Source organism: Notolepis coatsorum (genome assembly GCF_963971535.1).
Source record: "Notolepis coatsorum genome assembly, chromosome: 3".
NCBI classification, from domain to species: domain Eukaryota; kingdom Metazoa; phylum Chordata; class Actinopteri; order Aulopiformes; family Paralepididae; genus Notolepis; species Notolepis coatsorum.
The window spans coordinates 39188911-39260999 of record NC_140167.1 but is presented as its reverse complement, the minus strand read 5'-3'; the positions used below and the strand labels follow the sequence as shown (position 1 = coordinate 39260999).

Sequence of the window (72089 nt, the reverse complement as noted above, 5' to 3'; positions counted from 1 at the left end):
TGAGTTCCAATGGTAACACCGTGGTCCGTGAGACTGTATAGCAGGGGTAGGCAACCCTAGGCACGCGTGCCTATGCAGGGGGCATTTTCATGGGCACAGGGGCCAGCATAAAAAAAATATATATATATATATTATAATATTATATTTTTTTTTTGCTTTGAAATATTATAGTGAAATATTTTGCACTGTTGTAGCATTTATCTTTTTGAAATCCTCCCACAGATTATTTTTACTACCACATTTAATTGAGACCCTTTATTTGTTTATTTCAATTTAGCTGGAAATACATTGCTACATCATTCAGTAACATTTGCAGAGCCTTATAACAAAAACATTATTACGGTCACCAGTGGGATTAATCAACAAATTTTATTATTTATTTTTCTATTTCATTGAACATTTACTCAAAATGTGAGTATTACCAAGTCAACTTGGTTGAAATAATGTGGTTGTGTACTTCTTTTTCTGTTAACTTATTATGGATTGAAAACGGAAAACCTTAATGCACAGTAACTGAACTCAATATTTTTAAGTTCTGGTAACTTATTAATATTATTTTTTTTACAGTGTAGTCTTGCGATCAATCAAAACGTATTTACACGATATACCTCACATTCACCCTCCATTCACATCCTGGTGTTCTCCATTAGGCCTGTAGGTGGAGCTATGAGAGCACACGTACAGTACACACACCGATGGTGTGTGATGTGTCCAAAAATGAATGGGCAAATGTGAGTGAAATGGTTGTATGCAGCTGTTTGTCTGCATTGCACCCCCCCCCCCCCCCCCCCAACTCAGATTTAGGGTTGATACAACCATCATAATAATATTGTTAATAATAACAATAACAATAATGATGTAATAATGTAAAAATGTTAATTAAAAAGACCTGATTATGAGAAGAAGAAAATTACGATGCATGGAATATTGTTGAAATCGAAAAAGCAACACTCCCAGACATACCCCGGGTCAAAAAGAAAAAATCAAACTCTTACTTCATTCATCTTAAACATTCTTGATTTGGGGGATTGGTAGTTCCCATGAAATCTGAAGTTGTTCAAACAACAACAGCGATCCACCTTGAATTAAATCACACAGCCGTGTTGGCTGCGTCACAGTCACGAAAGGGGCTACTTAATTCATTAATCCAATCCACTTTATTTATAGAGCACATTTAAAAACAACAAAGTTTACCAAAGTGCTGTACAAGTCCCACAACATAATATTAAAAAAAATAAAAAAATATAAAAATATAAATTATAAAAAAAAAAATTAAAATCGAAGCTCGGCCCCGAAGCTTCGATTGCCAAAAGAAAATTCGAAGGTCAGCCCTAATAGATTCCTTACCCGAGGTCAGATGGTATCCAAATGGTTTATTCCAATTTCCGATCGCCATTCGAAGAAATCGATAAATGTATTGATCCATCGTGTGTAACTGTGTACAGTATAACCCATATTCGCCGTGGCTCAGAGGCTCCAGAATGAACTCTGGTAGACCCCGGCTGCATCAGTGAGAAGTAAAATGTGGAGTCGGAAATCCGTTCTCCCATTCACTTTCATTGAGTCCATTCCAAAAGGGTGATTTACCATCTGGGAGATGATAGTAGGCGCTTTTTTCACATCTGAGCGCCGGCGGTCCCTGGATCTCCAACGGTAGGCTTGCGTGATGCAATATGGAATATATATTTACAGCAGCCAATAATCAATCAATAAAGGCGATCAATATTTGGAATGGCAATCAGGAATTGGAATAATCTTTTTGGAGAACATCTGATCTAAGGTAAGGAGTTTATGTTACCAGTTTTAGGATAATCAGAGCCGTTTTCACTGAGATAACAGCGTGCCCCGTATGTGTATATGTGTGTGCTGTTGAGGAAATAAGAGAATCGATTTATCAGCTCGCTTCTATAGCGTGCATAAGTACACATATACTATCGATAATCTAGCGTTTATTTTTTCATAAATAGACCGACAAATGACAATGTGTCTAGTGTATTCGAGAATATTCCAGTAAATGCTGTTTATGACGGAATCTTTCTATTTTCCTGAAATTTTCGAGAAAACAATAGCTTTTCGAAATGCTATAAAACGAAAATGAACAGATTATAAAACATTTTAAATAAATCCGTTTCGACAATGTTGACTGCAAACAAGTCATTGATAAGCGACGGGCAGATTAGCCATAATTTAAAACATAGATTATGCGTTTTTAACGCTATCATTGAAGTGGATGCTGGCATCCAAGGACATTACTCAAAGGCACTGAAAGTGTTAACAGATTGCAGAATGGGTACAATACAGTACGGCTCAATATTAAGGGGATGCAGACCAGAGAAAGACTTTCGTCTAGTTTACATCAGGGTCCCCCATTTTCAATTTATAATTAAAAAATGTATATATATATATATATATATCATTTCATTTGGGCTGTGTAAAAGACTGACCTGAGGAAAAGGCTGCAGGGAGACCATCTGGCCGCTTGTATGAGTCTCAGCATCAATGGGCCCCCTGCCAGTGAATTCCCCTACCAAAGAGCCCTGAGCTTTTCTTTCAAAAGCCCAGGAAAATTAAATTATCTAACAAAGCAGAATGTAGCCTATGCCAGAGACTTCTTAGGTGTAAAGTGCTGTTGTAGTGTTATGATTTGTGTATGTTAGACAGTTAGTATGTTAGTTATATGATCTATTAAATCATCTATATCTATGTTCAATACAAATAGTGTACAAGTGTTGAGGCATGATGTCATTAATCTTGACATTACTTTGATTACAACTACACTGCAAAAAAATATTCTCTTATCAAGTGAACATATCTTGTATTTGGTACAATAATTCTATATTGAGTAGAATTATCTTGAAGTATCTTATCCCACTGGCAGATAATATTTAGCTTTTTTCTGATTTGTCAATTTAATATTGTTTTAAGAATAACAAGATTAACATTTTCTTAAAACAAGATTAAATTTACCAAAATCAAGAAAAAAAATAAGCAAAATGATCTGTGGAATGAGATAATTCAAGATAATTCTACTCAATATTGGACTTATTGTACCAAATACAAGATATTTTCACCTAATAAGATATCTTTTTTTGCAGTGTACAAATATGCAGCTACCTGGGCCTCCAGAGCCCTTCTAGTGTCAGCGGACACACCAAAAACATCCTAGCAAATTCAGACGCACATGACTCCATGAACATGAATAGTTTAAAGTTATTTCTCCGACAGCGTGCACCAATATGGATTCCGGCGGCACGTGCGCACGCACAAAATGGATTCCGGCAGAGTGCGCGCAGCACAGCACCGCAGTTGGAATTATTTTCCAGGTGAAAACACTGATAGTAGTCATTCCCCTTGTATCCACTTTAGCTCTGTATTGGAGTTTTGGCAATGGGCACGCACATTTAATCCCACTACACAACTAGGTTTCTTCAATCTGACTTCGACATACATTCGACGACCAAACCAGGTCATTTGATGTCAACCTTAATCCATGTTCCACTTCCCACATTGTGCTTTCCTGACAAAGCTCCACATCCAGCACCTTATTTCAACCCCCTAATCTTCATTCCAACCATGTAGATTTATTTTCCATATTCGCTCACTAATGACTCGATTAATCTACCTTTTCTCTCATCCTCCTTTCAAATTTCTCAACATTCCATTTCCCTCTTTCCCCGCCATCTTGCTTGTTCAGAAACAGGCGGCTAGCGTAATTTACCTGGGCAGGTTTGATGAGGGTTCATCCGCCTTTTCTTTAGTAGCTTCATCTGTGATTCTAATGTTGGCAAAATGTGTACCCAACGTGAACCACTCTGTTATTTGCTCGGCAGTGATGGGTTTTTTCAACATCATTTCCGAAGTCATTCTAATCAAAATATGTACCACTAGTATCACCGAGGCCTGACGGAGCTACTGCTGCTTATTGAGTGCTACTGGTCACACGTGCTCACGAGGGGAAACGTTTTCATGACGCCACCTGGAGGTTGCTACGCACAGCTGCCGCTACGCCCGTACGTCATACGTCACAGCTTGGAAAATGTAGTTCAACCTTGTTTTGTCGGTTGCAATTATTTTTTGGCTGTTTCTTGGAGCTTGGGGGTACCTCTTCAAAATACAAATATGTGCTCGGTGATATCCCTTGGGCATTTCCAGATATTAACCCCTTGATTGATTGATTGATTGATTGATTGATTGATTGAACATTTTATTAACAGATTGCAGAATGGGTACAATACAGTACAGCTCAATACACACAATAGTTAAGGCGATGCAGACCAGATAAATACTTTCGTCTTGTTTACATCAGTAATCATAACATGACATACATGACATACAGATGGTCAGTACTGTTACATCTAGACATTTATGACATACCAGATCTACAAATATACAGTACTGTTTATGAGTATAAAAATTGTCTAAAAAGAGAGTATATACATTTGAGGGGGAAGAAACTGTACATTGGAGGAGGTTGGGTAGGTGGGGTGGGGGGGGAAACTACATTGTAGGTGGTTGGGGGGGGGGGGCTGTACATTGGAGGGGGTTGGGTTTGGACATTTACAGGGGCCAGTTTATAATTGCAGTCTCCCGTAAGTGCTCTTTGAGAGTGGTTTTGAAGGTGGGTAGTGATTCACATTCCTTTACAGCTGTGGGCACTGGGTAGGGCGTTCCACATTGATGTGGCATAATTGCTAAACCTGTTTAGTCCCTTGTTTGAGCCGAATCTGGGTTTAACATTCAAGCCAACATTCATAAAACTCCTGAACTCCCCTCTCGGATTTAAATCCGCCCTAAAAACATGGCTCAGCAGCAACTCAAATTGGTCTTAAAATGTTTTTTTATCTCTTTTATCATAACTTGGCTTTTATTTCTTTTATCATGAGTTGCTTTTAAGGGTTTGCGGATTTTCTTTTAACATTAGTTAACTGTATGAGTTGTCAGGTTAGGTGTTTTTATACACATTTTTAGGATGTGTCCTGTCTAGTGTACATGTCCATTTGTGTTTCTGTGCCTTTTTATGTTCCATGTATGGACCACAATGGAAACAAGCCTTGGCTTTATTGTGTTTTATCCATTTTTGACCAGCGTTGTTGACACTGTTATTGTCTTGTCTTTTAAAATGTTTTTGTCCTACGATTTGTGTCAAAATAAAGTATTCAATTCAATTAAAAAAAACATGATTTGTGGAGCTCCCTCTGGTGTTGTTGTTGTCGTATTCACTGACCTTTGGGAAGTATTTTGACATGTACCATGCCCGAAAATGACAAAATAACACAAAAATAAAGATGTATGATATTGCATGCTGCTGAATATAAATTAAATGCGTCAAATTACATTCTCTAATGTTTTTTCATACAATGGGTGATGTGAAATTTATATTAACATTAATATTAACATGTAACATTTTCATATATTAACCCCTGCATGGCTGAAAATGCCAAAATCACAAAAGAAATAAGAGATTTATCATATTGCATGCTGATTATAAATTAAATGCATCAAATTACATTCTCTAATGTTTTTACATACAAGGGATGATGTGAAATTAATATGTAAAATGTTCAAATACGGTATTAACCCCATTCATGCCTGAAAGCCAAAATCACACAAAAATAGAGATGTGATATTGCATGCTGAATATAAATGAAATGCATCAAATTACATTCTCTAATGTCTTTTCAGAGTAGATGTTAATCTACTCAAGGGTCAGCGCACTGTTCTCTAGTGACCAGTGTTGACATGAAGGATGTTCTCTCCCACGAGCTGGCACCAGTCCCAACTGCCATGTTCACTGAGGAAGGAATGCGACTGTATAAAGCCAAGTCCACATTGAAGAAGTCACTTCAGGTGGAAGTCTCGAAGAGGAAAGCCGGTGACACAGACATCATTGTGACGCACGATAATTATCGGGCCGTTATCAGCAATTATGACGTCATCCCGATAAACCAGATACAAGTTTTGATAGCTCCGATAATAATAAAAAAAAAAAAAAAAAATCTTTTTTTGTATTTTATTTTTTTATAATTTTTTAAACAAACACATAAACAAACATGACAACAACACACGATAAGATACACAAGCATTAGTTGACAGTGCACATCCAATGAAATCACATTTTAGTTAATTGTCATATATAGGATATACCCTTAATACCTGTTATCTAAAAACCTACACACATATGCTCCAGCTCGTACCCCCCCCTCCCGGACCCCCCATTGGATAATCCATCCATTTTCCCTCGCTCCTAACCAGACATTACCATTATATGCTAGCTTTTATTTTCTCCACCACTTCTAACCACAACCAAACGTATTCTGTGGTTATTTGAAGTTTGGATTTTTTTTCACAACTAAGGTAGGTAGATTAAATTTTTAGAGACTAAAGTACAGAAAAAAGGTACCGTTGGGTACCGGTATCGATTCACAGGTACCGGTACCGTATCGGTTCAAATGTGAACGGTACCCATCCCTATACTGACAAAGCACAATACCTGTTGGTTTTTAGTTCACTCATTGTTCAGGGAAACACATTGTTAATGACATCGAGGGGTTGAATTTTGTGATTGACTCAAATTATATTTATTTGGAAAAATAAATATAGTCACTTTATTTGAAGAGTCAAAACTGTTCTCTTGGCTTTGTTTTGTTCATAGTAGCTCATGTCATGATAAATCTGGTTAGGTCAAAACTACAGGAATATACATTAAAAAAAAAGAATTATAATACAATAAATATATATATATATCGGTTATCGGTATCGACCTTGAGGAGCAGAAAGTTATCGGTATCGATATCGGGGTCAAAAAATCTATATCGTGCACCCCTTGTCATTGATGGATCTGGACTTCTTTGGACAATCCACTGGCACTGATTGCACTGTCACTGATTTAATTGAAAATGTTAAGGCACGGCTAACTTCATACCTCTTGGGTGACGTCTATCTTATCTTTGACAGATACTATGACTACAGTATCAAGTCCGTCACCAAAGATGTCAGGGAGACAATGATCAACAAAAAGCATCATCTCCTCCCATCAACCAAGCTATCAGCCCAGACAGTTGTCCTGTGATCCATCAAAAACAAGAAACAGCTAAACAAATTACTGTGTGAAGAACTGAGCAAAGACAGGCTATTCCATCTACAGAGCACAAACACACACAAGTTGGTGTTGACAGGTCAGGAGTCATGTCCCATCGAGATCGAGCTGGAAGAGAGACGGACGAGATATGATCTAGAAAATCAGCAGGAAGAAGCTGACACGATCATAGTCCAACAAGTCCTGAGGTGTTCTGGAGAAGCCCATCAAATCACAGTGGTTTCTGATGATACAGATGTTTTTGTCCTACTTCACCATTACCATCAGGCAGGACTGGATGTACCACTCATCATGGAATCCCCCGCAAGGAGAGAGTAATAGTGGACATGAAGTCAACACTGGCCAAGCAGAAACAAATTGTCGAACACCTTTTACCAGCCCATGTCATATCAGGATGTGACACTGTAGCGTCGTTCTATGGGTTGGAAAAAGGCTCTGTCATCAATGCCCTGAAAGCTGGTTATGACCCATCAGCCATTGGCAATGTGGATGCACCGTTTCAGCAAGTCCTTGACCAAGCCATGGCCAGTACAGAGAGACTCAGAAGGAGCTTCTATCCCCAGGGACCAGGAGTTCAAAACTTTTAATCCCTGATCCGATCAGATTTTTAAATCCCATTTTTTGTGATCCAGGATCAGACAACTCAGCCAGATTCTGTCCCGGTATTTCAAAGCAATCCAGGATAGGATCACCCTGATCCAGATTCAGACTTTTAAAGATTACTAGATCCTGAATATCAGCGCTTTAATCCTACCGATCTCCATCTAGTGGATATGAAAAATAATACAAGGAAGACAAGACACCACATTGCAGAGACATCTATAATGTCTAATTGTATTGATAAATACATAAAGAACATAAAATCATAATGGAATTGTAATTAAAAAGAATACTCCCACTAAGGTAACAACATAAAACATTCATTCAAAGCCATGGTTTTCAACTACCAAAATCCAAATCTGATCCGATAGGGATTAAAAGTTTTGAACTCCTGGGCCCAGTCCATCAGGATGCTCAATGACAATAACACTATATGTAACAAACCATCAAATACACTCACAGCACACATCCACACTCACTTTAAATAAACAACTCACTAGCACCCACTTTATATTTATTGGTAAAGAGATTTGCACTACAACTCATACCTCATTGCACCTTACCCTAAATTGTACCTCATCGCATTTCTGCATTGTACTGTATATTGTATTGTAACTCAGTTACACATTTTTTCTACTCTATTGTATATAATGTATATTGAACACTTGTTTACATACTTTTGACTTTCTATTTTATACTTAATTTTTTTTTATCTAGCACACTCTCAGGAGCAAAACAGAAAAAAAGCATTTCATATAAAAGTATTCTGTATTTTTGTATGACAACTAATAAAGAAACTTGAAGCCGCTGTCTTCATCTCAGCCTGTTATGGCATAACAGAGAGCACAGCCATGACACACACAACACAAGGCTACCGGGAAAAATGGGAAAGGACATATGTCTTCACCAAATCTAGCTGCTCTACCTGCAACAAAGGAAGTGTTCATTGAAAATGTGAAGATGGCCCACTTCCAAGCGTACCTCTGGCAAAATCTCATTACGAATCTGCCACCTGCAATGAACCCAGAGGAATTTGGATGGAAAAAGGACACGGCACTGATCCCAATCCACCTACCAGAAGATCAAACTTGTCCCAGACTACATCCTGAAGATGATCCGGTGTGGCTGCAAGAGTGAGGCCCCGTTTAAAGTGCAGCTGTAAAGTGCATGGTTTCCCCTTAACAAGATTCAGCTCAAACAAGAGACTAAACACAATTATGCCACAACAATGTGGAACGCCCTACCCACAGCCGTAAAATAATGTGAATCCCTACCCACCTTCAAAACTGCTCTAAAAAAGCACATACGGGAGGGCGCAATTTGAAACTGGCCCCGGTAAATGCCCCCCCCCCCCCCCCCCCCCAATGTACAGTTTCCTCCCCCTCAAATATATATATTCTCTTTTAGAAACTCTGTAAATAAACAGTACTGTATGTCATAAATGTCTGGATGTAACAGTACTGTATGTCATGTATGTTATGAATTGAAAATGGGGGACCCTGATGTAAACAAGACGAACGTCTCTCTGGTCTGCATCCCCTTAACAAGTGTGTATTGAGCCGTACTGTATTGTACCCATTCTGCAATCTGTTAAAGTTCTGTTAATGTTTCAAGGTAGGATGCTCAAGACCCTAATATGTAACAGATCTACAAGATTTGTCCTTCACACCAGTGAGTGTGCACTCGTTTGATTTAGTTGGATACATTTTGTGTGGGGGGGGGGGGGGGAGATGCACCCCTTTTCCTGTTGCAAATTGTTTTGGTCCCCATATGAATAAATGGACCAACACAATGCAAACTTAAGTGTGTGTCGCTGCTAATAACTGCTACAAAAGTAGTTTTACAGGCCTGTCTTGAAAGGGTTCATACTAATCACCCATTGTAAAACATGAGAATGTAATTTGATGCATTTAATTTATATTCAGCAGGCAATATCATACATCTCTATTTGTGTGATTTTGACATTTTCAGCCATGAAGGGGTTAATATCTGCAAATGTTACATGTTAATATACATTTCACATCCCCTTGTATGAAAAAAAACATGAAAATGTAATTTGATGCATTTCATTTATATTCAGCAGCATGCAATATCATAAATTATATTGGCATTTTCAGACATGAAGGGGTTAATATCTGAAAATGCCCAAGGGATATCACAGAGCACCCTCTTGTATTTTGAAGAGGTACCCCCAAGCTCCAAGAAAACAGCACAAAAAAAAATGCAACCGCCAAAATAAGGTTCAACCCCATCGCTCCCGGACGCGTCAACATTTTAGGCAACCAACTTGCGTTCAGCGTTTCTCCGATTGGCCACGACGCCCATGTGACCGCGGCAGCGCGAGAGAGCGGCAGTGCGGAAATAGGCTGCATTCTATTGCCATGCTCTGCAACATAACCAACTCCGAAAGAATGCCTAAACTTAACCCTAACCTTAACCAACTCCGAAAGAATGCCTAAACTTAACCGGCGAAAGAAATATTGCCATGCTCTAAGACAAACTCTAACCTTAACCAACTCCGAAAGAATGCCTAAACTTAACCCTAACCAACTCCGAAAGAATGCCTAAACTTAACCGGCGAAAGAATGCGTCGCCGCGGGGGCGTTGCTAGGCGCAAGTTGGTTGCCTAAAGTAATGAAGCCTCCTGCACTAGTAGGGGTGTGCTTCAAAATGCAGAGAAAGGTATATCCTCCTGAGACCCAGGGGGAAAAGTGTTGTCACTATGTTTGTGATAATTTTAAGTGTTTGGGTGATAAAGAACAATTTCAAAGATTTTTGCTCTATTAATATCTTACAAAATGTGCACTGTAGTGCACAACCTGACTTCATTGATCATAAAACAATAAGAATCTTAAATAGGAATTATGAAAATTGCATCCACATTCAGTCTTTTCACTGGTGTGACAAAGATGAAAAGAAAACATCAAATTAGATTCTTCTGAATTGTCCCAGTAGCAGGGAGGCCCATTTTCTGAAGAGCATCCAGAAGACTGGTGGTCTTTATCAACTTCATCTGGCTCTTCATCTTTAGTTTCTCACACTCTGACATAGAGCCATCTACTAAATAAATATAAAACAAACATACAGTAAGTCCTGATGTGCACTAGTGTACATTAATCAATTAATGTTTTTCCTCTGAAAATAAATGTTTAACTCTGACAACTCTCTCAAAATGCTCCTTATACAATGGCATGCAAATATATTGATTCTGTTTTGTATAACACTCCACGTGACCCAGCCCAGATCCCTCCCACAACCGAATTACTTTTTTTTAATGAGTCTGAATGAGTCCGCCATAGATGGACAAATGGAAGTATGAATATCTTTTGAACAAATCCTCCAAAAAAGATAGTCAACTGGAATATGTTAGTTCGTTACACACATGTTGGATTATGTAATTGGTTTGTCATGACCCATTGTGAAACAAAAGAAAAATCGCAAACATATATATATATTTTTTTTAAATGGCAGTCGATTTTTTATTTTTGTCAGACCTTGGATCTACTTTCTCTGTGGATGGTTGTGAATAATTCTCCATTATGCTTCAATTACTGTATGTTTATTGTATAGCAATAAGGTGACACAGACATCATTGTGACGCACGATAATTATCGGGCCGTTATCAGCAATTATGACGTCATCCCGATTTTTTTTCACAACTGAGGTAGGTAGATAACATTTTTAGAGACTAAAGTACAGAAAAAAGGTACCGTTGGGTACCGGTATCGATTCACAGGTACCGGTACCGTATCGGTTCAAATGTGAACGGTACCCATCCCTATACTGACAAAGCACAATACCTGTTGGTTTTTAGTTCACTCATTGTTCAGGGAAACACATTGTTAATGACATCGAGGGGTTGAATTTTGTGATTGACTCAAATTATATTTATTTGGAAAAATAAATATAGTCACTTTATTTGAAGAGTCAAAACTGTTCTCTTGGCTTTGTTTTGTTCATAGTAGCTCATGTCATGATAAATCTGGTTAGGTCAAAACTACAGGAATATACATTAAAAAAAAAGAATTATAATACAATAAATATATATATCGGTTATCGGTATCGACCTTGAGGAGCAGAAAGTTATCGGTATCGATATCGGGGTCAAAAAATCAATATCGTGCACCCCTTGTCATTGATGGATCTGGACTTCTTTGGACAATCCACTGATTGCACTGATTGCACTGTCACTGATTTAATTGAAAATGTTAAGGCACGGCTAACTTCATACCTCTTGGGTGACGTCTATCTTATCTTTGACAGATACTATGACTACAGTATCAAGTCCGTCACCAAAGATGTCAGGGAGACAATGATCAACAAAAAGCATCATCTCCTCCCATCAACCAAGCTATCAGCCCAGACAGTTGTCCTGTGATCCATCAAAAACAAGAAACAGCTAAACAAATTACTGTGTGAAGAACTGAGCAAAGACCGTGAAACAAACATACAGTAAGTCCTGATGTGCACTAGTGTACATTAATCAATTAATGTTTTTCCTCTGAAAATAAATGTTTAACTCTGACAACTCTCTCAAAATGCTCCTTATACAATGGCATGCAAATATATTGATTCTGTTTTGTATAACACTCCACGTGACCCAGCCCAGATCCCTCCCACAACCGAATTACTTTTTTTTAATGAGTCTGAATGAGTCCGCCATAGATGGACAAATGGAAGTATGAATATCTTTTGAACAAATCCTCCAAAAAAGATAGTCAACTGGAATATGTTAGTTCGTTACACACATGTTGGATTATGTAATTGGTTTGTCATGACCCATTGTGAAACAAAAGAAAAATCGCAAACATATATATATATATATTTTTTTTAAATGGCAGTCGATTTTTTATTTTTGTCAGACCTTGGATCTACTTTCTCTGTGGATGGTTGTGAATAATTCTCCATTATGCTTCAATTACTGTATGTTTATTGTATAGCAATAAGGTTGGGTGAATTCAGCCATTGTATAAAAGCATTACATCACTTGAAGTCATGCGTTATACTCATTAGAGACCCTCCGCTGCGCGTCGGGCCGAACAACCACCCCTAGGCGTGATCTAATGAGTATAACACACTCCTGCACGTGATGTAATGCTTAATTAGATGTTTACTTACTAAAAATATATAAATTTATTTTTTATAAATATGAATATCATGCTTATCTTTATTTTTTTCCGTGCAATGTGCCTTTTGTGTTGGCAGCCATTTTCAAAAGACAAAAAAGGCAAGTTTGCATGGTCACACCCAAACACATGATTTATCATTGGAAAGCTACGGTTGTCCTCTGTAAGGAACATCGGACTCAATAGTGTGACATGTATAGTATTAGAGGAATCAAGCTAAACCTAATGTGCACTACAGTGTACAAAAATTAATTGCTGGGTCTCAGGAGGATAAAACAGGATCCATTGTATAAAACAAGTATCTTAGATTTCATGAGACAAAATTTTATTCTTCAAACGTTATTTAACAAATAACTTTAATAGATTATAGTTTATGGAATGATAATAGTTCCAGGAACAGTAGTAAAACAAAAGTTAAAATGTATATATATATACCTTGCCTGGAGTGGGAAGGGGCTAGCTTCCATTAAGGACTTATACATAGACGGTCACTTTGCATCCTTCGATCTACTAAAGAGGAAGTTTGAGTTGCCCGGCACCAACTGGCTCAGATTTTTACAAGTCAGAAATTATGTTAGATCCAAAGTTCAGGCTTTCGAAGAGCTCCCAATTGAACATTCTTTTTGATATATTGCTGAGCCCTCCCCACTCCAAGCACCTCATCTCTAGGTTTGTGTGTCTGTTTGACAACTGTAATATGGCCCCTACTGAGAAGATTAAAGAACAATGGCAGGAGGAACTCGGTATTGATCTATCGGATATTGTATGGGATAGGAGTCTGTCTATAGTACAACTTGGCTCAGTCAATAGTAGACACCAGCTGATCCAATTTAAAGTTGTGCATCGTCTCCACTACTCCAAGCATAGATTGCACAAGATCTACCCCTCTGTTTCACCTATGTGCGACAGGTGCCAGGTATCAGAGGGTACACTTTCTCATGCCTTCTGGTTTTGCCCTTCACTAACAGGATTCTGGGCCAAAATATTTGACTGGTACTCTAAGGCCTACAAGATAACTCTACAGCCGGGGGCAGAGCTCGCCATCTTCGGCTGCTCTGAGTCCTCTCTGAGCTTTCCTACAGCTGTACAACAATCTTTGACACTGGGGACAACAATTGCTAAAAAACAAATACTGATGGAAAGAAGGTGCTGAGGAGGACTTCTTTCCAACTGTGGATGGCGGACATGACCTCGGTCATACGGATGGAGAGACTAAGGTTCCTGAGAACCGATTCACTTAAAAGGTTTTCAAAAATCTGGGAGCCGTTCTTAGCCTATCTCGATGAGGCTAGAGGCGGCAGCTGATTCGCCTGTCTGATCTCGCAGTCCCCCTAGGGACCCCAAACACAATATTTCGCAGTCATGTATGGCTGGTAACCGTGTTGTAATAGCAAATGTAAAAAATGTATTATTATAATTTTTTCTTTAATGCATTTTTTTTTTACTTTCACTGTCTGAGTGTGTTTGTATATCATGTTGGTATACTGTGTCATGTTTGTACAATGTTCTGAAAAATGTAAAATAATATATAAAATATTTTTTATATATATATATATATATATATATAAATGTATTTATTTATTTACATTAATAAAAAAAAAAAAAAAAAAAAAAAAAAAAAAAAATGTAAGGTGTGTCCCCTGTCATTACACTCATGTCAGCCTGGCAACGACAAGTATCAAGAAGCCACTAAATATGCAAAAATGCCCAAACTCACAAGGGGTAAAGAAAAAATAAGTGCTTTATTAATTAAAAAGACAATTTATTAGTCACATTTACCCATTCACACGCAGATGGCAGTGGCGACCATGCAAGGTGCCAACCTGGTCATCGGGAGCAGTTAGGGGTTAAGTGTCTCGCAATATGTTCGCCATATCGGTCTTCAGTTTTTGATTTTCCTTTAAAAGAAACAGAAATACAAGTGGGTTTCTCATACAGGCTTATCAAAGATATTTACAGAGAAAATTCCACTGATAATAGTAAAACTTTATTTGTATAGCACCTGTCATACAAAAACTGAAGCTCAAAGTGCTTCACAACAGAAAAAAGACATAAAATGAGCACATAAAGTGCAGACATCCCAACAGGCCACCTTGTTTATAGTTTGATTCAGTTTTAAAAATAGACAATAAAAAGAGTAAGATAGAATAGACAGTAAAATAGTGCAGTGCAATAAAGTAGAATAGAATATACATGAAATATATAAAATATGTGCAATAAAATAGTTCACTGATGACGTATAAAGAAGTTAGTTACCTCTGTAAGTTTAGTGTTCTCCTTTTTGAGGTTCACAAGATACTCTATCTTCTGCTTGTGGTTCTTGTGGCCCACAAGCTTGCCATTCTCCTCTGACAGATGGTCCACCTGCTTGCGAAGAACCTCAACCTCCTGTAGGACACAGCAAACATCAGAGGTGCCAGGTCAGCCACCACATGATACAGCTAAGGCTGTATGGTGTTTGTAACAGTAGCTAGCATTAGATGCAACATTTCATAGCCGACATTTTGGTAGCTAATGTTAGTACTGTAATGCTAGTTTACAGCAAACATGGATGTGTTAAATACTCTTACTGGTGTCAGTAAGAGGCCAGCTAGACATAACTTACTGTTGAGATTATGTCAGAAACCATCCTATTCCATGTGATGTCTGGAAAATGTTTTATACAATTGACCTAAGAACACACACACTTGTTTACCTTTTTGGGAAACAATGGCCAATTCAACTGTGTGGAAGAGTCATTCAGTTCCTGAACTATGCCCAATTTGCCAGCGATTGAACAAACTTGTGACTGCAACACATCTTTTAGATAATTTTCGAATGACGCTAAATACATTGGCACACAAGGGTACTTGGTTTGCTTTTCCACTGGCATGAATTAAAGGCAAATAAATTGTGATCGGGCTATAAGGGAATAACAAGCACAAAAAACTAGCAGAACCACAGCGCTACCTGCGCATGCATCAGACAAAACACAACGCTATCCGCGCATGCATCTGACAAAACAGTGCTACCTGCGCATGCATCCGACAGCGCTACCTGCGGATGCATCCGACAAAACACAGCGATATCTGCGCATGCATTCGACAAAACATCCCTGCCAGATCGCCCGTGAGTAAGTGATTCTAATTTGCCACACATAGCACCGGTGGCAGAGTCCTGTGCACTATGAGTAAGAGAGATGAAGTGAAGCGAGCGCAATATTTTCCTTCAAACCAACAAATTCTTCATGTATAAATTCCCCTTAAGCAGAAGCCATGGCCAGATGAGGTCATCACCTGTAGGACTTTCTCGTCATCGCGCTCCTTCAGGTAGAACTCCCTCAGCTGAGAGGTCAGCTCCTGGACACTGGTCTGGGACTGGGAGAGCTGAGAGGTCAGCTCCTGGACACTGGTCTGGGACTGGGACAGGATCGCCTCCTTGGCCTGCAGTCTAATTCACAGCAACAATTGTGCTTTTAACATCACACTGCATGGAATGATCAATACAATATTCCAGTAGGAAATACAAATTCACTTGTCATCCACATACAGGTGGAAAGAGGCGTCACAATACTTGAATTTCTAACTTTGATACAATGCCATAAAAATATTGATATTCAATACCAGTTTCGATACCACAGGCCCTGTTCAGTTTCTTAGCCATCATCTTACTTTGTTGTTCAAATGCAGCTGGTAGGATTAGGGTAGGTTGTGAGTGTTTTCATTGTGGGCTGAACTTCTCAGCTTCTCTAATACTATAAAGAGAAATATCCAATATTTGTATTTTCTTTTTTAAACAAAAATGTCTGGGACTATTTTCAAGTGAAGTGGAAGAAAGGAGACGAGAGCTGAGCCCTGAGTGGGGAGGAGGCGGGCTGTGGGGAAGAGGCGGTGAGTGTGTGTAGCACCCACCAAATGCACCTAGTATGTGCATCACTGTTGGAGCGAGGCACAGGCAACTGGTATCAATAGTGTGCCAAATGAAACAGCTTCAAATATTCAGCATCGATATATTCTCCCTCTAAAAATAATGTTATCTATAATTTTGACACTTGTGCATACCTTTTCTGAGTGTCAGAGAGCGTCAGCATCAGTGTGCTCTGTTAATGAAAAGGGAGATACATATTTAGTAAAGAATATAAGGATTCTTTCCTTATGAGGAAAATAATAGTTGACTGACAGACACACCTTCTGAGACCACTCCTCCTGTAGCTCCCCAAGCATGGACTGCCTAATGGCCGTTTCAGACAGCTCACTGCAGATTAAAATACACAAACACGTTACATTCACATCATTCACCATCATGAAGGACCGGCATTTGTCTGAAGACATTTGCAGAGGAAGGATTCACTGGACCGGTGGACTTACCAGTTCTCCTGGTTGCGGAACTCGTAACTGGTAAGAGTCTGGATCTCCAATTGTATTACTTCCTTCTCATTCAGTTGGGTCTGAGGGAAGTGAAAAAAATACTTATGGTCTTACGGTGAATGTCTGTGGTCATCATCATCATCATCATCATCTCAAAATACAATCAAGCATTGTGCAAGCAGATCGAATTTGAAGGCTAGAATCCTGCATAGTCTTCTCTAAATTAGATTTGAATGGGAGGAATATAGCTCAAGCTTTCAATCAACAAAATAATTTCTTTAAAAACTTTAAAACCTTCAGCCTTTGGATTTCCTCATTCTTATCAGTCCTCTCTGCATGTAGCTCAGCCAGAAGAAACTCCATAGTCAACATAGAAGAGCGTTGACTATCTAGCTCCCTCTCCTTGTTCTCCAGCACTTGTGCCAGATCTGTGCTGAAGCTTCTTGGCGGGGAAAGCATCTAACAGGAAGATAATCAACATGATTATCAATAAGGGCACAGATTCCAGCAATTATATACAGAACAAAAATCACAAGACAAGTTTATAGGGAGGTGTAGTGGTTAGTCATTGCTGTTTCTGGCCGGTCTACCTCGCTAAATCGTCCACTCTCTTTGGATCAAATAACAAACTCAGCAAGGCCAACGGCTTCTCTGTTACAGTGGGTGACAATATTGTCACAAGGAAAGATGAAATTACATACCTGGGTTCCATCCTAGAGGCAAATCTTACAAAATGGCAACCAATGTAATAAAAAAAAGTCAACCAACGAACAAGATTCTTGTACCGGATCTCCTCTCTGGTAAACAAGAATACCCTGAAGACTAACAGGAGCACTCATTCAAGGGTACTACGACTATGCTTGCACCTCATGGTACCAAAGCACCTCAAAGGCACTAAAAACAAGATTACAAACATCACAAAACAAACTGGTCAGACTACTGCTTGACCTTACTCCTAAAACCCACCTTCACCCCTGCCCATTTTGACAACCTAGGATGGCTTAGAGTAGACGACAGAGTACAGCAACTTGCAATGGGCCTGGTCTACAAGATACACTACACCACTCAGGTACCCATGTACAGTACATGTCGAAATACTTCCCAAAAGTCAGTGAATACCACGACCACAACACCAGAGGGAGTTCCACAAATCATGTCCAACCCAGATTCAGCTCAAACAAGAGACTAAACACAATTATGCCACAACAATGTGGAACGCCCTACCCACAGCCGTAAAATAATGTGAATCCCTACCCACCTTCAAAACTGCTCTAAAAAAGCACTTACGGGAGGGCGCAATTTGAAACTGGCCCCGGTAAATGCCCCCCCCCCCCCCACCCACCAATGTACAGTTTCCTCCCCCTCAAATGTATATATTCTCTTTTAGAAACTCTGTAAATAAACAGTAGTGTATGTGATAAATGTCTGGATGTAACAGTACTGTATGTCATGTATGTCATAAATGTTATGAATTGAAAATGGGGGACCCTGATGTAAACAAGACGAAAGTCTCTCTGGTCTGAATCCCCTTAACAAGTGTGTATTGAGCCGTACTGTATTGTACACATTCTGCAATCGGTTAATAACATTTTCAATCAATGAAATTACCCGAGGTGATTATTTAGGTGTGACTAGAGACTGTGAAATGGGAGTAGAGCTGGTACTTCTGATGGTCCTCTCAATTGCTTCTTCTTGTCGTTTCAGCTGATACAAAGAAGAGTTTAATTAATTCACATTTGATTCTTGGTCAAATCTGTTCTGTGTTAAGGTTAATAAGCTACGATACCTTATTCTGCCATTTCTGGACCGTGGCATCGTTTTGGGCCGTTTGCTCCCGAGAGGCTTGGAGGAGACTAGTCTGCTCATCCAGCACCTTGGTGAGTCTCTCTACTTCCTCAGTGGCGTAGGCGACCTCGTCCTGCAACACGTCCACCTGCGCACAAAAGCAAATGTAACGAGAGGCTTTACAGAGAACACTTACAGACGGACAATTTAAATTTAAGTGAATTGTCTGATGTGTCGCAAGTGAATGATGGTAAATGGTGGAGTTAATATAGCGCTTTTATTAGTCTAGATGGAAACATGCATAGGGTGGATTTTCTTTCACCACCTGTTTTTTCTTAATCCTTGAAGTGTCTATTTTAAGATTCTGACAGGTAACAGGTTGGAATAATGTCCCATGGGGTTTATTTTTATTTTTTTAAGATTTTATTTATAGCATTTTCAGCTTTTTTGGTCAATGCAGGACCTTTTGGCCACGCAGGACCGACACCGGCCACGCAGGACCGAGAGAGGGTGAAATGGGAGGAGAAGAGGGGAAGACATGCGGCATACGACTTGGCTTAATGCCTCCGTGATGCATTTTTTTCCCCCTTTGTGTGAGTGTACATATTTTTTCGGACTGGGGTCTCATGGATCCATCAGCCACGCTCTTCCAGCTACAGTCTGCTAGCCACACACATGGCAAATGGTCGCGTATGCGGCCAGAGGCGTCATCATCTGCTGTTGACCTGCTAGGCCGCTAAAATGTCAGACAAACTTATGCACAGCGCCCCGTCCTGACACGGCGGCCTAATTGCGCTATGACAGGGCAGCAAGCTACTCAGTGTGAACCATAGGAAACAACGGACCTGTCAGCAGAGTATCGCCCTTTTCCGGCCTGGTGGACGTACTGCACACGTTTATCAGGCAGTACACAGGCTATATTTTTTAGCGGCCCACATAAGAGCAACAGTAGAATAGACTATTTCTTCATCCCTTCCTCTAAGCTCTTTCTAGTATCATCCTGCACAATCGGAAGTATTGTTTTATCGGATCACGCCCCTATATATCTGGTCTACTCCTTGTCAGAAGAGAGGGCGCTGTCGAGACGTTGGCGTCTTAACCCATACCTCCTCAAGGATGATAGGTTCTAATCGGAATTTAAAATGTTCAACTCAATTAACTCACATTCTACGGATAACCAGTCTCTGCTCTGGGAAGCATCCAAGGTCTTTTCTCGCGGACTGATTATGTCTTACGTATCATCCAAGAAACGCAAGAAAAATGAACAATGCAAACTTCTTGAATCCAAACCTTGAGAATCAACATGTTTCAAACCCAGCCCCGGCTGTGCTTATAGAGCTTACGGCCACCAGAACTGTGTTAAACACTCTGATCGAGGTAGCCGAATACTCATAAATTTGCCAGACAGAGAATGTACGAACACAGTGACAAGCCTGGCAGGTGCCTAGCTAACTTGGCAAAAAAGAGGGCCGACACCCAAGTAATAGCCTCAATCTCGGACTCAAACGGGGTCAGGTCCTTTGACACCAAAACTATTAATAAAGAGTTTGCCTCTTTCCATGCCCAACTCTATAGGACTGAACGACCCGATGGTGCTCTCTGACATGCAAGCTTTTTTCGCTGACTTGTACCTCCCTAAGGTATCGAAAGATCAGAACTTGCTCCTTAACGCCCCAATTACAAAGGAAGAAGCTCTGTGCGCCCTTAAGGGTATGCCATCTGGTAAGGCTCCGGGCCCGGACGGTTTCGGATGCGAATTCTATAAGGAATCCGGTCATATTCTCTTGGATCCCCTGCTGGCTATGCTTAATCATTCCTCTGAGGTTGGGATATTACCCCAGTCCCTACGGGAGGCTAATATTTGCCTTCTCCTTAAAAAGGGTAAATGCCCTGAAAAGTGCACCTCCTATAGGCCTATAGCCCTACTTAATTCGGACCAAAAATTGCTCTCCAGGATCCTGTCCCTGCCTAGAAAAAGTGCTCCCTTTCATTATTAACGAAGATCAGACTGGTTTTATTAAGGGTAGGAACTCTACCGACAACATGAGATGGCTCCTTAATATCATCCAAATAACTCAGACCATCCCACGGTGGTTCCGTCTCTCGACACAGAAGGCATTCAACCGTGTAGAATGGCCGTATTTGCTTCTAACCCTCGCTGAATTTGGCCTAGGAAACACTTTTATTGACTGGGTCAAGGTTCTTTACAACTCACGGATGACTGCGGTTCTGACTAAAGGGCTTAGGTCTAACAACTTTCCTCTACAATGGGGGGAACCCCCAGGGGGACCCCCTTAGCCCTTTACTATTTGACATGGCCATAGAACCACTCACTCAGGCCATTAGGCAGTCAGCCGCGGTCTCAGGTATTAGGGTGGGCGAGAGGGAGCACAAAATCACTTTACGCGGACAACGTACTGATCTTTATATCTAAACCCGACTCTTCCATTCCATGTCTAACCCGCATGATTTCCACATTTGGAACCTTCTCGGGGTACAAAATTTACTTTTCCAAATCCGAAGCAATGCCACTTGGGACACTTAAATCCATCCCGATTCTGCCCGAGCCCTTCCCATTTCGCTGGTCGCCCTCCGGCTTTGTTTACTTAGGAGTATTTGTGACACCCACCTATGATACATTGTTTAAGGCCAACTTTCCCCCCCTTTTAGACACCATAAGGTAGGGGTGGACGGTATGGTCTAAAATGTATATCACGGTATAATTTGAAGCATAGACGGTAACGGTATATATCACGGTATCAGTGTTTCCGTTAGAATATTTTTTTTTGCCTGATAGGCAGGCTATATAAAGAATGACATCCTCAAGGCATGTAGATTTATAATATTTGAACTTAAAACTAGGCTACTTTTGCGTATAAAGTCATTATATTCCAAATAAAATAAGTCCCGAGTCCGTGCTGCTCCCATTGCAAAGAGCGGGGCTGGATGCTGGATTTTGCTAGAAGCATATGTAGCTGCAGAGCCAGCGGCGCTTTCAGGTCTGGTCACAGCTTTCAGCCGTTGGGTGGGGGGGGCGCTGTTGAGCGGGCCTGTGACCAGACCTGAAAGCGCCGCTGGCTCTGCGGCTCTGCAGCTGCATGCTATTCGCAAATCCACTGCTGCAGCCGTCCTCCCGCTGCAGCAGTCGTTATCATAACACTACACGCATATCATAATGTTTACAGCAAACTGTAGTTGATCACCAGGTATGTTTTATTAATGTAGAATAATTCATATAAGAAAAACGATTAGGGACATCTCTTACCTTTCTCCACTGGTTAAAAATGCCAGGAACTGAAATTGAAACTTGCTGTGCGCCGCGGTGATATGTGTTTATTATGAAATTGCGTGTTGACACGCCCACTGCGCGAAGCCTCCTAAATAACTTTTTCCAGTTTGCACATATCTATTATCTATGACTAATTCTATCTATTTTTAGGGGCAAATGCGATTGAAATAGTCACGCTGTGGTTACATGACGTCATTGCTATTTTAGAGCTGCTCTACCGGTTACACGGTATAGTCAAAATCCATACCGTAGAGCAAATTAATACCGTTTATATACCGTCCACCCCTACCATAAGGGCAGACTTAGTTAGATGGGCCACTTTACCAATCTCCTGGCTGGGTAGGATAGCACTAGTCAAAATGAACGTACTCCCCAGACTATTATGCCCTCTCCAAATGATTCCAGTGCTGCTGACAAACAAGGTTATCAAGGTGCTAGAAGGCTGGCTAAGCTCATTCATTTGGAATGGGAAGAAACACGTCTGAAAATGGCCAAATTACAGATGGATGGTGAAGATGGGGGTCTAGACCTACCTAATATTATACATTACCAACTAGCAGCACACCTTAGGGTACTTGTCGGCTGGTTCAGATCAGACCCACTATCAATCTGGCTAGACATTGAATCCTCGCAATCTAAGTCCCCCCTGTGGAACCTACTATTTATCAAAGACTTTAAGTCTGTTAGGAAAATATGCTCTAACCCCATCACACTATGCTCCGTCAAGGGCTGGAAGACTGTCCGTAAGGTGGAGGGCCGAGCTAAGCTGACCTCTCCTCTTACCCCGATCGTAGGCAATCCTGACTTTAAGCCAGACCAAATTGGCAGCGGCTTCAAGACCTGGCATTACGCAGGGCATAACTAGGGATGGGTACCGAATTCGGTACTTTTGAGGCACCGAACCGAAACACGTCGGTACTACCAAGTATCGAATATATGCTTACCTAGGATTTGACTTGATTCAACAACAAAGCAGTCGGAGCAATGACAAGCCGAAAACTGTCGAAATAGTTATTTGAAGTTTGGATTTCTTGAGACTAAAGTAGCGAAAAAAGGTACCGTTGGGTACCGGTATCGATTCACAGGTACCGGTTCAAATGTGAAAGGTACCCATCCCTAGGCATAACTGATCTTGGCCACTTGTTTGATGGCCAGACCCTAATGTCCTTTCTACAGCAGCGGTATGGCCTATTGAAAACGATTTTTTTTTAAATACTTACAAATTAGGCAGTTTATCACCAAGGACACCTCACTGTTAATTAACAGTTCCACCTCGCAGGTGGAGAAAGCCCTCTCCTTGCAGATTCCTAAAAAACAAATATCTATCTTCTATAGTACCGTACTTTTCGGACTATAAGCCGTGGCTTTTTCCCCAATTTTTCGACCCTGCGGCTTATATAACGGTGCGGCTTATACGTGGACAAAATCGAAATATTGCTTTTTTTACTGCATTGATATGTTATTGATCCGTTCCCTTATTTACTTAATACAACTTGTAAATGAGTTAATTCTTGTTATTTGTCCGACAGTATTGTGTATCAATGAGTAATTCTCTGTAGAGGTGGGAGTCACTCTGTAGAGGTGGGAACTTAAAGCTCAATATAAGAACGGCCATGCACCACCACCCACAGAATCGAGAAAGAGCAATCAATCTGTCAAACCTTTCCGTGTCCAGGCCGGGAGAGGTTTCCTGTGTTGAGTCAAATTAAGCCGCAGGCTCCACTCCTTACATATGGTAATTAAACATTAAAACACATGCGGCTTATAGTCCAGTGCGGCTTATATATGTACACATCATTCAATTTAGCTGCTGCGGCTTATAGTCAGGTGCGGCTTATAGTGCAAAAAGTACGGTACTCTAAACCTTAATTCATCTTTATCTTCCCTTATCACTAAACAGTCCTGGGAAAAAGACTTGGACATAGATCACGGACGAGGACTGGCAGGATGCATGGACCAACACAAAAAAAAATCTGTTTGCAACCGCACCAAGTCTATCCAAGTTAGAATCCTACACCGCATTCATATTACCCCTGCCCTTAAGAGTCAAATGGATCCCAATGCATCCCCACTCTGCTTTAAATGCAAGAGAGATTGGAAACCACGTCCACTGCGTTTGGTCCTGTGTAAAGCTCCAGAGCTATTGGTTCGACATCGTAGAGGAACGAACTACCTGATATATTCCAGAGCCCCATCGAACTGGATCCCCTCTGCCTCTTACTAGGCCTCCCATATATTCATATTGCCAATTTCAAACATAGGAGACTGTTCAATTTGTTGACATTTGCTTCTGGATCAAGGACGAGGTCCCATCAAAGAGGTCATGGCACAATATTATAATGGAATGCATTCCCTGTGAATACATCACGTGCATGCTGCACTCTAAACTGGACACTTTCTATGAAATATGGGACCCATATCTGTCTCATATCCGGCCTGCACTGTCTGCCACTGTACTTGGTGGGTTTACCCATAGCCTCCTTGTAGACCAATGCTGCCTTGTGTCGTTTTGTTAATGCTGGTATCATGATAATTGTAAAGGTGCAAACGTGTTTGTTACGGACGGTGTCCTTATGCATGTATATAGAGGGAGTAATGTATCTTATGTTGTATATATAGGCATGTTTTGTTTGTTGTTGTTGTCTTGTCTCCCTCTTGTGTCTACATATCCCACTCTCAGGTTCCCAGTTGCAGCAGCAGCAGCTGGTCAATCAGCAACTCACCCTGGTGCAGCAGCAGCTGAGACTCGTTCTGCAATCAACATCCACTCTCCCTTCATATACCCTTTTTGTTTCAGTGTTAGTTAGCTCCCTGGTTCGTTTGGTCTGCGTTGGTGGTAACTATGTCTCTGTGCTTTTGTAGGTAGAGCTCTCTCCGTTTGTGTGGTAATAGAGCTGGTGAAGGCTCTGGCACTTTGTGCTGTTAGTTAGTTAGGAGACATCTTGTGTGTTCAGCCTTATTGTAGAACTGTGGCTTTTGGAGCATTATTGTATTTGTAGAGCTGTGTGCTTTTGAGTAAGAACTATTTGGTGAATAGTTCTTTATTGGAATCCTTGTGTCTTTTGGTGTTTGTAGTACATTTCTGTTTAACCTTAATCCTTTGTATATTTGTTTGTCACCCAGCCTATGGTGATTGTTTTCTTGTTATTAATCTTTTGTTTCGCACACAGGGACATTGAGGGCAGGAAGATACCCTGGGTCTACATTCTGCATCACGTAGGAGAACTACTGTTAAAGACACCAGCTTTAGAGTGAGCACCACCACCTGTACTTTGGGGCGTTCGTTTCCTTTTAATATTTGATTTGGTGCTCACTGGTAGGTCCTCTTTGCTCTCCGTGTTGCTGATCCTCATTTGTGAAATAAATATTATTATTTATTTCAATCTGTCTCTGGCGTTTTGTGTCACTGCACTCTCACCTACCCTGTCTGTGGCCTTGTGTTGCGTCTCCCCACGGGGTACGTAACAGTGTTCATGCCCACATACACACACACAGAACACATATGCACTCACACACATGAAGCATGCACACATAAAATGCACAAGACTTACTAGACACACATAGGGTACGCACAAGCACATAGGTAAAACACACACATGTCACACACTTAGGACAACACTGGCAGGGATCCGAATCCTCAAGAGCCACCTCAAGGATACACAAACATGGTTGCTAGTGCCTGAGCCACATTTTTTATTATTTTACTTTTTCTTGTTCGTCTGTCTCTTGTCAAGGTCATTATGATTCATGTTACTGTTATTATTGTTGTCGTCGCTGTTAGTTATTATACGGTTATGTTCCGTTTTATGTATGAAAATAAAATTAAAACATTTTACCAAACAAGTTTGACCCAGGGAATTCAGTACAATTGTTAATTTTAAGATTCAAACGCATCCCGATTAAATTTCAGGACAGAAAATGCAAAAAAACGTATCACATCTCCATTTTCCCCTTTTACTAAAATGTAGTGCATTGGACGAGATCGATTTAGGTTAATATTGGAAATAATATTGTAATAAAGATTGTTATGCCCTAAATATTATAGTTTTGCATAAACAATTCTATAGACAAATAACACATTTTCCCATGCGATTTTGATCAGTGTTTTCATATGCACTGGATATCTTCTTTGTTGACACAACATTCAAGTCTTTGCATCCAGGACTTTATCAGCACCCATAATTTTCTGCAGCATCTTGGTTCACATAGCATCAACTGACTTCATCCAACCATGGCCCGCCGTCTCCTGTTGGAGCTCATCCGTTACCAGCGACAAAATGCGCCAAGCTAACTAAAAGCCTTCTGGAATCCAGGGTTCTTCAGCAGATTATTCAACGGATTCACCTGTCTCTTTCCTTTTGAAAGCGCTGGCACAGTCATCCCCAGAAAAGTCATAGTATCCCAGCAGAGTGCTGCAGTAATCTGAGTCCAGAGACTCAGCCAGTTCGGACACATGCATTATTAGCTTGCAGTCCCAGTGCCGTGGTCAAGGTGCCAGTGTCGTGGTCCAGGTATCTGGAGAGGTTGGTCATGCTGACATGGTAGATGAGGATAATCAGTATATAGAGGTTAGTCATGCTGACATGGTAGAGGAGGATCACCAGTATATAAAGGTTGGTCATGCTGACATGGTAGAGAAGGATCATCAGTATATGGAGAGGTTGGTCATGCTGACATGGTAGAGGAGGATCATCAGTATATATAGAGGTTAGTCATGCTGACATGGTAGAGGAGGATCACCAGTATATGGAGAGGTTGGTCATGCTGACATGGTAGAGGAGGATCATCAGTATCTGGAGAGGTAGATCATGCCGACATGGTAGAGGAGGATCATCATTATATAGAGAGGTTGGTCATGCTGGTAGAGGAGGATCATCATTGTTTGTCTTGGCAAAAAAGCTATCGGGAGAGCCAAGTGCATGAGGCAAAAGGGGGTAATGCATGAGTTCTTGGAGGTTGATGATGGGCATATCCAGATCCAAAGTAGACCTTGAACACCTGCCTCCTCCCAAGGTCTGTCTCATCCCACATGTACAGCGAGTCAACTTCAGAGTTGCCTGCTACAAAAGAGCAGACCAGCCAATATTTGAGAGGCCCAAACCCTATGATCAGGATATGGGCTGGGAGAAGATGATGGATGAGGGGGTGTTAGAGCCTGTCTGGACGGTTGGACCCATCCTCCATCTTTCTCTTGTTGGGGTACTGGCCCAGAAAGCGGAGTCAGAAGAGCAAGAAGCTCTTAATAATGAGGCAGATTATGCAAAACGTAACGTGGATGGAAAATGCGAGTGTGATGAGGAGGAGGAAGAGATGAAGATTGGAGAGATAAACTTTGACGATCTCTTTGGCGATGATTAGTAGTTTAGGTTTGAATGTTGTGCCAACAGAGAAGACGTACTGTAATAGTACTTTGTTTGAACCTTAAAACATATTTCAAATTTTATAGGAAAATGTGTTCATTTTTGTCCATGTAGGACAAATTAGTCTTTTCACATTAGTCTTCCACTTTTGGCCACGTTTACACAAAATCTACAATATTTAGGGCATAACGGCATGGAGACAATCTTTATAACAATATTATTTCCAATATTAACCTAAATCGATCTCGTCCAATGCACTACATTTTAGTAAAAAGGGAAAATAGAGATGAGATATGTTTGTTTTTTTCAGCGTTTCTTTTTGTTTGAATCTTAAAAATAACAATTGTACTGAATTCCTTGGGTCAAACTTGTTGGGATTTTTTTTTATTTGTCTCTATACGTTAACTTCAAAGGTTATGCCGTTTTTTCTTATTTTTCAGGTTTTGGTTCAGGGTAGGTGTAATAAAGGGTTAAATAAACCCCATGGGACATTATTTCAACCGGTTACCTGGCAGAATCTTAAAATACACTTCAAGGATTAAGAAAAAACAGGTGGTGAAGAGGAAAAAAAAAAAAAAAAAAAAAAAAAAAAAAAAATCCACCCTATGCCCATGTTTCCATCTACCGGTAGACCAGGGGTCAGCAACCTTTACTATCAAAAGAGCCACTTTTCCCCCCTCCCACAAAATAAAATGCTCAGGGAGCCGCACAACCTATTTACCCTTAAAATGAAGATAACCGTGTATAACGTTTTATATATCCCCAAGCATACCCCACATTTAGCATAAAACGCCTGACAATTGCATACCCAAAGTAATTTGTGATTTATTATACTTTATACTTATAGCACACAGTTTGTTGCATTAATGGAATTATAAAGCAACAAAAAGAAAAGAAATTACTGTTATACCTGTTATAACAAAGGGAAACCTCAAACTCTTATGGAGAAAAAAATACTGGCTGTGTAGACTTATTTTTAAATAAAACACAGAAGAGACAAAACACTGGTGTCTGTAGACAGACTTTGAAATAAAACCCTGAACTATTCAGGTATATTTGAGTCCTTTCCTTATTTGTGGAACATAATGAAATATTATACAACAATACAAATATACATAGTGAAATATTTTTTCATTTCAGTGTCACAGTATGACATCGATCTCCAAAATAAGAACAAATAATAATAATAATAATTTTGGGCCAGGGAGCCACAGCTGATTAAGAGCCGCAGGTTGCCGACCCCTGATCTAGACTATATCCAAAGCGCTTTACAATTCGTTACTCACATTCACCCACACGTGGCGGCGGCAACCATGTAATTAGAGGTTAAGTGTCTTGTTCAAGGGCGCTTTCACACACTGCCGGGAGGAGCGGGAATCGAAACCGGGAACCTTACAATTACCAGACGACTGCTCTACCTCCTGAACCACTGTCGCCCCATGATGCGACAAATGATTAAACCTAAAGCTGTACTGTGTAATATGGGCAGCTTGAAACTGTGTTACAGGGATCGGCTTTTCCGGAGAAGTTTGTTTAATTTAAGTTTGTTTAAGATATCTTAAATACGTTTGTGTACTACTGAACCTTTGTAACACTCTGCAACCCCCCCCCCACACACCATTATAATAATCTTTTTAACTTTGTTGTAAAAATGTTTATTAGTCTTGTCATATGTGAAAAATGTATAAAAACTTTAAATAATAAAAACAAAATATATATATATACACACACACACACGTTTGTTTTTGTATGGTTGAAGTTTCCCTAAACGACGTGGTGCAGCTTTGAGCACAGAGGCTGAAAGGACCATGGTGGACAAAAGACATAAAACCCCAAAGCCAGTTCAGAACACCATGATTGTGTCCGAAAAATCAACTGTACCTCAATCCGATTGGATATGACCTTCCTTTCTGCAGCTTCCCTCAGGTCCTGCAGCTCTGACTGCGTCCTGGAGTGGAGTTCCATGATCTCCTCCCTTTCAGAGCAGGAAACACTATACTTGGCCTGGCAGGACAAACATGAAATATTACAAAACACCTTTAAACTAAAAGCATGTGGTGACATGAGATGATAGTAGGGGGGGGGATATATATAGCGATACATAGAAAATAACATCCGACCGTGATATTGCATCATGATTTTCTTTTTTATATTGAGAATTGTCATACACGATGTTGTCCATCAATGCTATAAAAGCAAATAGTGAGCCAGATTCGTCAAACTTTTTTCTGAAAGTTTGAGAATGTCAGGTGAAAATGACAACTTTAGTTTATTGTATCAGATTTCCATGCAGGATGATAAACATTGATTGGATTAAGCAGATATCATTACATAGAAAAAAGGGCTTGTAAATATTTTGATATTCCTTTTTATATATATATATATATATATATATATATATATATATATATATATATATATATAAAGGAATATCGCTCAGCCCTGCGTGAGAGAACTGGTAAAGCAGGGGTTCCCAGAAATGTTTGGCAGGCGACCCATTTTGAGGTAGAAAAAAAGTATCGTTAAAACATCACACTGTTTACAGTAAGACAGAATGTAGGGGGGGGGGACTTACAATAAACATCCTATTGTGAGGCAATCAAACTGCTAGTGATTGATCCAATGACAACTGTGTAAACAGTACTCAAGTTATTATGTTCTCTCTGTAGTCAGAGAAATCTTTTTTTCCATTTCACAATTACATTTAGATACCATTATAGTAATTTAAGTTTGATTAGGGATTCCTCTAGGGGCCCCATTTCTGCACCAGGGGAGCCAACCTCAATATGAAGAAATACGTAAGTAACGCTAGGTTAAAATAAAGTTGGACTTCAGAGAGCAGTGAGTTATTACCGTGATGTCCTTGAGGTCTCCAGACAGAAGGGCAGAGTTCTCCTCCTCCTGGCCCAGCTTGCTACGCAGCTCTCTGGTCTGGTTAATCATATCCAGCACAACACCCTGTAAACCAACACAGAGAATGTTCAGGGAAGCAGCAGACCAGCGACACTACAATAACACTAATAAAAGATAGAAATTGGGAGGTAATTATGGTGAGTCACTTACTTCGTCTTGTTCACTCTTTTGCTGTAAGCCACTTATGGTTTCGGTGGCTATGGTCAATTTATGCTCAAGATTTGCAACGTTAGAAGCCTTTAAAGGAGTCAGACAAAATAAATGGAGCCATTTCAATGATTATTATAGAAAGTCCCAACGGACTGGCAAAATTCACAATTCCACTGTACTTAATGACTGACCCGTTGTAGACTCTGTGCAGTCAGATCAGACGCTTGTTTTCTTAGCAGTGTATTCTCTGCTAGTTCTCTAAAGACAAATATGAAGATCAATCACACCGTTGTCAGCATGCAAACACTTCAAAACCACAGTATTCATAGGACAATAAAAGAACATATTGTGACTCACTTTAATGTGCTTTCTCTTAAATGGGAGGTCAGGGTGCTGAACCGTTCCCTTTCGGTTTGCAGGGAGTTTGTCAATTCCTACAATAAAGGCAAGAAATAAGGCATAAAGGAGAATTTACAACTGCAAAAACATCACGTGATACATGTCTTTAACAAGTAAACAAACAAGATGTCTGTTTCATTTGAGGAGGTCACCAACCGTGATCTGTGCCTGCTGAGCAGTCCCCTCCTGCTGCCTCTCCTCAAGCTGTTGTCTGGCCTGGTCAGTCTCAAACTTGGCCTCTGCCTGCAGCTGGTCAAAGCAGTCCTGCAGGCTCCCATGCTGCTCCAGAAGCTGCTCCCACTCCAGCCTGGGAGGAGGTTAAGGTAGGAGATGCAGTTTGTATTTGCATCAACAAAAATAATTTGCCTAACCTAGTGACCCTTCAACAACTGGGTATTCAAGTGTTCAGCTGACACAAATAAACATGCGTAAGACGTAGGTTGATAAATAGCCAGGATGCAAAGGATTTGAACTTGTACAGCCAGGATGCAAAGGATTTGAACTTGTACATACTGAACTTTGTCGAGCTGGAACCGTGTGCTGATGAGATGAGACGCCTCCTTCTGCTGCTCACTGCGGCCATCGCTCAGATCCTTCTTCACAGCAGCCAGCTCCCTATCGGATGACTGCAGCAGCAGGCGCAGGTCTTGGACCTCACTCAACAGGACTAAGAGAGTGGAGAATGTTAGTACCTTGCAACTATTGTCCTAATCATTGCTCAACATGAAAACATCCATGTGAGAAGTTCACATTCAAAACAACAGAGGTTACTGTGACTGTAGTTACAGAGCCAGTGTGGCGATTTTGCACAGACCGGAAAGACTTCACACTACTGTTGACTCCCATCACACGGAAAGAGAGGCCTGGGTACCCTACCTTCCCCAGTCTGCTGATCAGACTGTCTAGTCCGTTCCAGTTTGATGATGTTCTCCCGCATGCTGAGCTGCTCTCTGTTCCAGGTCGCTTGTTCAGTGGAATGTTGCTGTTTCAGGTAAAAAAAATATTTGTATAAAAAACTAGTACTAGAAAGTAGAATGTTGTATTGACTAATTTAACCAAAGTTTGACCTAGTTTTAATATTCAAGTTCGTTTTTTAGTCAACTATAATAGCCTTGCCTACAACCTCTTACATACAGGTTTCCTGCAGGATTCAACAAGTTCAATTTGAGACTTTTTAAAACCACCCTTTGAATAAAAATGTAATACCTATTTCATGGTAATACTGGCAAAAAAAGTATGAAGGAAAATTACTATGAAAGAAATAATTCCATATGAATTGTTGGGGAGAAAATAGGCTATTAACGTACTGCTTACTTTGCAGCCCAGAAATGTCCCCTCAACACATTTTAAAACACCATATAGAGAAGTTATCACAACATAGAACTTCCTAATCCAATCAATTCTTAAGACTCCGTAACAGTCAAAATATGAAAGGCCTAAAATTCAGATTATTATATTTAAGACATTTCCAAGCCCAGAAGGAACCCTGTATATAGCAAAGGTAGAACAATGAAATTATATAAAAACATCCCACCTCTTTCTTGCGGTCAGACTCTTGTGACATCATGGTCACATGCTCCTCCAGTTTTGTGATCTCTTGCTGCAGCTTCACAGTCTGCAGCTGCTCCTCGCTCAGCCGAGTCTGCACACGGCTGTTTTGGTCCTGGTCAAACAAAATATTATACAGTATTTTGTAGATCCAATTGATAGAATGTGCTGTATTGAAATTTAAACGGTTTGCCTGTTGAAAAACAGTAAATAGACTTTCTTCACTAGATAAAACTCAGCAGCCTAGAGCAAATCATATACTGGTACGATAAACGTATCAGCATATTTCTTGCTGGCACATCACCTTCTCAGACCCATTAGTGATTGAAAAATTGGTGAAAACAGAAAGTGAAACCATCTAAATCTGAGCGCTGACCAACTGTTGGCAATATAAGATAAATGTGAGAATTTAATGATGCAGTCTTCCGAGAAGGATTCTGCAACTGCAACATTTTATCTAGACATTAATAATGATGACTAGTAGTGGTAACGGGTGGAAATTAGCCCTGTGCTATTCCCGGGCATATTTACGTCCTTATCATGCTGTGATGTTATGCATACACTCATGTAAATGATGTTCATTAATTTGCATTGTCCTTAATAAACAAATCTTATCAATAACCATGGGCGGCTAGGTGGCGCAGTGGGCAAGGCGCTCGCCACCAACGCAGGATATACTGGGTTCGAGCCCATCTCTCGTCGTTGCTACCAGCTTGGCTGGTCGTTCATACTAATACAATTGGCAGTATTAGGGGGTGGGAAGCTGGTGGGTGGGAATCGGATGTTGTGGACAGTGACTCCTACAGGTCGGTTGGTGCGCCTGCGCAGTAGAATCAGGAAGCGACAAGGGCGGCGTGTCCCTCCCACGCAGACCCTCGCCGCTGAGAGATCGCGCTGTGCAGGTGAAAAGATGCGACGGCTGTCTCTTCGAGTACCGGAGGGGACACGTGATGCAAGGCTTCGTCCACATTGCATCCGGCTTGTGGGAGGCATGGCCAACAACGTTCGAGACAGGGGAGGGTAGAATTGGACAATGCAAAATTGAGGACGGGAGAAAAATGGGGAGAACCATTTTAAATCGGGGCATGTTAGACGAGTTTCGGGAATGCCGGCTAGCAAGCTAGCTAGCTACTAACGTCATGTAAAAAACAATAACGTTAACGATTAATTGCGAATATTTTCATGTTGAGCTATAGATTGTGGATAAATACGCACAGAAAGGTACGCGTGTTGCTTTTTAACAGCGGAGCAGTGCAAGAATGTGACAATTTGACCATGTGACCGCGGCAACGCGGGAGAGCGGCAGTGCGGAAATAGGCTGTCTAAGACAAACTCTAACCTTAACCAGCTCCTTAACAGCGCCTAAACTTAACCGTTCTAACCTTAACCAACTCCGAAACAATGCCTAACCTTAACCTTAACCATGCCTAACCTTAACCGGCGAAAGAATACACGTTAAAAAAAAAATCACGTTAAAAAAAAAAGATTTATGGGATTCGAACTCGTCAACAACGGACCGCAGGACCGCTGCTCTGCCAGGTGAGCTGAAGCGCCGAATGAAAATCATGGCGGATTAGGGCGGTTACATAATTCCGCAAGCTCTGCCGCTCCGCTCTGCGGTTGCCGCGCCTGCCGCGGGGCGTGTCGCAGCCAATCAGGGAAAACGCGGAAGCAAAAGCAGCACTGCTCCGCTGTTATTAAGCAATAGGCGAAAGGTACACCATGCCAACGTTAATGCTTTATTTATCTAAAACGAGCCGATTTAGAAATATTCAATGGGGAAATACATTAAGTGGAACAGAGGGTGGAACAGGAAAAAATGAAAATGACGTAAACAATACACCTCCCTATAGGAACACGCATGTTTCTGCACCTGCATCTGTTGCAGCTCCTCAGTCAGGGCTTCCCAGTCCATCACAGTCATCTCCGGAGGAGGTTGCTCACTCAGAATGTCGTCCACAGGGGCCTCTCCGCCGTTCAAGGCGAATGGGCTGGCAAGAGGCACCACCCGAGACCGCAGGTTGTAAGCTTTGGTCGGGGTGCTGAGAATCTGACAGGAACGGAAGGGTTATGGTGGAAAGAGATGATATGGGATAGAATTCTGTGAGACTTGAGGCGTATTTCTTAAAGGGGACCTGCATTGCTATTCCTAGCACTATTTGGGCAACTTTACACAATTCCTGTGAGTCTATGGAAGACATCTGTAAGGTGTATTAAAAAAATAATCATTGTTTGATATTTCTAATGGAGTACTCAAAAGCATCATTTTCCAGCCTGTTATTGGCCTGGCTCCGCCCATAAGCACTTTGAGTGAGTGAGTGAGAGTGAGAGTGAGTGAGCTGTGTAAACACTGCGTGCAGGTCCCCTTCTCTATCCCTCTCGATTCGGGAGCATAAGCTGTAGCGCGGCACAGTGGTAGACTTCCTCGAATGGGAGAGGGAGAGAGAAAGAGAAGGGGACCTGCACGCAGAGTGTTTACACAGTTCTCTCTCTCTACCACTGTGCACGCAGAGTCTCTCTCTCTCGCTCGCTCTCTGTCAAACCCCGTTGGTGCGCTACAACCACAGAGCCAATCGGCTCACTATCCGCGCCATCCTCGCCACGTCAACATGCGAGTCAAATCAGAACGACCCGATTAAAATGGACCAGGAAATGAATGACCTGAATGACTGCAATCCGCCAATATGGTATAGGACACAAAAACACATTGATACTAACTCCTATTACTATAATACAATGCTAGAGACTCAAAAGACATTTATAATGCATGTCACCTTTAAGAAAAATGTTCCAACTTTCTCTCACCTTGATCGTATCGACATGGATTCTGTTCAACTCAGAGACTTCCTGTTTTGTGTTATCATGTGTGGCTTCCAGAATTTTCTCCAAATGTCTGTTAGACTTCTCAAGGTACCTCTTCTCAGATTCCAGCTTAGCCGTCCGTTTCCTAAAACACAAAGAATGGTATAAAAAAAAAAAAAGAAAAAAATCAAACTCTGCAGAGCACTTCTGCATACCTCTAAAAAGGCAACTGATTTAGAACAATATCCTTTACTAAAGATCCTAAAAGCAAAAGTCCACCCTGGGGCCCATGTCTCCCATTTGCCATCAATGGTGAAGCGATATCTTGGTCCTCTCATTTCAGGCAAAAAGAAAAAAAAAACATACTTTGTGATCTCCTTGTAGTCCTCAAAGGCATTAGTAGTGGCGGTGAGCTCTGTCTGTTTCTGGAGCAGCTGGGCCTTCAGCCTTTCCATGGAAATAGCAGAGATGTTTTCTGCAGTCACAGGGGTTGAATAGGCTGGCTCGCCTGTGGAGCAAACAGAGATTAATGATGTGTAAGTAGAACAGGGTGGGGCGAAAAGTCATTAATAATACATAAGTGTATAGCGCTTTTCCGAATGCTCAAAGACACTTTACAGAACAAAATAAACAAGTTTTAGTAGAGAAAATACTAATTTAAAATTAAAATAATTTTATAAAAAAAAAGGTGAGATAGGAAGGAGTTCAAGGCTCAAGGCAAGGGTAAAAAGGTGAGTTGAGGTCTTTTTTAAATGATGAGGGTGTCTGCATGACGGATATGGTTGGGCAGGGCGTTCCAGGTCCGGAGCTTAGTCCCAATGTGTTGGAGGAGGTTAGCATCTGCGGACCTGAGGCAGCGGGTAGGCGTGTGGTGGAGAAGGAGGTCAGAGAGGTAGGAGGGGGCCAGGTTGTTGAGGGCTTTGAAGGCGATGAGTATAATTTTGAACTGAATCCTGTACATGATGGGGAGCCAGTGGAGATCGTGGAGGATGGGGTGATGTGGTCGGAGCGGCGGGTGGAGTTGAGCATGCGAGCAGCAGAGTTTTGGACGTATTGTAGTTTGTTGAGGATTTTGGTGGATGTGCCATACAGAATGCTGTTGCAGTAGTCCAGTCGGGAAGTGATAAGTGCATGGGTCAGTGTTTCGGCAGCAGAGAAGGATAGTGAGGGGCGTAGACGGGCAATGTTCCTGAGGTGGAAGAACGCGTTTTTTGTGATCTGGTTTACATGGAAGGAAAGGGCGGGGTCAAGAATGATACCTAGTTGCGGACGTGGGTGGTTTATTGTTCATATCGGATCTATCTGTTTTAAAATTATGATATCTTGATATTGTTGCGCACAATTATTCTGTCATGTAAATTAATGATGGCAACCACACATTAAATCAAAATATAAATCTCTAATTGGAGCGGATGTCATTTGAAAATAACACATAATCATGCAGTTAAATACAATGAACAGCAAGTCAGCAACTGGATTATTTATCTTGTCATTTTGCATACGTGAACAGATAAACAATTCCAGATGATTATCATGATATGAATTTCTTTCATATCACCCAGCCTTAACACTTTCAGTGCCAGCAGGGGGCACACGATTTAGTGCTTGAATGCCCACCATCCACTTCAATGTTAGCGTTAATAACGCCTAATCTATGTTTTAAATTATGGCTATGTGTCTAATCTGCCCGTCGCTTATCAATGACTCGTTTTCCAATCAACATTGTCGAAGCGGATTGTTTTTTTATAGGTTAATTTTCATTTTATAACATTTTGAAAAGCCCTTGTTTAAGGAAAATAAAAAGATTCCATAATAAACGCCCTGTACTGGAATATTCTAGAATACACAAAAAGTTTAAAATGTTCGGCCTATTTATCATTTTCAAATAAACGCTAGATTATCGATAGTATATGTGTACGTATGCACGCTATATAGGCGATCTGAAAAATCGATTCTCTGATTTCCTCAAAGCCATCGCCCACACAGGGCGAACACTGAGAGCTCAGCGAATACAACTCTGATTATCCCAAGACTTGTAAAATAGATTCCTTACCTCAGATCAGATGTTCTCCAAAAATATCATTCCAATTCCTGATCGCCATTCCAAAAATCGATCGATTTTATTGATCCAACGCTACATACTGGAAACACATATTCCACGCTGTTCTGAGGGACCAGAATGACTGCAATCGGCTCGGGTTACATGCCTGAGAAGTAAAATGTGGATTCCGGATTTCTCTTTTCTCATCCATTTTCATTGAGTCCATTCCAAAAGGGTGCATTACCATCTGGGAGACGATAGGGGGCGCTTTTTTCACATCTGAGCTCCTGATGGGGCTGGTTTCCCAACGAGAGACTGTTGATGAAATATGAATTCAGATCGCTAATAAAAAAATAACGCTAATTGTCGTGGTGGTCATTCAGAGGGCGGGCTGATAACACGTGTTATGTCGTGGTGGGCACTCAGTGTTAAAGGGGACATGCATCACTATTTGGGCAACTTTACACAATTCCTGTGAGTCTATGGAACACATCTGTAAAGTTTTTTTTTTAATGCATTGTTTTCTATTTCTAATCAATTACTCTAAAGTAGCATTTTTCCACTTCAAGATTTCAAGCAGTTTTGGGGCTGGGCTCCGCCCATAAGCGCTTTGAGTGACAGTCACCCACAGTCTGCGACTGGCAGACAGAGAGAGAGATAGAAAGATTGAGGGGGGATACCAATTAATTTCGCCGCGCGGGGGGCAAAATCCCACGGGACAATGCATTGGTAACTTGTTTCAAATGACAATATATAGGGCGGCTACGTGGTGCAGTGGGCAAGGCGCTCACCACGAATACTGGAGACGCTGGGTTCGCCTGTTCGAGCCCAGCGCTCCACATTGCTTTCAGTTTAGCTGGGCATCCGTACTAATACACATTGGCAGTATTAGGGGTGGGAAACTGATGGGTGGGGATCGGGCGTTGTGGACAGAGACTCCTACAGGTCGGTTGGTGCGCCGGCGCAGTAGAATCAGGAAGCGATGGGGGCGCCGCCCCTCCAAAGCACAGACCCCCGACGCTGAAAGATTGCGCCGCGCAGGTGAAAAGATGCGACTGCTGTTACCTCAAGTATCGGAGGGGACTCGTGCTATGTATGACTTAGGCTGGAGTTACACCTAGGCTGTTTTCGTTTCGTTTTTCAGGTGAGTTTCGCTTTCCAGAGCGCAACACACGTGGCAGCCGAGTTAGACATTCGTTTTGCAACCCGAGCGCTTTTGTTTTGTCAGAACGAGGCTTGGTCAGACCGCAACGGATCTCATCTCGAATTCAGCACTGAGCATGCGCAGGGAGGTAGTTACTCTCCCTCGTCCCCACTGTCGTCCACACTCAGCTGTGAGAGCTGGACCTGTGTAGTTTATGAATGGCCCCTTAGCGAGAGTGAGGCATGGCTGCTGCTCGGGGCAGCCAACACATATGTAATATTAATAGGTTTTGCTCACAGAGATAGATAAATAAAAAACATAATCACGGTTATCTACCTCAACAACTGCATGTACTGTAGAAATGTATGTTTCAGTGCAGATAAGGTACTGTACAAAATAACTTCTAAAACACTGCTAGAATACACAAGCAGTTAGGGTATGTATGTTTTTTAAATAAATGCCCAGTGCTTTGTCACCACCTGTCAACAGTTGACAGCTGCACTGTGTTAACGTTACAATGTACAGTCACGCGAAACATTATGAATAAAACGCCCCAAAATAGAAATAGCATGGCTGCTGCTCGAGGCAGGAGAGATGAGGCGCGCGGGGCATGGGGGCTGCTGCTCGGTGCTGCTCGAGGCAGGAGAGATGAGGCGCGTGGGGCATGGGGGCTGCTGCTCGAGGCAGGAGAGATGAGGCACGCGGGGCATGGGGGCTGCTGCTTGAGGCAGGAGAGATGAGGCACGCGGGGCATGGGGGCTGCTGCTCGGTGCTGCTCAGGCTGCTGCTCGAGACAGACAGACAGCCCAGACAGGAGATACACGGTGCTGCGCGCGGGCTGCTCCTCGGCCGCTGCTCGGTGCTGCTCCCCGGGCTCGAGACAGACAGCCAGACAGGAGGGATATACACGGTGCTGCGCGCGGGCTGTAGGTTACACTGCAGTCTGACAGTCTACTGCGCATGGGCATTGAGCAAAAACGGCTCCACGCAGATTACACGACCACGTTGTCGGTGAGTTTTGGCGAGTATCCAAAACGAAAACACCTTTTCAGCGTTCCCGCTAGGGCAACGCGTTTTCCTGCCAAAACAGCATTTCTGTGTAACAGGGACAGCAAACGTATTCATTCAGCAACAAAAAGAAAACAAAAACGCCCAGTGTAACCTAGGCCTTAGTCCACATTGCAGCCGGCTTGTGGGAGGCAAGAAACAGCGTTCGAGACAGGGGAGGGTTGAATTGGATGATACGAAATTGGGAAAAATAGAAAATGGGAGAAAAAGTGGATAAAAAAAAATGACAATCTATACCCCTGTGAATGTTATTGCACAGATCGGAATATGGGCGTGCACGTGGGAGCGTGCACAAAGATATTTTGACAGTGATATGAGAGTGCTCCCGACTGCGGGGGAGAAGAGCCATCCTGCGCGCACACACATTTACACACTCCTGCGCGCGGTCCCTCTCTCTCTCCATCTACCTCGTTCTCTGCTGTCTGTCGGCAACCTCTGTTTGAGGAAGTAATTCCACTCACTCTGTTGAGCGAATTGTTGATTGTGGGCGGTGACTACAACCAGAGCCGGCATTAGCTCCAACCACAGAGCCAATCATCTCAATCAGCTCCTTGCTCCGTCGCATTGAGAGTCAAATCAGAATGACCTAATTCACTGGGGGAGGAGATTGTCTCAACTGAATTAGAGCAATCCGCCAAAATGGTAATTAGAGACAGACGCATTGATACTAACCCCCATTGCTATAAAACAATGCTAAACACTGGAAAAGGCCATTTATAAGACACTGGACCTTTAAAGTTGGAGAAAATTTTCTGATTAATCTACTAAAACTTTGCAGTTTCATCTAAAGCAAAAATTCCAACTCTTGCTACCTGTGGGCTTTTCTGCCTCCATAGCCTTCTGGAAGGCCTCTTCCAGCTCAACCGCAACTTGGTGTGAAACTTCCTCAGCTCTTTTCACCGATTCCAGGGAGCGAAGCTGACGATTCTCTTCTCTAAGGCTGTAGTTCTCTGCTGTACACCGGGTTAACTTCGGGTGATGCTCCATCTGAATGAAAAGTGTTATAATTAGCAGATACATTATATCTTATATCAGAGCCATCATGTCCTAACCCAACCCCTCCAATGTACAGTAAATGTCCTAACCCAATAATACACGAGACCCTCTTCTTGGGACCAAGTAAGGTTTCATCGATAATCCAATGTACAGTTACCCCATCTACCCAACCCCCCCCCCCCCCCCCCCCCCCCCCACCGCCAATGTACAGTTTCCACCGCCCACCCCACCTACCCAACCCCCCCCCCCCCCTCCGCCCCACCTACCCAACCTCCTCCAATGTACAGTTTCTTCGTCAAATGTATATACTCTATTTTTTAGACTATTTTTGTATCACAAACGGTACTGTATTTGTAAATATGATAAGTCATAAATGTATAGATGTAGCAGTAGTCTATCTGCATGTCATATATGTTATGATGAATTGAAAATGGGGGACCCTGATGTAAACAAGACGAAAGTCTCTCTGGTCTGCATCCCCTTAACAATTTTGTGTATTGAGCTGTACTGTATTGTACCCATTCTGCAATCTGTTAATTTGATCACATCACACCAGTTTTGTCCGCCCTACACTGGCTTCCTATTCAAGCCCGATCTGACATTAAAGTGCTACTCCTCACCTACAACATTTTTAATGGGCTTGCACCGCTCCATCTATCTGATCTCCTCTCTCGATACTCGCCGGCTATTGCTCTGCGCTCACAAAATGTGGGGCTTCTATCGATTCCTAGGGTTAAAAAGAAATCCGCCGGCCACAGAGCCTTTGTCTACCGCGCTCCCTACCTGTGGAACAAATTACCTGCCGTCGTCAGGGGCGCCTGCTCTGTCGAAGCTTTTAAATCCCTGCTTAAGACCCATCTTTTCTCTCTCCTTCAACCTACCCTGATCTCACCTGATCAGGGTCTGACCTTTAGATTAATCTGTCTAGTTTAGTTAGGATGTCTATTTGCTCCCATGTCTGGTAACCCCCTCCTATTGCTAGGTTTTAGTGAGTTTTTCCTTTTCCTTACCTTCGCGTGGGGTATGTCTGAGAGTGTTGCTTTTATTTATTTTGCATTTATTTTAATTACATTTTATTAAAAAATAATTGACCTTGTGGTGTTCTTGTTTTGTTCTTGATTTGATGTTTCTTCTTGACTTGTTTGGGGAGGACGTGTACGGCCCATGGGGACATTGACGTGTGTTGTCGGGCCTTATAAATAAATTGTATTTGATATGCGAGCAACGTTCAAGACAGGGGAGAATTGGAAACAGCGAAATTGGGATGAGTAAAATAGAAAATAAGGAGAAAATTGGATCAAAAAAGGATTGAGTTCATTTGATTTGTTGGAACAGTTTTAGTGCAGCGTATCTGAGCAGAGCAAACTCACAATGTTGAGGGGGACCTTCTGTTCATTGAAAGGAGATGTCAAGTTAGTATCATAATATATGATGGTTTAAAATGCACACTCCTACGCAGAGTTGGATGACATTCCACTGTCAACATCTCTACCGAAACAAGAAGTACTGATATTATTTATTATTTGGTAAATAATATTAGATGATTGGTCTATTACTATCTAGACATATTTTTGTCGCTTATAAAAAAAATTATTTCATTTCACAGCATCTGTGCAGCCATGTTTATTGAATGGAAACGACGATGAACCATGGTTTCCTTATGCCGAAAAAACAGCAGTATAGTCAGTTTACTTTTCACAACATCACTGCATAACTAAAATGTTCAGACGAGCAGATTTTTCGGTTATTAGTGATATTATAGAATAGAAATAATTTATTCATCCCGAGGTCAGCTGGTTCTTTTTAGAGTTTATCGCTTTTTCTGGTCAAGCATGACCGACAGAAACAGGTTGAATAGGATATAGATCGGGGGAAAGACACTGAGAAAATACGGCGAGTCCGGGAGTCGAACTCGTGTACCCCAGATCCGTGACGCGCACGGTTGTCCCCGACGCCGAAATAGCGCCGAGATACGCAGTGAGCTACTGGAGCTCCCCCGTATACAGCATTTTCCGTTGTGAACAATCTTATTTTGAAACATGACACAGAATAATAGTATTTAGCTTTTTATTTTAAACAATAGTTAATCGCGTTTGGAGGTGGGTGTTCTGCGTCTGCCCCCCCCCCCCCTGTGCCAAACAATTAGGCCAACTGCGCTCTAAATGGCTCTTGTGCTGCGTGAGTCCGTGAAGCCCTGAATATACTTCCCATGTCCGCAGGCGCGTGTGACGTAATTTTCGTCAACGCTCTTGTCCACACCATATATACGTGCCTGTTAGATTTTGTGACTGCGCGGATATGCGCGCCGACTTCTCGAGTATGTTGGGGCCTTTAACTCTCTCTGCCACGCATTAGCCTCATCCTACGGTAGCTACCGCCATCACTGTAAACGGTGGGAGTCGCTCACCTTGTTTGCAGGGCTATAACCATTTAAATATTATAGCTATATATGCAATACTATGGCCCATTTGACATAGAGTATCTATCGTTCAAAATGTGAAAAAGGAATATTTTTTCCATCCATACATTCTCGTTTTATACCGTGGTGAATATAAGTATGATTTTAGAGTGGTCTGGGGTAATTCCTGGAAAGCTAGTATTAGGCTGCGACACATATTATACTTAATCCATTGGCATTTCGTCCCTATACACGCTACAATTAAAAATTCAAATGCATATGATCGGTATAAATTATGTTCCAGAAGGGGGGGGCGTTTATGATTAATTGATTGTCAATAACGGCATTCGTTAGTACAACAGCATACGTTGATCAGTGTGATGGCTATCAAAACAATGCACAACCAAGCTGAAATTAACGTTAGATTGCTCTTACCTGTGGCCGATGATAATCCAAAAAGAATATTCCAATTATTTGATTGCCATCTGCTAGATCGTATGTCCATTTGGCCCATGCCATAACCCCCAAAAGCATAATGATTCTGGCATCCCGAAGGCGATTCAATGCGATCGGGTGTATATCTTGATCCACGTTACAAGATAACTCCGCCCAGATGAATTTCAATGACGCACAGCCCCACAAAGGGGGTGCAACATCGGCCGCATACCACCAGGCGGCGGTATCAGACCGTTGCGATCTCAGACACAGTGCCAGCATACCACGATGAATTATGAATGGAAATAGCTAATAAAAGATATAACGATCCAATAACAAGTATACTCGTTGTTGGCAGTATTCGATTGGCGGGCTATAACGAGTAAACTCGTTGTTGGCAAGGAAAGGGTTAAGGCCCCAACATATTTGGAAACTGAGACGGACATGCACACGGTTGCAGACACGCTACGCACACGGCTCTGATTATAGTCCGTGTTTGGTGTCCGGAAGCGTCGCATCGAGTGCTTAATGAGATTGATTGAAAACTTTATTAACAGATTGCAGAATGGGTACAATACAGTACGGCTTAATACAAACAATTGTTAAGGGGATGCGAGGTTAGAAAAAGACGTTTGTCTTGTTTACATCAGGGTCCCTCATTTTCAATTCATCAAGACATTTATGACATTATTTATAAGTCTGGGGAAACACTTATAATTCTACACTACAACCACTTTTTATACTCCAAAAAAAGCCACAAGGATAGTTCACATTATAAGTTATCGTGATCACACAAACATATTCTTTTTTAAGTCAAAAACATTAAAGTTAAATGATCTTGTGGAATTAATGTATAAAGCAAAAGGTAATGTACTTCCAGGAAACATTCAAGAACTGTTCTTTGATATGAGGGGGGTTATAATATGAGGAGAGAACTCAATTTAAAAGTTCTTAGTGTACACACTACCTTAGTGTACGCACTATGTGGAGTGAAACTGTGGAACAGTCTGAATGTGGTGCTAATGTCCAAACATGAGACAATTCAAACTGAATTATAAAGGAAATTATTTTCACGACGTATAGGGATTTTTATTTTATTTCTTTCATGTTTTACATAATTTTTGTTTTGTATATATAAATATATATTTGTTTTGTAAGGTTTTTAATTAGTACACTCATTTGAGTAGTGGAAAAGGGGTAGGATTAAATACTTCTTCCTACTCCTTTTCAAACATGTAAATTGGGTTACAGTATGTTTTGTTTATTTTTTTCCATTTCATTTCTAGAGATCAATGATTTGTTTTGATTTTATATCGTTTGTATATGTTCTAAATAAAGATTTCAAATCAAATCACACTCCAGTAGAAATTGAAATGGCTACCCCTCGACAACAACAAGAGTTGTTGTTACATGAGTTCTGTGTGACCCAGCTATCTTTATACTCTCGTAATGACGAGTTGTATAGGTGAGGGTGATGGATCTCTTTAAAACGAAAAACAAACTATCAAAACGTACACGGACCATGTTGATTTCCCAGCAGGCACTGTCGGCATTATGACAGCTGGGCACATGCGCAGTCGGCACGCATATCCACAGAGAGATCCGCTCGGTCACAAAATCTGGCTTGCACACGGACAAAAGCATTGACGAAAATTACGTCACGCATCTGCGGACACGGGAAGTATATTCAGGCCTTTATATAATTGTGCGTGTGTGAGTCAGTTATATAATAGCGCTCCTGTTGGTCAGAGTCGAATGAAGGGCTTCAGTGGATAACCCCGATCACCTGCATTTAAGTGATATTTTAATTACAGATACACCAGTAATAACATTACAATTTAATTAAATACAATGCATGCATTCCTCCCAGTCACCAGCAACGACATGTATCAGCCAAATGCGCATCGCATGTACATTGACTGAGTGGAATCCCTTTCTATTCACATAACTGAATTTGTGATGGAGCTTTGACAGCTACATGGGTGGTATAGTCTATTGCTCCATCTCCAATATCACGATGGACCGTGCCGGTGGCCAAACACCAGAGGGTGAAGAGGACTTGAATGTGCACGGGATGGAACATATATGAGAGTGAGAGTGAGAGAGAGAGAGAATTTCACAGCAGAATGGATCTCTATGTAATTCCATGTTAGTCTCCAGCTAAAACCACCAAACAGGATAAGGGAGAGAAAACACAAACTCTGTGTGTAAGCCATGTGGGATCGCCTGGATGTGCAACTGTGGGCAGGGTAATTTAATTGACACATGGAGCACAAACCGTTAACTAACTGTTCAATGAAAGTGTCCTCGATTTGATGAAAGTGGTGGCGAATGGAATTGCGGTGCACTGAATTGAATTTCAAGGTGATTAGATAAAACCAGTCTAGTTTATTTAAATGATGTGTTTGATTGTTATTTAATTTTATTGATGTTTTATTCAGTTTGGTTCTGAATTAATTAAATCATTTGCTAATTCATCAAGTGACTATTTGATTTTAATCGGTTACACATTCATTTATACATTTGTTACTTCCACGCCTCATGGTACTCAGTGATGCACATAGCACATTGATGCATTATAAAGTCTTATGGCTGTCGGAATGAAGGACTTCCTGTGCCGTTCAGTGCTACATCTAGGGAGTCTTAGTCTAACATTATGTTTATATTCTGTATACACACATACACCCATTCTTTCAAACCAATTTGGTTGCGGATGTCCTGATTTGGTACAAATGTTTGCCCTGTTGGGCAGAGGTGTTTTTCGGAGGCTGTGACATACAGGCATAGAGACAGCTCTGCATAGGAGTGTTTCAAATGGAAACAATGAATGAGCCTAATATGATCAGTTGGGAGATTAACATTGGCTAACTGTGCTAGCAAGCAATAAATAAATAAGTCAGTTGCTGTGGATGTTTTTGAACCACTAAAATTAAAATTGTAGCAAACTACTTTCATTACTAGTTTCTGGGCTAGCTCGCCGATATCCTTTAAAACTACTGACAACTGACTGATGGGCAACACATGCATATTATGCAATATTTCAAAATTAGATTGTACATCTGAAATGCCTTGATATTGTTGATATCCAGGGGGATATACATCAAAGGGCTTTAGTCATAATTTTCACAATAACACATCTAACATTTTGGGTAATTTTAAGTCAACATACCTTGTTAAAAAATGCAACACGATTTTAATTGAACAGAATCTTTATAGAGCTGGTTACCAGAGAGTGCCAACATATCTATAATGTCCATGGCGGTTGATGCGCACTTACCTTGAGCAAAGCACTCTGTATATAAAAGCTCAAGCGTTCTACAAACAACATTACACTGTCATCACAGACTTGGGTCTAGGTCTCCTGGATTCTAGGTAAAGGAAGTTGTTGTTCATGTTCAAACATTGATTTAACTGCCCAATGTCATAGGAATCAACCGGCCTTGTGGCTTCTCTTCCGTTTAAGTGACATTATATGAGTGAGTGTGAATGTAAATGGAAGAGTAACATTAATGTTACCTGACAGCAACTTGCCTGGAATCGCCAGACTCTGTCGACAGAAAGGCAGAAGTTAACTTAACGGTACACTTTTACCTATATCGGCATCTGTATATATATCTGTATAGTTATGCGACCGTAGTGTAACTGTTATTTACACGTTTACCACTGTACTGAACACACATTCATTAGTCTCGTCATAAATACATGTTACACGGCACTTTGCCAACGTATTTTCGTTGTACTTATGTAATGACAATACAATTGATTATAATCTTAACGCTAACGTTAGCCAAGTTAGGAAGTGGTTAACGTTAAAGGTTAAAAAAAAATGAATGAATGAATGAAAACTTTATTTAACAGATTGCAGAATGGGTACAATACAGTACGGCGCAATACACATGCAGACCAGAAAAAGACTTTCATCTTGTTTACATTAGGGTCCCCCATTTTCAATTCATAGTGAGCTAAGTTAACTGTTACTGTTAGCTATCGCGATGTCGCGCCAATGTATATAAGTTAATCACACACGTTACCTTTCCTATTCATGGTGACGACGACGAGTATTGGGTGAATTAGTGATGTTACCACCGCTAGCTCTTTTTCACAACATCCACTATCACCAACAGCACCATAGATATATGGTTGAACAGCACACCACGTAAGTTCCTTCAAAATTGGCGGGTAGCTTCCAAACACTGTTGAGTCCTGCATACTGTCCCCAGCGAGTGGAGTGTGAATTACACGACCATTAAATGTATTCATGTTTTTTTTTTTTAAACACACGTTGTTGTTAAGCATTTAATTTGTGATTGTATGCATGACATAATTTATAACATGATTTATAATAATAATAATAATAATAATAATAATAATAATAATCAAAACTCACGTTGCTCTCTCTCTCTCTCTCTCTCTCTCTCAATTCAATTCAAATGGGCTTTATTGACATGGGAAACATATACGTTCAACAATCAAAGAAATCAGTTCATTACAGAAGGAATTTCTTGTATGATTGACAGTCTTTATGGTGGTTGTATTCCGTTGGATGTCCTTTTCTTGTCACAGCAGCTCACAAATCTTGCTGCTGTGTTTGCACATTCTTGTATTTCTCCCAGTGGTATGGGAGTTTTTAGTTATTTTCCATGTTCTCAAAGTCTCTTTGGGTGTTTGCAATTTGTGGGAAGTATATGTTTCTGATGTCTTGGTATAGTGGGCAGGTTGTTAAGAAGTGGAGCTCGGTTTCCACCTCTTCTTGTGGGTGCATATCTGTCTTCTCTTGGGAGCCAGGTCTGCGCGGCCTTTCTCGATGGCTAGGCTGTGCTCGCTGAGTCTGTACCTATAAAGGATCTTCTTAGTTTTGGGTAAGTCACATTGCTCAGGTATTCTGCCACTGTGTACTCTCTGTTTAGGGCCAAATAGCATTTCAATTTGCAAAATTCTCCATGCAGAGTCTCAATTGGGTGTTTGCCCCATTTGGTGAAGTCGTGGTTTTCAAGTGGGTCCCAGACTTCGGATCGGTACTACTCGGTATCGGCCGATACGCAAAGCCCAGGTATCGGTATCGGGAAATGGGTTCTATAACAGAGTAACATTTTTTGGGGCAGATTTTTATTGGAATGTCTAACTTGATGTTTCTTTTGATGGCATAAAAAACCCTTCTTGCTTTGTCTCTCAGGTCGTTCACAGCTTGGTTGAAGTTCCTTGTAGCACTGATGCTTTATAGGCCTAGATAGGTGTAGTTTTTTGTGTGTTCTAGGGAAATTGTGTCTAGGAGGAATTTGTGTTTGTGTTGTTAGGCTGGGCCTTTTTTGGAATATCATAACTTTAGTTTTGGTTACTGTCAGTGCCCATGTCTGGGGGAATTTGTGCAGGAGATCAAGGTGCTGCTGTAGCCCTTCTTTTGTTGGAGACAGCAACATCTCTCTCTCTCTCTCTCACACACACACACGCACGCACACACACACACACACGCACACACACGCACAAGAAACCATAATCTGGTCAAATGGAGGTATCCATTCTGATTGACAAGCTAAAAGCAATGGGTTTTGATAGTCTATCAGTGAGATGGATGCAATCCTACCTAGAGGGGAGAGAACAGATGGTGGAGGTAAACGGTACAGAGACCGTGTAAAAGTGGCCAAACAGTGAAGAAATAGTTAAATAGCTGCCCCCCCATAAAATCCCCAGCTAAACTCAAGAGGACAAGACAAAAGACAAGACAGACAAAACATTTCCTCCTCCCCCTCCCAAGAGACCCCCCGGACTCACCCGAACACGCACCTCAACCCCGCTCAGCCGCAGACGACGGTCCTGACCTTTTCGGCTGCTGCAAACCACAGGTCAATACCTGCCTGTCCCACCCCAATCACCCGCGCCGTGGATATCTCCAGATAAATCACATCCAATAGTGTTAGGGACCAGTTAATCACTGTAAGCTTCTCAGGCTCCTTCCATCTCATTGCTATTAGCTTCTTCACTGCTGTGACACCCGCTAGGACAACCCTTTTTAGTTGAACAGACGCAGGTAGTGTCGTTATATCGTTCAGGAGTAGCGTAACAGCTGTGAATGGGATAGTTAAGCCACACAGATCTGAAAGTTTGTCCGTTATTGACCTCCAGAAGCGGGCCACTGGTGGGAAATCCCAATACATATGCATATAAGTGCCAGTGGCCTTTTGAGAGCACAAAGTGCACCGAGAGTCGGTTACCAGTCCCATAGCAAATAGCCTCCTAGGTGTAAGATAGGTCCTATGAATATAATTAAAATTAATTTGCTGGTGATTGGGGTTGCGGGAAGACAATGCCACATTTGACCAAACATCATCCCAGTCAAACTCGGGGTCCAACTCCGGGATATCCACACGCCAGATTGTATCCAATGATAGATTTGTATACGTGGATTGAATTAAGAGCGTATAAAAGTCTGAGACAAACCCTCTGGAGGTCGTCCTGTCCACTATGAGCCTGAGGAAGGGGTGTGGGTGCAAAGCTTGAGCCCACGGCACGCCATGCGCCCTCAGTGCTGACCTTAGTTGAAGATAAAGAAAGAAGGACTCGCCGGGAAGATCATAAAATTCTCTTAAGTCCTGAAACGCACGGAGGCCGTTCTTATCATAAATATCCTCCAGAGTATGAACTCCCCTCCTTTGTCATTGAGGAATATTAAGCGGCTTGTGCCCAACAAGTAATTGCTGGTTATTAAAAATTGGAGAGTCCAGGTGCCATGGGCATTTAACCCCACACGACCTCTGTACATTACGCCACGTTTGGATCACGTGAGTTATGATCGGTCCATACCTCAGCCGGCATTTCGAAATAGAGACAGTGGAGTACACCACATCCTGCAATCTTAGCGGTGAGACCGCCGCCGCTTCTAAGGAGCGCCAAGATACAGCATCTACAGGGTCTAGCCAGCACATCAGAGGTCTCAGTGAGAAGGACCAGAAATAAAGCTTAAAATCAGGGATTGCGAGGCCCCCATCTTGTTTCCTACGTTGAGTAGTAGCTCTTTTGATTCTCGGGCGTTTGTTATTCCAGATAAACTTAGATACCATCGATTGTACCTTGCGCCAGTGGTCTATTGGAGGGGGCAGGGGGAGCATTGAGCTAACAAAATTTATCCTAGGCAGAACGTTCATTTTGATTATGGAAGCTCGGGCTTGTAAGGAGTTAGGAAGGGACGACCATCTGTCTAGATCCTGGCGTATTTTATCATAAGTACCCGTGAAGTTGTACTTAGTAGTTTGACTCAGCGTGGGGAATATCTCTATACCTAAGTATTTAAAATGTTCCACTATGGGGATATCAGCTGGTAGTCGCACCGCCTTGGCCAGCTCATTAAGAGGTAGGCAGGCTGATTTGTTCCAGTTAATCTTAAAGCCTGACAATTTACCAAAGTCGTAGATTATTTCCAATAATTTTGTGGCCGACCGGGAAGGGTCATCCATAAAAATCAGTAGGTCATCCGCATAGAGAGCAATTTTGTGTGGTGTATTATTGATCATTATGGGGACGATGTCCTCTGATTGCCTAATAAATTGGGCCAATGGTTCGAGGGAAAGCGCGAATAGTCCCGGGCTCAGAGGACAACCCTGTCTAGAAGATCTGGAGACTGGGAAAAGTGTGGAACAGTTTTTGCCTGTCAGTATCATTGCCGACGGCGAGGCATACAGGACTTTAATCATATGAATAAAATTCTTTCCAAGACCCATGACCTCAAGTACCTTCCACAGGTATGACCATTCTAGTCTGTCAAACGCCTTCATGGCATCCAACGACAGAACAGTGGACGGAGCTGTATTGTCTTTACTGTTATCGACTACATGCAACAGCCTCCTGAGATTATCTGCAGCCAGGCGCCCCGGGATAAAACCGGTTTGATCGCAGTGTACCAATACCGTCATAAATCTCTGCAGGCGACGGGCCAGCACCTTGGCAAACACTTTTAAATCGGCCCCGAGAAGACTCAAGGGCCTATAGCTACCACAATCATTGGGATCTTTGTCCTTCTTGAGAAGTAAAGAAATCAGCGCCATGTTGACATCTCTTGAGAACTCCCCTTGTTCGATAGCGTAATTGATCATATCGAGCATCAATGGACCCAGTTGGTCCCAGAAAGCTAAATACACCTCGGGTGGAATACCATCCCAGCCTGGTGCCTTACCCCTCTGCATTTCAGCAATCGTCTCCCTTAGTTCATTAAGGGTGATCGGTTTCCCCAGTTCCTTAGCCTCTTCCTCAGAAATGTGGGGTATCTCAAGCCCGCCAATGAACGATTCAAATTTAGAGTCGTCGAGATTAACCTCTGAGCTATATAACTGTGAGTAAAACTCTTTAAAAGTGTCGTTGATCTTTTTTGAATCAGTAGTGATTGTACCCTGTCGCGTCTTGATCGAGGGGATATCCGAGAAATGATCATTTGAGCGTATTTTCATTGCCAATAGATGGCTAGGCCTGGGGCCGTGAAAGTAGTAATTTTGCCTTGTCCTATGTATCAAGAACTCAGACTGTTGTTTAAGTATGGAGTTTATTTCCTTCTTGACTATCTTACGTTGTGTGTTTAGTCATTCACTATAGTTCGTTTGCAAAGATGCGTATAGATCCGCATATAATGTTTCCAGTCCTTCTCATTTTTTTGACCGGGATTTACGTAAGTTGGAGGTGAAAAGTGTGACATGACCCCTGATAAATCCTTTCAATGCGTTCCATAGGACCCTGGGGTCATCGACCGTGCCAACATTGATCTGCAAGAATTCAGCTAGTTTACTCCTGAACTCAGAGCAGAAATCATCGTTCTTTAATAAGGAAAATCCCCTTGTGGTCCGAGAGAGCCAGGGGAACCAATGAGACGTCGAAACTATCAAACAAATTAGGGGATGCGAATGCATAGTCTATTCGAGAGAAGGTTTTGTGTCTGGCAGACAGGTGAGAGTAATCCTTGAGGGTGGGATTGGATAAGCGCCATAGGTCTGCGAGCCCAGTGTCCTGGGCCCACATCCTGAGGGCCTTAGAGGACCGTTTTTGGTCGCTTGTTTCAGAGGATCCGGACCTATCCATCTCCGCATCCCAGCACGCATTAAAATCGCCACCCACAATGAGAGCGTATCCAGTAAGTTCCAACATATTCTTCGTGATTGTATTATAGAACGCTGAATCAAATGTGTTAGGGGCATACAATGCTATTATTGCCATCTTCCTATGAGAGAACTCAACTTTTGCTATAGTAATCCTTCCCTCCGTGTCCGACCACACATCCAGGACTTTGATATCAAGGTTACGTCTTGTAACTATGACGACTCCTTTCGTCTTATCATCGGCTGAGGATGAGGAGATAACGTGATATTGTCGATTTGCTAGCCTTGACACATCACCCACCAATAAATGCGTCTCACTAAGGAGAGCAATGTCAATATTTCTTCTCTTCAATAACCAAAGGACACTGGCACGCTTGTGTGGGGCGTTAAGACCTCCTGCGTTCCAAATTAAAATATTCAATTTAGCCATGGTCGAGTTTGTCTAAATGCGTAGAGAACATACCAGTGCAGCCAGGCTGAGTACAGAGGCGCTGATCCAGGCGGGCCCAGATGGTCAATCCCAGGAGTTCAGAGGAGGAACAATTACACACATATAAGACAACAGTACATAAAACACATACAAATACCACCCCAGTTACAACCCCCCCTCCTTCTACTCTAAACCCTAACCCACCCGTCCTATTATAAGCCCTCCTATACCCACTCTCCAATCCCCTCCCTATGCCCCATCCACTAAGGATGGTCATCTTCCTATCATTTCCCACTGGAGTCATGGATCCAATAAGACGCTCCCCACTCCGACCCCCCTCTAGATAAACCCCTGATTAAACCCCCACTAGTCCAATAAACACAAATAACAATAAAAATAAAATTCAATAAAGATATCGGTCGAAAACCACCTGAGCCTTGGCCCTAACATGAGATAACCATAATGGAAAAAATAGCCATTATTATATAATAACTCAACATCACCCCTGCAACCATCTATTTCCGAGTCTGCGCTTCAACGTCGCAATGTTATAGCACAAATGGATAAAGGAAAATTCAAAACAAAATTAAATTAAAGCATACCAGCCGATAGTCTAAGGCAGGATCGGGTCACAGGTAAATTGTGCAAACAGATGTCATTTAAACAACGACAATAATAAGAAAGGGAAAAAAGGGGGTTATGGTCAAAGTGCACACCTGTAACAGCCCCTCTGATCAGGCACAACGGCTGAAATGACATAACCTATGTAAGAATAGAATTAAACACATTCATTAACCCGGGGATGGTAATAAGCTATACCTGACACAACCTGTTATCATATATTGTTTCAATAAAGATATCGGTCGAAAACCACCGTGGGCCTTGGCCCTAACATGAGATAACTATAATGGAAAAAAAAATAGTCATTATTATATAACAACTCAACATCAACCCTGCAACCATCTATTTCCGAGTCTGCGCTTCAACGTCGCAATGTTATAGCACAAATGGATAAAGGAAAACTCAAAACAAAATTAAATTAAAGCATACCAGCCGATAGTCTAAGGCAGGATCGGGTCACAGGTAAATTGTGCAAACAGATGTCATTTAAACAACGACAATAATAAGAAAGGGAAAAAAGGGGGTTATGGTCAAAGTGCACACCTGTAACAGCCCCTCTGATCAGGCACAACGGCTGAAATGACATAACCTATGTAAGAATAGAATTAAACACATTCATTAACCCGGGGATGGTAATAAGCTATACCTGACACAACCTGTTATCATATATTGTTTCAATAAAGATATCGGTCGAAAACCACCGTGGGCCTTGGCCCTAACATGAGATAACTATAATGGAAAAAAAAAATCATTATTATATAACAACTCAACATCAACCCTGCAACCATCTATTTCCGAGTCTGCGCATCAACGTCGCAATGTTATAGCACAAATGGATAAAGGAAAATTCAAAACAAAATTAAATTAGAGCATACCAGCAGATAGTCTAAGGTAGGATCGGATCCCAGGTAAATTGTGCAAACAAATGTCATTTAAACATCATTTAAACAACGACAATAATAAGAAGGGGAAAAGGGGGTTATGGTCAAAGTGCACACCTGTAAGTGCCCCTCTGATCAGGCACCACGGCTGGAATGACATAACCTATGTAAGAATAGAATTAAACACATTCATTAACCCGGGGGTGGTAATAAGCCATACCTGACACAACCTGTTATCATATATTGTTTATATATATATTCAACCGATCTTCTCCTACCGGAGCCCAAAGCTCAAAACAGCCTGGATATAAAAATAAAAGCATACAAAAAGTTAGTTAAGGACCCGATCCCCGTTGAATTGTGCGAACCGATTACACTTAAACAGCAACAACAACCAAAGTGCGTAAATATTAACGGGTCTCGAATGTCTCAGCGCAGACGATAGACGCAGCCCGCTAGCTAGCCCGAGGCTAGCGCGTAAGCTAGTGATGAATCCGGATAGCACGTTAGAGTCTGTTATGTACATTGTTCAGCTAGCTCGCTAGCTTCCATAGAGGCGACGCACAAGTACGACCATGAGGTCAGCATTAGCAAGTAACAGAAGTCATTGGGAAGCCCCGCTAGTTGGATGGGCAGTGGGCAGTTAGCATGTCTGGGCATGACAGCAAGTGTTTGTGAATAGCCGGCCCTAACAATGTATTCAGGCCCACATCGCCAAGTCACTCACCCGATATAGTTATCAAGCTACAGTCTCGGGTATCCCCTCGAGATATTCCTTCGCTTTAGCCAACGACCAAAATGAACGCCGACCATCGACCTTATCCAACACAGATAATTTCGCGGGAGCGAATAGCGTGGGCCTCAGGCCTAGTTTCCATAGCCTGTTCATGACCACTTTGTATTCGCCTCTCTGTGCTTGAACCTCCGGTGTAAAGTCTTCGAAAATGGCCACTTTGTGATCGCCAAGCCTTAGATTACCCCTTCTGGCACGAGCCGACCGCATGATGAGTTCCCTCTGCTGAAGCCTGTTCAGCTTGACAATGATGGGCCTCGGCTCCTTGTTCACACCAGGAGTGGTCCTGCCCGCTCTGTAGGCCGACTCACAGACGGGAGGGGAGGACGTCATTCCCCAGTATTTTTTGCAGCAATTCCGGCATGGTCTCAGAGAGACGGCCTTCCCTGTTGCCCTCCGGTACTCCAACAATCCTGATGTTGTAGCGTCTCTCCCGGGACTGTATTTCCACAATTACCGACTGTAGTTTGGTAACTTCAGCCTGCCTAGCCAGCAGGGAGGACTCTAGATCCGCCATCTTCTCGCCCTGTAATGATACCTCCGTCGTTAGCTCGGCTAGTTCGTTAGCATTAGCCGAGGAGATAACGTACAGCGACTCCATCTTGTCTATCAGCGGGCCAACCTTATTTCTTCTGATATCTCTCGATGAAGGTTATCACAAAAATCCGCCAGCACTTTCCTTTGTGTTTCAGCTAAGCGTGTCTCAGATTCTGCATGGAGCTTGGTCATGACCGAGAGCACAGCTTCGCTTATCTCACCGACACCGGGCGATGGTGCGGCCAGGCCCGGTGGTGGTTTGCTGGCTGGGGCGCTCATGGATCTGGTTTCCACCACCGACATTGCAGAAAGTCGAAAAAAGTCGACGACAGTATTTGAAACACGACGACTTAACAAGCAGACAAAAAACAAATAAAAATAAAATAAAGACTAATGGGGAGAAACGTATATTCTGCACGGTAGAAGGGAGCTCACGTGAAACACGTCTACTCCATGATCGCTCAGCTCCGCCCCCAGGTAAACGGTACCCTATCCCCCCCCTCACAGTGAGCTGTGGTGTTCCACAAGGAAGCATACTAGGACCGCTACTGTTCCTAATTTATGCAAATGACATGTCGTCAGCTTGTGACTGCAACTTGTTCTTGTTCGCAGACGACTCAGCCCTGCTGGTCTCTGACAAGAACAAGTTACAGGTTGAAAAAAACCTCAGCTCGGAACTAGGCAAAATCTGCATATGGCTCACTGATAACAAACTATCATTACACCTGCGCAAAACAGAGTCCATTCTCTTTGGTTCAATTAACAAACTCAGCAAGACCGACGGCTTCTCAGTTACAGTGGGTGACAATATTGTCACAAGGAAAGATGAAATTACCTACCTAGGCTCCATCCTAGAGGCTAATCTTTCCTGTGACAAAATGGCATCCAATGTAATAAAAAAAAGTCAACCAACAAACTCGATTCTTGTACCGGATCTCCTCTCTGGTAAACAAGAACACCCTGAAGACTCTGGCAGGAGCACTCATACAAGGGTACTACGACTATGCTTGCACCTCATGGTACCAAAGCACCTCAAAGGCGCTAAAAACAAAATGACAAACATCTCAAAACAAACTGGTCAGACTACTGCTTGACCTTACTCCTAGAACCCACCTCACCCCTGCCCACTTTGACAACCTAGGATGGCTTAGAGTAGACGACAGAGTACAGCAACTTGCAATGGGCCTGGTCTACAAGATACACTACACGACTAAGGTACCCATGTACATGTCAAAATACTTCCCAAAGGTCAGTGAATACCACGATCACAACACCAGAGGGAGCTCCACAAATCATGTTAAACCCAGATTCGGCTCAAACAAGGGACTAAACACGTTTCGCAATTATGCCACATCAATGTGGAACGCCCTACCCAAAGCTGTAAAGGAATGTGAATCACTACCCACTTTCAAAAACACTCTCAACGAACACCTACGGGAGACTGCAATTCGAAACTGGCCCATGTAAATGTCCTAACCCAACCCCCTCCAATGTACAGTAAATGACCAAGTATGGTTGTCAATATTCCAATGTACAGTTTTGCTTGTACAGTTGTACAGTGTTCCCCCCCCCCACCCCTCCTGCCCAACCCCCCCCCCCCCCCCCCCCACAAGCCACCTCCAATGTACAGCCCCCCCCCACCTACCCAACCTCCTCCAATGTACAGTGTTTACGTCAAATGTATATACTCTTTTCTGGACTCTTTTTTGTATCACAAACAGTACTGTATTTGCAAATCTGGTATGTCATAAATGTATAGATGTAGCAGTACTGTATATCTGTATGTCATATATGTCCTGATTAATTGAAAATGGGGGACCCTGATGTAAACAAGACGAAAGTCTTTCTCTGGTCTGCATCCCCTTAACAATTGTGTGTATTGGACTCCTACAGGTCGGTTGGTGCGCCTGCGCAGTAGAATCAGGAAGTGTCGGGGGCAGCGTGCATAGATATCTATAGAACATATATATCTATGGCAGCGTGAGCCTCCCACGCTTTACTCCTCGCCACTGAGAGATCGAGCTGCGCAGGTGAAAAGATGCGACTGCTGTTACCTCAAGTACCGGAGGGGACTTGTGCTATGTATGACTTAGTCCACATTGCAGCCGGCTTGTGGGAGGCAAGAAACAGCGTTCGTGACAGGGGAGGGTTGAATTGGATGATACGAAATTGGGATGGGAGAAAATATAGAAAAATGGGAGAAAAAGTGGATAAAAAAAAACAATTGTGTGTATTGAGCTGTACTGTATTGTACCCATTCTGCAATCTGTTAATAAAGTTTTCAATCAATCAATCCGGATTTGTCTAGGCTGGTAAAGCCGCGTGTATACCAAACCCAGCCGTATTTCTCGGAGACGCTCTCTGATTGGCCACTGACGCGTTTGCCCAATCCGTGACGAGCTGTGTCTTTGGTCTTTGCCCATTTCCACGTCAAACAGCCTGCAAACTACCTGGCGTTCTATCGCCATGCTCTAAGACAAACTCTAACCATAACCAACTTCGAAAGAGTGCCTAAGCTTAACCGTCGAAAGAACATGCCGTCACGCTCTAAGACAAACTCTAACCTTAACCAACTTCGAGTGCCTAAGCTTAACCAGTGTAGAAACAGGCGTCGGCCAATCAGAGAGCGTCTCCGAGAAATGCGGCTGGGTTTGGTATTCACGCGGTAAAGCCCATAGATATATATATATATCTATTCTCGAAGTCAACTTCCTGCCTGTTGTTGCTACGCAACTGCAGCGTGGGGGGAAACTGCCCCGCCTGGTACATTGTGTACGGTTCATTTAGTGCAGAAACGGATTGTTAAAGCGGCAAATTAAAGACAATCAAGCGGAATTTTCTTCAGTCCTTCACAATGCCAAAGAGCTGCTGTGTTACGCGTTGTACTAATGACAAAAACAGAAATCCAAATCGCAAGTTTTATACCATCACGGAGGGAAAAGTGGCTGTGGCTAACTTTCGGCTAACTCGCTCTGCTGTTGTGGTTGTGGTAGCTACATGCTAAGCTAACGTTAATCACATCATATCGAACCGATAGCGTGTTGCTTAATAACAGCGGAACAGTGCAAAAATGCTTCCGCTTTCGTCACCGCACGCCACTACGGTAAAGCGCCTTTATTTTCACGCCGCTTAGACAAATGCTATGGCATTTCCGCATACATTGCAACGAATCACTTGGAACCTCGGCTGTCTTTAACTATGAGTGAACACAACTGTCTTTAACTATGAGTGAACACAACACTCTAACTTACCATCTTTAGATAATGAAGTATGCAACCTCTACTGTATTTAACTATGAAGGAATTACAACCTTTATTTAATGGTTAATATTTTGATAAAAGGTCATTTACTATATTTGTATGGCATTTACACTTAAAGTAGAAAAACAAAAGTAATCTGTAAAATAATAGTGAATTTCCTGTGAAAAAACATTAATTTTTTACAGTGTACGTTACACACACAAATGCTACAGTCATTATGACACATTTTACAAAGAAAGTCTTGTATGAACTACCAGTAATATAAATAATATTAACAACAAAAATGTGTTCCATCTTCATGTCAGATGATTTTCAAAAAGGAAAATGTACTACGCCTCTGTCGTCTACTCTAAGCCATCCTAGGTTGTCAAAGTGGGCAGGGGTGAGGTGGGTTCTAGACCCATGTTACTGACCAGACACTCTATATCAGTGATGTCTGTTTACTGCAGAGTGGAGGGACTGGGAGACTATGAGCTTCAATGTTTTGAGAGGATAATGTCTTGTATGAACTACCAGTAATATAAATAATATTAACAACAAAAATGTGTTCCATCTTCATGTCAGATGATTTTCAAAAAGAAAAATGTACTACGCCTCTGTCGTCTACTCTAAGCCATCCTAGGTTGTCAAAGTGGGCAGGGGTGAGGTGGGTTCTAGACCCATGTTACTGACCAGACACTCTATATCAGTGATGTCTGTTTACTGCAGAGTGGAGGGACTGGGAGACTATGAGCTTCAATGTTTTGAGAGGATAATGTCTTGTATGAACTACCAGTAATATAAATAATATTAACAACAAAAATGTGTTCCATCTTCATGTCAGATGATTTTCAAAAAGGAAAATGTACTACGCCTCTGTCGTCTACTCTAAGCCATCCTAGGTTGTCAAAGTGGGCAGGGGTGAGGTGGGTTCTAGACCCATGTTACTGACCAGACACTCTATATCAGTGATGTCTGTTTACTGCAGAGTGGAGGGACTGGGAGACTATGAGCAGTTAGCTCATGTTAGCTCAGTAGTTAGCTTCATGTTAGCTCCATGTTCAATCAATCAATCAATCAATCAATCAATCAATCATGTACAGTTAGCTGCATGTTAGCTCCATGTTAGCTCATGTTAGCTCATGTTAGCTCAGTAGTTAGCTGCGTGTTAGCTCCATGTTAGCTCAGCAGTTAGCTCATGTTGCTCAATCAATCAATCAATCAATCATGTACCTCGGCGCAGCTGAATAACAATAGGAGTGATCGCCTGCTGCGTCCATCACGTGTATGGTGATTAACCAAATTGAACCAAAGCGCCAAAGCGTGTTAATATGTAACCAAATTGAACCAATATTAATAATGTGTTATATGTGTCGAACCAAGGCGGGATCTCATGCGCATGCGCGGGCACCTCGCGAGCACGCCGGCGCACGCACCTGAGCGAGCACGCCGCCGGTGCACGCACCTGGGCATATGAAAGGCGCATTACCGTAGTGGCGTGCAGTGACGAATGCGGAAGCATTTTTGCACTGTTCCGCTGTTATTAAGCAACAGGCGAACCGATAGGAGCTTATCTTATCTAATCTTACGTGGATGTTTGATCGGGTAGTGGCACACGTGGTACCACCACGTAAGATTAGATAAGATAAACTCCTATCGGTTCGATATGATGTGATTAACGTTAGCTTAGCATGTAGCTACCACAACACCAGAGCTAGTTAGCCGCCAGCCACTTTTAACTCCGTGATGGTATAAAACTTGCGATTTGGATTTCTGTGTTTGTTTTGTTATTAGTACAAAACATAACATAGCAGCTTCAATTTGGGTATTCGAGAGTTGGCCATGCCTGTATGTGTATGGACATTATGTCAAGTCAATCAGGGGGAGCTTCTTTGAATCATATCTCGCCTTAGAATCACCAGAAAGGCTTTCGAAATAGTGAAATGCCATGTTGGCCTCAATATTTTCAAAACAAATCGTATGAAAATGTTATGAAATGAACAAGAATGTGATAAAACATGTAATAAAAACGGCCCTCAACACATGCATTTGATACTAGAAATCCGTATGGTCCCCCTATACCAAGATGGCGGCGGTCTCGTGACATCAGAGTGTCTTCGAGAAAACGGAAGTACAGGAATGACCGGATACAGGCTTTCCGGTTTCGACAAAACAATTAACACATTTCCTCGTTTAAGCCACTGCACCGGCTCTGCCTGAAAAAATTACTACATGACCGGAACGTTCTAGCTTGTTTGCCGACAGGATTCGGGGGAAGTTTGGTCCGTTCGGAGGCAGCTTCCAGGGGAATGAATGAATGAAAACTTTATTTAACAGATTGCAGAATGGGTACAATACAGTACGGCTTGTCACGTTTAAGACTCAAACATGAAAGTTGTAAAAGATACTTAAAGATATAAGAGATGAAACACTTTTGAAGGTATTTATTATAAAAAGTTTAACAAGCAATGTAATATAAAAGTGAATAAGCAAAGTATTTATACAAGGTGAATATAGCAAGGTACAATTTGAAATCTAGATTGTTACAACCGGCCGGTTGAGTATATTAAAGGAAATTATAAAAGTCAAGTCATTGTCTCAGTCCAGCATGTCTCCTCCGTTCCAGTCTGTGTCCAGTCCAAGTCAAAGCAGAAAAAGTCGAAGTGAAGTCAAGTGAAGTGAAGTGAAGTGAAGTCCCCCCTTGGCTCTGGGGGTGATCTTTATTAGCGATCCCATAGTTCAGTGTGTATGTGGTATCTCTCCTCAGTGCACATTGTGTGTCTTGTGTATTGGGCAGCCTGTATGTCCGGCGTGCATGAGTGCATGTATCGCACGTTAACGTGTAAGTAGGTGCGTGTGTGGGTCTAAGATAACGATCTGTGATTTAATGGAGACTGGTCTTCGTGACCACTGAATGACCCAGTCGTATTTCACCCGGCTTATGGCATCCTGTTGAATTTATGTGATCGGCTAATCTGGTGGGTGAGCAAGGGTGTGTGTGTGTGTGTGTAGGTTTGTGTGTGTGTGTAGGTTTGTGTGTGTGTGTGTGTGTAGGTTTGTGTATGTGCTTTGAGGGTGTGGATGTGTGTGTGTGGGTTCGTGTGTGTGTGCTTGTGTGAGAGGAACGGTACCATGTACCAGGGGTCAGCCTGCAGGTCACTGATCTGTGAGTGGTCCTCTTGTCTGAGAGAGAGACGTAAAACCAGCTTTATATAGTGTAGTGATGGGAGAATGTCTCCGCTTATAAAATTACATGATACGTGTCATATTTCATCAGTCCCCCCTCTCCCTACCCACAGGTAGGGAGAAAATGAAATAGAAGGGGGACCTCAAGCAAAATTACCAACAAACAACCACATAATAAAAAATACACCCAACCGGCCGACCCACAAGAGTCAATAGAGAAATGGCACAATCATCAACCTCTCTACTGTTTTCATCAAACAGAGTCCTGCATGTGGCCAAAAAACCTCCCGAGACAAACGGCCCAGAATGTACGGCCAATAAAGAACACATGAATAATAACATGCTTAAATACAATGACATAACTGGAGGATAAAAGGCACACATCGTCCCATAGTCCCGCTATTATGGTAACGGCCCTTGGCGCAGCTCACAGCACATCCGACTCACTGTGAGTTTGTCAAACATAACATAACAGCGTACAATAACAGTGCACAATAAAACATAACAGTGCATAATAATAACACAACAGTGTATAACAAAACACAACAGAGTATAATAAAACATAATAGTGGATATCAAAACAGTGCATAATAAAACATAACAGCGTATAACAAAACATAACAGTGTATTAACCCAAACCAGGGCGTAGGGCGCCAAAAGGCCCCCTAAAAAACAGAAAAATACAAAAGAAAAACGAAACTTCACCGCCGCCCGACGTCCGCGACGGATCACAGCTCTACATATCAGACTTGTACGCAACCTTGTGGAGTGTGACCACATACAATGGGGGGCCCAGAGGAGAGAGATGAATTGGTGCGGTATAGAGAGATGAGAGAGAGAGTAGAATAGGAGATAGAAAAGGCTAGAGGCCTATGACATGAGGCTCCTTCTCCGGCGCGTATGGGATGACCAACACTAATACATCAGACCTATACGTAACCTTGTTGGGCTTGCGGAGTGTGACACCTCGTTGGACTTGTGGAGCGTGACACCTTGCTGGACTTGTGGAGTGTGACACCTTGTTGGACTTGCGGAGTGTGACCACATACATGTGGGGGCCCAGAGGAGAGAGAGAGAATTTGGTGCGGTCAAGAGAGGGACAGAGAGATGAGAGAGTAGGAGACAGAGTCCTATAATATGAGGCTTCTCCCCCCGGTGTCATCCGGTGAGGAGAGACCAGTCACAGCTTCCTCCCATATCTGGATATCACGACCTGGTAATACGTGGCATTGGACAGCTCCACTTCCTGCACAGTCACGGACAGCCCCACATCCTGCACAGTCAGTGGGGGATAAACGGGGGAGGAGGAGTAGAAGAGGGGAGGAGAGATAGCACCGCGGTGGGGACTGCCATGGCTCTTGGTAGAATACTGAGAGATGACTTTCTAGGAGGATACAGACGCCTGTCCAGGAGGATACAGAGAGATGTAGCAGCGGCACACGTCCCCTGTCAACCTCAGTGAGCGTCCATCCCAACGGCCGAGTCCTTGTCCTCGGTAAGTGCAGCAGCAACCACCCTTCAGGATGATAAGAGCACTATGGTCAGCGACACAAACATATCCGACAAAGACAGACCCGTATTCGCCCAAACCGCTCCATGGCTTCACAGCGGGGGGTCCTCTGTACCACTGCTCCGTGCCAGCCCATGACCCCAGGTCGCCAGGCCCAGCAGGACCTCGACCACAGAGCCGTCGGGGGATGTAACGTCACCACTTAGAGTCCCAATGTCTCATACTCCACCTCCTCTCCTCCATGCTGTCAGTGTGGTCCAGCAGTCACCACAGTCACCATGGCCCGTCCCACCATGGCCCGTCCCACCATGGCCCGTCCCACCATGGCCCGTCCCCCCTTGACTGAGGATATCCATGGCTGAGTATTGGGTCCGTGTGGGATCAAGTCCGCTGCCCGTCCCAGAGTCACAGAGAGAGAGAGAGAAGAATAGAACAGCGGCCCTCCCCGCCAACATTACCAATCAATCCAACACATTAAAACGACATCCAGACAGAGATTACAATAAAACGGCAAACTTAAAATGAACCAGACCCAAAACCCAAAAAGAGTAAAAAGAAAAAATACAAAATCCACACCCAAAAAATTAAAATAACGTAAAATAAGGACCAAATAGGGAGAGAGAGCGAAACGGTGTGTATCAGAGTCTGTGTGTTCATGTGCCAGTGTACGTGTGTGTATAGAGTGCGTGTGTGTGTGTGTGCCTGTGTTCGTATTAGGTTGTGTGTGCGTACAGACAACGTGTGTGTGCGTGTGTGTATGTATGTGTGTGTGTGTCGTGATCGTGCGCGCCAGCGTAAGGGCGTGTGCTAGCGAGATTATCAGCGTGTGCGTCAGGGCTTGTAGATTGATTGATTGATCTATCCTGACACAAATCGTGGGACAAAAAAACATTATAAAAGACAAGACAATAACAGCGTCCACAACGCTGGTCTAACCTATTGAGTATACAGTATTCTACCGAGTATATATATTCTAATGAGTATACAGTATTCTACTGAGTTATACAGCATTTTACAGACCAGGGGTATACACCAGCATGATTGACGGGTCACGGCCTCCCTAAAGGAGAGCAGGAAAAGGGGAGAAAAAGAAACACGCAACACCATCCAGTCTCCCACCATAATCATAGAAACATGCAGTAATCGAACCAAGCACACGCATCACACCCATACTCCAGGACACACATGTACCCCATGCACCCCCCAATAAACCATGACAAACAAAATTAGTTAATGTTTTAGTTGGAATCATAAACGCAGAACCATGCACCCACAGACAGACATGCACTTAGTATCGTATTTAGGCAAATACGAAATAGTGGCGGCTCCCTCCCTTTCTACCCTCAATCTCAGCCAAGTCCAGTCTACACCCACTCCCCCTTAGGCCTAAGAGAGAGAGAACACAAGATAGATTAACGGGGATTGAGGGGGGGAAACGAAATCACCCTTCCTTCTCCTGCCCTATTTCGCAACATTCCTTCTTTAAAGAAAGCTAGGTCACGGATTGATATTGACACAAATCTCTCCGCGCCCATTGACTGTAGCTGAGCTATAATGCCTGACCTAGACGTAAGGCCTATAGCCCCCAGTGGGGCCGTGGGGTGTACGGCCAACGGGTGCAGGCGTCGATTAGTCCCTTCGGCACTGCTACCAGGAGCCATCGGAACGCCCAGGGGAATCTCCATAGCCACTCTTAACTTCTCCCAGAAAACAGGAGCAGCTAGCTAAAAATGTCTCAGCTTCCTCTTCCCACCCGGGACAGCTGTGTCCTCTGTGCTGAGTTTGAGAAGGGAGAGAGAGAGGAAGAGAAAGAGAGAGAGAGAGAGAGAGAGAGAGAGAGAGAGAGAGAGAGAGAGAGAGAGAGAGAGAGGAGGGGGGGGGGGGTGAAACCAGGACTCTGCAAGTATCCAAAGATTCATTTAAACTCGTGTAATTCTGCAGTTCAACAAGTCGAAAGTACTAATCTCTTTGGAGTGAAGCTGGACAGCACCCTGTCTTAATCTCAGTATTTTAATTATCGTCTTTATTTTTCTTAAAAATGGGAAGAGCAATCGGTATTCCCAGGAGAGGTACTCATGTCAGATAGAAGCGGTGACCTCTGTAAACTCCAGGCTGCCCCGAACTGGGCAGCACGGTTGGTACTATGGGCCGCTGACCAAGGTCCAATGTGAGCCGTATATGCATGCCCGCCTCTCTTGGCCTTGCTGCTTAAATTGGTCCTGAGCAGTAAAACCCCTGTTCCCTATACATGAACCGATTGTGCAAAACTGTGCATGAGTATTACACTCAAGGTCCCAGTAGTGGGCAGCTCGAATTGCCAGGTCCTAAAACCAACGCTCTTAAGGGGATCTTTTAGTTGTAGAGCATTAACCCCTTGGAAAAAACTGCCTCAAAACCTCCGCTGTATAGTAGATTCACTTTAAAAATACTCCCTAACGTATATAATATGTATGGGTGCATAATGTATACAGGCCTAATATGTGTTCCCATTATCCTCTATGCTTTTTTAAAAGTTGTTTGCAACTCCGATCTGTGTGTTTTTTTTTTTTTTTTTTTTGCTATAAACATATCCAGTCTTATATGGAGATCAAAACCGCTCTTAGAAGACAGACCTGCCTTCAGCATCAGAGACAGACCGAACATACAATACATTCATTAATATAAATTAATTAATGAATAAGTAATATACAAGGATTAATTTCTCATTAGAATTATGCCTAATTATTCAAACGGTAAACATACACGCGCGCGCATGACTATAGGACCTTCTACAGCTCGCCACAGTGACAGCAATCAGACGAGCTTCACATCTGTCAACAAAGAAACCATACTGCCGTAATTACTTCCATCCTCAGAAGACTTATGACTAAAATACAACTTTCATATACCTATCCTATACGGCAAACCCTTCCCGTCTTTCCACCCCACGAGGCATCATAAGGCAACAGTCGCATTTTGAATCCAGACATCTGACGACAGAGCCACTTAGAATACGTGCAAGTGGAACAAATATCAACATTCTTGAACCCCATACACGCATGCTTGCGTCCTGTTGCGATGTCGTGATTAAATCGCTTTATCAGTGAATCAAAGTTGCAAAGAAAATATATATATATACCGAGACACGACCCACTAAAAACAAGTTCCACCAAAACAGCAACGTCCGCTGGATGTTGACTAACAACCATTCGATTTTATGAGTGTATATACACGTTGAGTTCCCATCACAGGGATAATAGCCAAATCTAAATTACAATTTTCGTCAAGAATAATAACACCTGTACTGTCCCCGTGGGGAACATGGGTTCATTGCGTTAGATGTACTTCCAACAATAAAACGCGCTAACCAATCAATGTGACCGCAGAGGCTATAGGCCTATATACTATGTCCATGATTATATTGACTAGATTGTCCATGATTTGGGAGCAATGCAAGGACGATATTCACTATGATTGTAAACATCCATACCAATCGCTCAGATATCCAGTCACGCCTTCTATCTACTTCTATCTAGACCCCGTCTCCTCACTCGGGTGACGACACAAAACAGATCTTATGGTTATGATGTAAAACGAATATTACAGGCGCTGGACATTTTTAAGTCCCTTATCAAATCGTATCGGTCTTCTGGGGGCTGCTTTATGGTTTCATTGAAAGTAAACAAAGAAAGGTTTACATTGTGTCTTTTTAGCAGAACCACACAAAGAACACAGGCCATACTGTTATTACAAAGCATACAAAATATGTGGGAGACCCTGATGGAAACAAGACAAACGCCTTTCACAGGTCTGCATCCCCCCAACAATTGTACGTATTGAGCCGTACCGTATTGTACCCCTTCTGTAATCCGTCAAATAAAGTTCCCATTCACTCATTCATTCACCTGTCCACTTTTGTTCCTCCGCCACCGTGCACGCACGTAATTTCATTCAACCCGATATCATCATCATGCAATATGCGTCTGGTACTGTCTCCAAAAAACAAAGAATTGCAATAATAATTACTGTTCCTGGTGGACCCCAGGAAGACTAATAAAATCAAATAATGGGTCAAATTACTAAAATTATGATTCACGGTCGCTCACCAATTCGCCGTTATATAGACAGCGAAACGCATGCTTTGTCTCGCATCGGAGCGTGGCGGCGCTGCAAGCACAAACCAAAACTTCACCTATTTATCAAATGAAAAAAAACACAAAACACCTCTGGTCCTCTTAATTTATAATAATCGCAGCCGCTTATCCCAATCCCAGTAACATAACGTTCTACGATTAGTGCAGTGACCGCTTGTCAATGTCACACACCCCCCATCCTGACAACGCGCCCGGCGCATATCGTTCTTCCCCTGGCCGGGTAAGAAGACGAGGATGTCGGCTGAACCGAGCGCAAAAGAAAACAACGAATGAACAGCCCGCAGCGGCTCCCTGTTGCATGCCTGCCCTATACACCAATACGTGCGTCTCTCCATCAACGCAGTCCTGTGTGAACTATGTGCGTCTCCCGCAACGTTACGTACCGCAAGCGGCACTAACAGTCCCCGCGCCTCGGACCAAAGAAATAATAAAAATAACAACAACAACTGGTTGATTATGACTAATTGAAAACGGGGGACCCTGATGCAAACAAGACGAAAGCCCTTCTCCCCCCTATGTATGTCACGCAGTCCGCACACCGTGCGTGTAACCATATATAAGCCCGGAATTAAAGCAATGTTCATGTCTTTGGTATATATTTTATTCCATGGAAGGTTACGTTTGTCAGAGCCAAACGAATGAACGATGAAAATTATATCTGTATCGTCCCACTAGGCATATCATACTCTATGGTCTTTGTGCTTTGCGTTTATCAATAATACGTTTATTCATGCATATGCAATACGTGAAAACCCTGATTTAGGACGCAGCGGATGGGAGCAGAAAACGCCCTCAGACACTCGCGGGTTTGCATTGAAAGCGAATAGCTGTAAATGCATAGTCCATATGTGCCTTTAAAGATTTCCAGTTCCAGTGTTCCATTGTCCATTTTGCATATACAACCCGCTATCATATATTCAATTAGAATGTCAGAATGTATCATAGAATGATGATCAGCGCGGCTGTACCCCGCAATACGGTCAACTCGTATTACAAAAATAAAGATTGCTGGTTCAACAGCATCTATAAGTGTGGTAATAACGCAGATATCGAGTGTATAATATTCCTGCGAATATGCGCGTGGTGCACGCCTCTGTATCCAACCAAAATTATACTCCTATATAGCACAATACAATAATATAATACCCGCTCCTACAACTGCTCATATAGCATAACATAACAATATAATATAACATAACACCCGCCTATCGTTAATGAACTAGATACATCCATCTAATCGTCAATGCATAGTCTGAAACTGCAATGCGAAGAGGGTTCAATCGTTTCTGGTTCCACAGACCTGCTCCCTCGCGCGGCCGCTTCGAAGGTTCAAAAGTCCGCTGAACCAGTACCCCTCCTCGCAGAGCAGGACATGGCCCCCCTACCACCAGTACACTAACTTCAATATAATATACCATTCTCTACTACACAACACTCAGAATATAAGAAGTCTGTACAATACAATATTCAACATTAAAATACGGGAATAAAATATCGGTATAACATAACTCATACGCTAACCACATTCATGGGTTCTTCGTAACTGACTAAGCTTATTCCTGGCCAGGATTGCAGCTGGCTGACGCAATTAAGAGACTAAATCAGGACAAATTAAGGCTGATCAACCATTAACCGTAAACTGTTCGTAATTCCCACGCACTTCAGCCCTACACAATCCATTTTTATGGCCATTAAAACAACTCTGACTACAGGGCCTAAGTCCCTGCTATATCCGTCAGGCCTCCCCGAGGTCTTATCTTTAACAAATGGGTCACTTCCAACTTATGACACCACTTATTGCCTTATAGAGAAGGACTTTTCATTCAACAAACATCAGAAGGACTTTTCATTCAACAAACATCAAGCAGTGGGGGGGAAAAAAGGACAGAATATAAAACACACTGCTTTTCATCGAGCACATCCACACAATCAAACCCTTATTGCTCTAACTTGGCAATTTGACTAAACTTATCTTGAAGACTTGGATTGCAGTCGACTGATGCAAATGAGACACCATCCCAGGACTAAGAAAAGGCCGATCGCTCCTTTAATCGTAATATGGGCGTAATTCTCCCGCATTTCAGACCTGCAATCCACTTTATGTCTATACTCAATAACTGATTACCCTTAACTTAAATAAATGGGTTGGTTCTAGCCTAGTGTAGAGAAGGAAAAAAAAAGAGAGAGTGGTGAGTGGGGAAAAAAAATTAAATAAAAAAGTTCTAGTTATAAATTGCACCTTGCAAATATCCATTTCAACAACACAATTCAATGGGTTTTACTTTTATTTTTAGCCACCTATTTACAAGACAATAATTGAGAATGCATCCACTCATAACGGCTGTTTTAACTATGCAGATTTCGACTTTTGCGTAACAGGCTTATCTGCTTACCTTTGAAAGTGGATCCTCTTGTCTGAGTGGATGTCTTCCAGTCAATATCGTCCGTAAATAGCTAGGTCGGTAAGTCTGATTGAATGCCCACCAGGAACGCCAAATTGTCACGTTTAAGACTCAAACATGAAAGTTGTAAAAGATACTTAAAGATATAAGAGATGAAACACTTTTGAAGGTATTTATTATAAAAAGTTTAACAAGCAATGTAATATAAAAGTGAATAAGCAAAGTATTTATACAAGGTGAATATAGCAAGGTACAATTTGAAATCTAGATTGTTACAACCGGCCGGTTGAGTATATTAAAGGAAATTATAAAAGTCAAGTCATTGTCTCAGTCCAGCATGTCTCCTCCGTTCCAGTCTGTGTCCAGTCCAAGTCAAAGCAGAAAAAGTCGAAGTGAAGTCAAGTGAAGTGAAGTGAAGTGAAGTCCCCCCTTGGCTCTGGGGGTGATCTTTATTAGCGATCCCATAGTTCAGTGTGTATGTGGTATCTCTCCTCAGTGCACATTGTGTGTCTTGTGTATTGGGCAGCCTGTATGTCCGGCGTGCATGAGTGCATGTATCGCACGTTAACGTGTAAGTAGGTGCGTGTGTGGGTCTAAGATAACGATCTGTGATTTAATGGAGACTGGTCTTCGTGACCACTGAATGACCCAGTCGTATTTCACCCGGCTTATGGCATCCTGTTGAATTTATGTGATCGGCTAATCTGGTGGGTGAGCAAGGGTGTGTGTGTGTGTGTGTAGGTTTGTGTGTGTGTGTAGGTTTGTGTGTGTGTGTGTGTGTAGGTTTGTGTATGTGCTTTGAGGGTGTGGATGTGTGTGTGTGGGTTCGTGTGTGTGTGCTTGTGTGAGAGGAACGGTACCATGTACCAGGGGTCAGCCTGCAGGTCACTGATCTGTGAGTGGTCCTCTTGTCTGAGAGAGAGACGTAAAACCAGCTTTATATAGTGTAGTGATGGGAGAATGTCTCCGCTTATAAAATTACATGATACGTGTCATATTTCATCAGGCTCAATACATACAATTGTTAAGGGGATGCAGACCTGAGAAAGACGTTTGTCTTGTTTCCATCAGGGTCCCCCAAGACACATACACCGGAAAGTCTACCCCATACACACTTTCGTCCGCAGTGCTTTACCAGTCTCACGGAGGAGATCAAACTGGGAACGAGGTTAGGAGGTATCTAACCTCGTTCCCAGCTTATCTCGAGAGATAAAGCCTGGTAAAGCACTACGGCCGAAAGTGGGAATCAGGTAGGAAGTCCCGCCCCTGAAATCACGACACGGTGCTCATGAAAATGTATTCCCCCCAGAAACAACCTCGTTATCGCCTCCCTCGACAGGCTGACAGACCCATAGATATCATATATATCTATGGACAGACCTGCTTGTTGTTTGTTTCGCTGGGGACTATAAACAGATCAGGGGGTACCCGGAAACCGGAAAGCCTGTAGCTGGTATTTCTGTATTTCCGATTCACATAGATATAGTATCCGGGTTTGTCAGTCTGACGTATGCGTCCTGTAGCGCCATTGGCTACTTTCACAGGGCATTGGTAATCCTAAAGTTGCTATTGGTGCAATTTCAAGACGTTTAAATTCGAAATCTACTGGCCCAGTTAAAAGAAGGCGGGGCTTGTCCGCGTTTGAAAAGTTGTATATTCACCAACGCTACGTCGTGTGCACTTGCAGTCGGTTGCCTAAAATAAAGAGGAATACTTTGGACAACCACTGTAAATTGAGGTAAGATATTAACGTTAAGGCCAAGCTGTACTAATGCTTCGAGTAACAT

General features: G+C 42.3%; 2 protein-coding genes across 7 annotated transcripts in view; one reads left to right on the top strand and one right to left on the bottom strand.

Moving 5' to 3' along the window:
- Positions 1 to 14551: 14551 nt before the first annotated feature.
- kif15 (kinesin family member 15) lies at positions 14552 to 47642 on the bottom strand. Of its 5 annotated transcripts, none has more exons than XM_084310935.1 (24): positions 47528 to 47642; positions 47013 to 47043; positions 45012 to 45119; positions 40480 to 40654; positions 35781 to 35922; positions 35418 to 35559; positions 34486 to 34662; positions 32599 to 32727; positions 31941 to 32046; positions 31578 to 31731; positions 31221 to 31371; positions 31023 to 31099; positions 30857 to 30923; positions 30666 to 30752; positions 30456 to 30560; positions 29484 to 29606; positions 18955 to 19101; positions 17463 to 17627; positions 17169 to 17248; positions 16989 to 17055; positions 16863 to 16900; positions 16098 to 16251; positions 15079 to 15210; positions 14552 to 14720 (listed from the first exon to the last, which is right to left on the bottom strand). In XM_084310935.1, the coding sequence occupies exons 3-24, from the start codon at positions 45018 to 45020 to the stop codon at positions 14670 to 14672; spliced, it is 2478 nt and encodes an 825-aa protein (XP_084167061.1). In that variant the 5' UTR covers positions 45021 to 45119; positions 47013 to 47043; positions 47528 to 47642; the 3' UTR covers positions 14552 to 14669. The 5 variants fall into 5 exon arrangements, with proteins under 5 accessions (XP_084167061.1, XP_084167063.1, XP_084167062.1 ...); XM_084310937.1 differs by having other exon boundaries at positions 45018 to 45119; XM_084310936.1 differs by having other exon boundaries at positions 45012 to 45115; positions 47528 to 47620.
- Positions 47643 to 71943: 24301 nt separating this feature from the next.
- Positions 71944 to 72089, top strand: part of LOC311225580 (transforming acidic coiled-coil-containing protein 2-like) — a 24866-nt gene continuing 24720 nt past the window's right edge. For both annotated transcript variants that reach the window (XM_084310934.1, XM_084310933.1), the window contains exon 1: positions 71944 to 72040. The gene's annotated coding sequence lies outside the window, so the exon portion shown is untranslated. The remainder of the gene's footprint in view (positions 72041 to 72089) is intronic.

What these genes read in the sequence shown, in the direction of transcription:
- kif15 (XM_084310935.1), bottom strand. An exon ending in GACTACAAGGAGATCACAAA is followed by an intron (nt 35,560 to 35,780) that starts GTATGTTTTTTT and finishes TTTGTGTTTTAG; the next exon opens with GAAACGGACGGCTAAGCTGG. An exon ending in TCCATGTCGATACGATCAAG is followed by an intron (nt 34,663 to 35,417) that starts GTGAGAGAAAGT and finishes CGTTCCTGTCAG; the next exon opens with ATTCTCAGCACCCCGACCAA.